The sequence below is a fragment of the Lethenteron reissneri genome, chromosome 8, assembly GCF_015708825.2.
Source record: "Lethenteron reissneri isolate LAM-NWPU_2019-01 chromosome 8, ASM1570882v1, whole genome shotgun sequence".
NCBI lineage: Eukaryota > Metazoa > Chordata > Hyperoartia > Petromyzontiformes > Petromyzontidae > Lethenteron > Lethenteron reissneri.
This window is the reverse complement of record NC_083786.1, coordinates 2487266-2544026: the sequence shown is the minus strand read 5'-3', so window position 1 is coordinate 2544026 and position 56761 is coordinate 2487266. Positions and strand designations below refer to the sequence as shown.

The window sequence follows — 56761 nt, the reverse complement described above, 5'->3', positions numbered from 1 at the left end:
TTCACCCATCTCCAAATGGAAAGAGACCTGGCACTTTCAGAATACTTACCAAAATGTGTCATGCCGTGTACAGTGTTCCCTCGTTATTCGCGAGGGATACGTTCCGGAGATGCTCATGAATATAAAATGTCGCGGGTAGTGATATTGGCCGATGGATATCGTACGGGCAACGTCTGCAGCAGCTTCTAAAGCTTCGAAAATAAATCTCTCATCTCTTTATCTCATCGCTTTATCTCATCACTTTCTCGCATCACATTCTCTCTCGTCACTTTATTTCATCACTTTGTCTCTGTCTCAATGCAGTCGTGTGGAGTTCCATATGCGATTCGCGGATAGCCAAAATCGCGAATAGCAAGTTCGCGAATGACGAGGGAATCTTGTGCACTGATACTTTTTTAGCATTTTTTTTCGCTGTCACAGTTTGAAGTGATTCAGACGTTGAGACATGGTGATGGAGACTTGCCCAGTGGAAGTGTTGTTAAGAAAGGAGGATCCAACACACTGCCTCGTGTCAAAACGCACAATGTGGAGCGTGTTGATTCATCTCTTTTTTTGTATTGTAATGCTTTGTTTTTGGGGTTTGCATGATTAAAGTATATATTTTAATAGGGGAAATCCTCCTGGCACATATATTGTACCTTCTTTTTCAACGTAACCTATAGTAAATTGGACCAAAGGTAAACGAACAGATTGACCAATGCAATGAGACTTGCCACCGTTGAGGAGAACTTCTTTAACATTTGAGGCGATGTGGGGCCGGACAATTCACATTAACCGGCAGAAAAGCGGGCTGTTGAGAGAAGTGATTCTTCACCTGGGGTGCACGCACCTGCTGGGGGTGCGAGACACGGCCAGATTATTTTAGAAAGTAAATAATTGGAAACACAAATTACGCACGGGTACGCAAGTACAACGTTGTTTCATCAAACCCGATGTATTTATTAACATACATTGTTTAACAATTGAGAACCAAAGGGGGTGTAAGGCTGCAGTAAATGTTAAGAACCACTGCTGTAGGTTTGGACAGTGAGTGGCACGTGAGTTTTGAGGTGAGGGAAAATAGTTTCCCCACATTCTTATTTCATGTGATGAGAGTATCTGATGAGCTGACTTAAGGGATGAAACGTTTCTCATTTGAACATTTTATAGCGTATGAAGGATATTTTTGGCCAAAGCGTCCTTTAGCGAGTCTGCATGATTATCCGTGAGTGCAGAATATGGCCATAGTCATATGGAGCTGGGGATATACAAGGCGTTAAAAATTATGGGAAATTCATGAAATATTTCAAGTCCATATGGCCCTGCCTATATTGGGAATCGACTGTCAAGAATATGACAGCCGTGGGTGCTTGAAGTTTTTTTTACATATTTTGGGCACATTACTGATCTCATCACGATAGCAGCGCATCTCGCATTGTATGGGGGTGGTGGTGGGGCTGGTAATGATTAAATCAAAACGATGTGATTTCATTCAATCATATTGATGAGGTGATTAATGCCTCCACGTCTGAAACGGGATTGTGTCAACACTGACACCACCTTCCGTGCGCCACACACCTTGCCAATGACTGATCGAAGGGGGTGAGCGATTGTCACAATGAAAGCATCACTCGGAAGACTTACTGCAGCCTGTATCCTGAAACCCTCACCCGGCAGACGTTTCACTTTCACCTCTTGCCCGATGGATGGCCTGCCCCGTGCGTTTGCCATTTCCATTGTGATCGGTGCTTCCACGGCATGTATACTGGTGGCATGCGTGAGTGGATGTCCTGTGGGGATGCAGAAATCCAAATTCCCTCGTCAAAATGTGGAGAGAGCACTCCACTTTATCTACCAGCCAATCAAATGATTGGCGTTTCCTCCAAGCGGCTGTGTGAATTGCACAGAGTTGATAAATAACTTGAGGAAATGTTAGCCGTAGATTTCAAAAAATGCTTTATTTATCCTTAACCTTCGTGAATATAAAGGAAGTTCTACAAAATGCTGTGTTTTTGGTTTATCAAAACGTCACAGTTAAACATTGTTTTTTTGAAGATGATCACTGTCCTCTAGGAGAACATTGTTCCCCAAACTCGTATCGCAAAAGCTGATAGTGTTGAAGCAAAGCTGTCATTATCTTGAGGCGTTGAGATGATACGTGTTCCATCGAACTTTGCTTTAAAAGGGCTCACCCCACATCATTTGCAGGAACTAATACATTTATATATTCCATCAAAGTCATTTAATATCTGATGATCTCAAACTGCTCAGCACTCCGAGGTCTAGGTTGCGCTCTTTTGGTGATTGGGCTTTTATTTGTGTAGCACCCAAACTGTGGAACGCCTTTCCACTTGAAATCAGGCAATCAGAATCGGTAGATGTATTCAAGCTTACTTTGAAACCCAATCACTTTAAAGTGTCATTCCCTCTAGTTTGGTCAGTTGCCCTGGTTCTGTTTTTGTTTCCTGCTTGTCATACAGTGCGCATCGGGATCCTTGGATGAAATGCGCATTGCACATAGGAATAATTATTTTGTTATTGGTCCTAGATTTGTTTTAATTTCAGACAGACACTTGTGTATAAACCAGCAGACGGTGCAGGGAAAACTTGATTGGAACCATAAAACAGTTGAGCCCGGACCGAATAGCGCACTCGTTAGTTCCAGTTGAGGTGGCATCACTTTCGCGATTCTAATTCCTTTGTGACCAATAGCAGTGAACGCAACAGTGAACTCTGTAAATAAAAAAAACATCTAGTAAGTCTTTATACCTAGTTTAAGCTTTGATTTATAGAGTCCTTGTCAATTTCAATATCAGTTCAGATGCATTTGAACAGCTTTATGATTTTACATTTTTCACTATAAATTCAAATTTAACTTTGCGCGGTACGATGAACCATCGTCGGCGACCTTCATATTATAATCAACCGCACAATTTTAGAAACACGCGATGATAAGCCACTTCGTTGAGCTATCGTGTGTCGCTTCTGACAAAGCTATATAGCTCCGTGGGCCTTACCTGGTAAATAGAAAATATTAGTTTTTTATTTCAGCATCACCCAACACGTGACTAAAAACTCCTTAGGGACGACATGGAGCACATGTCATGATTATTTAATATCTTAACACATTTAACATTCGAATACATTGTATTTCATTCGTTAGAACGCGTGCTCAACATGATTTCTCCATCTTGCTATGGAAATCACGCGCAGCACATGATTTCTCTCGTAACATAAAAGCAGTTTATGGAAATGCCATGCCGTGCAACATTTCCAAATTGTATACAATAACCTCACCCACCTCTGGCTTTTGCATTGGCCTCTTGTGCACAGACTTAAGTACTGTAATCACAGTACAAATTCGTTTCTGTTTTGGAGTAAATGTCCAGCCTCCCAAACAAACAACAAAAATAGCTTGTAATTGAATTTGTTCTATTTTTGAACAGTCGTAGTATGGTATAAACAAAATAATTATGTTTATTTAGTTTGTTGTCAGGGTATAGTGTTATTTCATACACTTCAGTTCGCACATATTTTGTGACGAATGAGGCTAATATTGTTGAAATAAAAAGTTTTGTAATATTACGCACAACGATCAATAATTTAGTTTCCATTGGGTTAATTGTGAATCATAATATTGGTCTTGAAAACCTACGAATGAAGCTTAACACACGTTTTAAGAGGCACAATATTTTGTTTGTGACAGTTTAGCTTGAACAAAAATCTAACTAATTTGTTGCAATATTTAAAAACTTGGAAGTTAATACTTTTAAGTAGACATTGAAATGTTAAACGTGTGGCTACGCTTATTAAATAAATAATATTTTTTTCTTATGTTCAAGCAGAACTATGGCGAATGAATCCCATTGGTTATAATTGCGTGTATCAGAAAATCTGAGATGGTTAATTCTTATTTTTTCCTCCTTAATTTCGCAGAATCAAGTTTTTTGTCAAATGTATCCCAATCTTGCTGTGCATATTTGTGCTTGGAAGAAAGCAACCTTTAAAGGAAAGGATTTCTGTAGTTCAGTTTCGTGCCACTTGTCTTTGTGTAATAAAATGCTGTTGTTGCAGGCAAATTCTTCACACTTTCCTGTATCAACAATAAATGAAAAGGTCTTATTAGTAAACCGCAGCAACTTTAATAGTTACATAATATAGTCAAGATGTGGATTTTCAACATGAAAGTATAATTACACTATCTGACTACATGCTTGGACCGGGTCGTAAGTGTATACTGTGCACATTATTGTAAGTGTTGCAAAAGTGTAATTAATTCTTGTGAAGATATAACATGAAATAATTTAGCATCCTTGTGAAGAATATAAATAACACATTCGAAAAGCGGGTAATATGCCTCCTTTCATATCTCTCGACACAAACTGAAAGGGATTTCTTACAAATTAGACCTTACAGACGTCTAGTGATATGCGATTAGCAGTTGATAGAGTTTGGAAATCTAGGTTAACGAAACTGATCCCATTGCTGTCCTGAATGGGGCAAATAAACAACACTCGGGGCTCCCAAGTCTAAAGAGGTCCTCCGTCGAAAATGTATTCAATTCGTACTTTCAAATGTCACCGAGGTAAAAGATGTCTCGGCACCTCGATGTTCTTGATGGGAGGCACGAGATAGACAACAAAGTGATGATGATGCGTTTGACGAAGGAGCTGTTATGCTTAAAAATAAATTTACATAAAACGAGCGTCAAAGTTTGAGGGTAGGGGGGTTGTTGGTCCGGCTGCGAGGAATTCGACATTGCCTCAGTGCTGTTTGATCCACCGTTTATTGTTTAAGCCGTCATCTGACATGCAGCGTAACTTCCCGTCCCCACGCTGCTATTGGCTTTCTATTGTTTCCAGAGCGCTTCGTGACCATAAAAGAAAGCACTGCTTGCAAAGGGATCACGAGTGACATTGGAAGCTGAGATTCAAGTGTTCGGACATAGTATGCGGTTGTGTCATCAGGGGTGATGTTCATGCACACTGATACACCAGCAGATTTCAAAATCACTGGCTCAGTCCAAGAGACTGGGTTTCGAGTCACTCCGTGTATCAACGTGAGTTTGAATTTTGGCCAATGTCACTTGGAGACTTGCACATTTAAAAATGGAGTCGCTTGCCTGTGGTCTCTGGCTGGTAAAAACAAAATGGCCACTTCATTATCCTTTGAACAATGCAGCCCTGCAAAGGTTAGGACCATATGTTTTACATCATTGCGCCATAATTTGTAAACCTAACCTGTTCTAGATTGATGTATACAATTATTGAGAGCTCATACTAACACTGTACTTGCTAAATATGTGTGAGGGTATTTTCGTTATCATTGGGATATCCAATTGCGTGAGTAATTAATAACCCTACCAATTATCGGCCCGATTACTCGACTAATCGGATAACACAAACAGTGGGATAAAAAAAAAGTCTCACGTCTGCTGCCACCACGTGGTGCCCGATGGCCGGGAGGTGATGTGGGCGGGGCTTAATGACAGCCCCATCAAGCTGGGTGTGGCTTATAGGGGGTTCCCTGCCTTCCGCATGGCAGGCTGTTTTGTTTGGGCAGCCACCATTTTAAAGAGGTCTTGAGTATTCACACAAAATAAAGCAGTTGAGTTAATCGACTTAAGTGACTAATCCCAATTTTAGAAATGAGTCGGTAAAAACACATTGTCAATTTACCTGGTTTGCCACTATACAGTGGAAGTTTCCAAAATGTGTTCTGTTTTCACCCACATCTCTTCATTTTCACAGAGATGAACGATATTAAAGCAGTCGCCACTGACATGAATTGTTTACCCCCTTTTCTGCAACTTCTTCATTACATTTAAATGACCCGTGTACAATCCCACTGTATACATTTTGTCTCATTACATTTACTCTAACCTTAACCTTGTGATTAAGATAAGTGCAATTTTAATAGAAAATGTTCATTCTGTGATAAAACCCCATTTCGCTTAACGCTTCAAGGGCCTCGTTCATGTTCAGGATTGCAGCAGCTTCCACCAATGTTTCGCAGAAAAATTAATTGCCAGGAAATCGTGGCAATTTGGTTATTTTCCAGCAAATATTGGTAAAAAGTGCTTTTTTGGCAGCACATGAATTAGGCTCTCAGCCTCTAAATTCAATTTGTTCCACAATTTTACAGTCACTCAATTTAAATACGACTTTTAAAACGTTTGCGTGACATGTTAATACATGTTTAACACGTAGGCTTTCGCGACCAATATTCATAATAGAGATTTTTTGGGTTTTGATCGCGTAGATATATAAATGTGTCGTTAAACCCGCCACCACCCAACACAGCCAACTAGTAAGGGTTGTCACGTTAACAGAAAGTGGCCAATTCGTCACTTGTACAGCCACAACATTTACAATCTGAGTACGACGTTTCGCCAGTAATTACAACTCGCTTCATCAGGCGACAGCCAGATTTGTGGAGAAGTCCACCTGTTTCATTACTTATATAGAGGCAACGTACATTATGCATTATGCGAGCCCTTTGAACTCGTCCTGCATGCCTACAAAGGGTAGCTTACTTCAATAGGGAATACCGTTGGTACGGCTATTTTAATACACAATAGACAGGAAGGACAAGTGCAAAGGGCTCGCATAATGCATAATGTACGTTGCCTCTGTAATCCCCCTCCCCCAAGTGTCGCAAGAGCGCAGAACCGTGGTCACCACATCTGCGCCTCTATATAAGGAACGAAACAGGTGGACTTCTCCACAAATCTGGCTGTCGCCTGATGAAGCTAGTTGTAATCACGTCGTACTCAGATTGTAAATGTTGTGGCTTGGCCCTCCAACACACCGGTGATGCTGTACTAGTGACGAATTGGCACGTTCTGTTTACGTGACAACCATTGCTAGTTGGCTGTGTCGGGTGGTGGTGGGTTTTTAACGACACATTATTATATTTACGCGATCTAACCCAAAACACCTCTAATATGGATGTTAATACATCGTTGCAGAACAATAACCGGGATGTTAATATATCACGTTATACTTTGTCTTCATTTGTCCACGATGGCTGTTTAACAACTTGAAAAACGACTTGCTACTCGGCTCCTAACACACAGCTGAATGTCTATAGTATTTATTAAACTTTATTTTTTACGTGTCCACGGGTTTTTACTGCAGAGGCTATAGTTTGGTTTTTTTGGACGAAAAATCAGGGACGTATAAAGTTTAATTAAAAGATTATATGAATATACACGAGGTCCTGTGGCTTTTGAAGTTTGTGTTTGTTCTAATTTAACTTTTTTAAGGAATGCTAAAACATAAAAGTAGTGCGATTATGCAGTGTTTGTAAAAGAATATAATGAATAAAGAAATACAATGTAAAGATGTTAATGTTCTGCTTGATTTTTTTTTTTACGCTCTGAAAAGAAATAACTTTTACGTGCGTTATGTTATCCATTCGTGTTCTATTCTTGCGTATGGGAAAAAAAATGTTCAAGAACGAAATGTCGAGGTCTGCTAGCCACGACTCGAGAGCTTCAGGAGAGAGTTCCTGTGGTTTTGCAGACTGTGTGTATGTTGAACTTCTTTCGCACCGTACGTAGCCAACCGCGCTAATCGGAGGTGCCGTGGGAAAGACAAACAGGTGCCGCGCTTTACCGTACGGTCCATAGTCTGGGTCGCATGGCCACAATCGCTCTTCCGTGGCTCGTGTCTTCAATGCTCCATTCGTGAAGGAGACGTGCGCATCGGCCTGTTGGATGTTTCTGATGCGGTTGATGGCTACACGAACGGCGTCTTTGGAAGAATTTCACAACCAGGAGCTGCCATGAATAAGGACATGCAATCACAAAGTAGTTTTGCTCACTTAAACTGATTGGAGAGATTGGATGCTCAAGAGCTATGAGTTCTGCAAAGAGCCTAGTGTTGTGTGTAATAGAGGTTTTTTGGGGGCTTACATCGCGTAAATGTAAAATGCGTCGCTAAACCCTTCGGGTGGTGGAGGCTTTAACGACACATTTATATTGACGCGATGTAATCCAAAAATAAACCTCTTTTGGGCAATATTGGTCGCGAAAGCCTACGTGTTGAGCCAAGTGTGTCTATAATATAGGTATCATGTCACGCAACCTTAATTCATTAATCTTTGCTGCTGTGATCGTGCGTTCGACGTCATGCCCCCTTCGACAGAGCCACGTGTAGGCGTCTACGAGCCGGTACAAGGCGGCTTGAGAGAAGAGACGCCGTTGGCCTCCGCTGCTTTAGTTGGTGGACAAGTGAACGACGAGGGGGGGGGGGGGCAATGGAATACACTTTTATTCTTTATTCTACCAGATAAGGCCCACGAACACGCGTGTAGAGTACACAACGCTCGCATAGACAACCACGGCTGCAAATGCAAGATGAACAGGAGCGAGTGTGCAAATAACGTGAAGATATAATTGGTGAGAAAAAAAAATGGCGTTCACAACGTTTCTTTTACGGTTATAGTGTGTTTCACTTCTCCAGACGCATTATAATTTGCAATCAAATGATGTACACAGGGAAGAGACTGGATTAAATCAACATTGCATATCATAAATACAGATGGCATTCATCATCATGTAATATATCCATTGAAATGCATATTCTATTCATAGTAGGTGGCTGGCTCTACCTCAGTGATACACATTCATCAATTATACTGCCTTAAAAATAAAAAAATAAAAGTATATAATTGGCAATGTTTAGTTCTGTGTAAAGTGGCTCAGAATTGAATGCGTAGACTTTTACCAAATGCTGTAACCGAAACTGATTTTACAACACAGTAGTAGACGATAATCGGGGTTTCCCCCTTTTTTTCTGGCAACAAAACAGGTGTTAAGATATTATTGGTTCTTTCGGTAAAGTCACGTGGGTAAAGAAAATAAAAAATAAAATAAAAGATACAAATAAATAAATTCAATCACGACGTTGCGGGCGCAACACAAGCGTCCGTCATCAGGAGGGGACAACCACAGCAAGAAAGAATTGCTGAAGTGGGCCAAAGAGCTGCTGTGACAAGAGATTATATAGCTGAGGAAGGGGGAGGAGCCAAGGGGAGTGTGGGGGCGGGGCGTAGGTCAGAGGAGAGTGGCAGGCCCCGCCCCCACACTCCCCTTGGCTCCTCCCCCTTTCTCAGCTCTAACACATTCCTGCGGAGGGAGCTGGTAGGAACGTTGGGTTGCTCGGTCAATGGCCAGGGTCAACGGCGGCGTGGTGTATTCCGCAAATATGCCCGACTGTGAGGGCGGGCACAAGCCGGCGTGAGTAGGTTAAACGTTGAGTTTTATAAGGGCACCACGGGGTGACCAGCCCCTCCCCTCCCCACCCCCCACCCAGCCCCACCCTCCCCACCCAGCCCCTCCCCACCCTCCCCACCCAGCCCCACCCTCCCCACCCAGCCCCACCCCACCCAGCCCCTCCCTCCCCACCTAGCCCCTCCCCACCCTTCCCTCCCCACCTAGCCCCTCCCTGCACGACGGACACAATAATCCCCTGTGGGTTGGTGTAACCAAGAGGTTCCTACCAGTATAATCCCTTGTCACAATCAGCTCTTTTGCCTACTTCAGCAATTGTTTCTTACTGTGGTTGTCCCAGCCTGATGACGGACACTTGTGTTGCGTGATTTAATTTATTAATTTTTATCTTTTATTTTCTTTACCTACGTGACTTTACCAAAAGAACCAAGAGTATGGATCCTTGCAGTCACGAAAACTTCAAATCTAGAAGGTGTTAAGATGTTAAAACACCAAACTGAAACCTTTTACAAGGAATCATGTCTGCATTAACCACAATGCTTGTAGTCAGAATGCAAAAAAACATACTCTGATAATATATGCATTGTCTTTGAAACCGATTGGTCCACACCAGAGACAGCTTTCTTTTGAGCCTCGTCTCAAACGGTGTTAGACCAGAGGACGCCAAAAGGCGTAGGAAAAAAAGGGGAAAAACCTATTATATGTTGGTACTGGCAAAGGAGATCCCATGACAGTAGTAGACAAATACGATTTTTTTTTAAACCTATATTTTCTAAATTGGTTTGTGAAATCAAGTAAGAACAAAAACAACTTCAATTATGCCAAATTCTGCTTCGCTTTACTTCGCGCTGCCGATATGAACGAAATGTTTCGAGGTGAAATGTGTGCTTGCGTTTCTGGGCACCAACCTCACCGACTGATAAGTACCAGAGTGGTGAGGTATGGTAAAAAAAAATCCCGTGCCTAACATGGAGTGGCGAAGCCATCCAGCAGTGGATTAACAAGGCACTAAAAATAAGTGCTACGATCAGTGTTGTGATAAAAATTATTAAAATACAGGGGTTCAAAAAGAGCCAAAAATGCAATGGCTGTTAGCTTTTAGTAAGTATGTCATTGTCACGATTAATTAATTTTTTTAAACTACCGATGTTTATACTCTTAGGCTTTTTCGGTAAAGTCACGTAGGTAAAAAATAAAAATACAATTAATAATAGAAATAAAATAATAAATCACGACGTTTCGGAGGCAACACAAGTCTCCGTCATCAGGTGGGACCGTCACAGCTAACATCACTGCATCAAGTGATGTTTGTCGTGTGAAAGAAGATACCCTGTGTATCTCTTGTTCTATATCCGTATGCATTCTGTAATTGCGTTTGATGAAAGCAATATGCTCAGGAGCTAAATGCCATTGTCAAGGTCTGCTGCTGGTCACGGCGAGAGAGCTTCGGGGAGAGAGTTCGTGTCGTTTTGCTGTTCCTCCTCGGTTCAAGGGGGGCAGACCGCAGTGGGTTTACTGCACGGCCCGTAGTTTGGATTGCATGGGAGACGATCACCCCTTCTCGCGCTGGCTCCGCCTGTTACCTATTCCCGTGTCAGCTGAAACACAACTAATTCAGCCATCCAGGCGAAATAAACGACGACTACAAGTGCCATTGTTACGAGGGTCGGCGTTGCCTTAGCAAGTAAATATTCAGAAATTCGGTCTTCGTGTTGACAACAGATGGGTACATCACTGGTTATTCTGTCTGTCGATGTGTATGCCTGCATACACGTGTGTGTGTGCTCGTGTGAACACGTGTGTGTGTGTGTGCCAGTGAGGGAGCGGTGGTGTAGTGGTTAGCGCGCTGCACTACGAACCCGGCGAAACCAAGTTCGATTCCTGCTCACGGCCAACACCGGTGACGATTATCTGAGTCGGTCCTGGGCCTCTCCTAGGTCGACTCGGCCTCAAATGAGTACCTTGTGTATGGTGTTTAAACATCACCACTGGGGAGACAAAGGCGGCCGGGCGTGGTGTTGGCCACCCACCCCCTTGTGTGCCGTGCCGGCCTTCATAGGTGCTCGCTAACAGCACTTGCCCCAACAGTCTGTTACAGGCATATGGAGTATCTTTGTCTTTGTTTGTGCCAGTGTCTGTGTCGATCTGGTGTCATCCTCATCGCTGAGGATTGATGCCCACGGCGGATGCTTTTAGCCTTGCGCTATCTTCAGCATCTCTCACGGAGAGTCCCAATCCGACTGCTCGCATTGTCCCAACCACATTTCCCACGCGTATAATCATTCTCGCTTGTGAATCACAATTGGCTTCTTTTGGTTTAGGCGGTGTAAAAATGTGTGTCGTAAAAAACAAAAACCTCCTCCACCCGACGCGGACAATTCATAAAAGTGTCACGTGACTCAAACGTTGCACATTTACTGCTGCTGCAGCAACACACACCAGTGTGGTGCGAAGCGGTATATTAATTTGGGACGTTCGATTCACGTGACACTATTTTATGAATCGGCTGCGCTGGGGGGAGGAAGATTTACGACACATTTCTTCACTGCGACCTAACCCAAAATAAACCAATGATAAATCGTAGTGTTCGTCGTGAAAGCCTACGTATGAAATACAAATAAAAATGTATTCGTTTGTGTCTGTGCGGTGCTGTTTAAGCCACAGCTCTACCCATAGTATGGTACGTAGCACCCCAGCCGGGACTCAAACTCGAACTTGCTGGGTTCTTCGTCGTATTGCAGTGCGACACAACCACGGCGCCACCACTCACCCCCTTCATCTCATACACAGCACAGTGTTTAATTTGTGCGCTTTAGCAAAACACAGAAATGTTAAACCAAATTAAGCGAAAGACGAAATACTGTACGGTGTTTTGTGCATTGGCGAACGGGCTGAGACCACGTAACTCGCCGCACACTAGAAACTGGCTTAATTTCAAGTGCCCGTTCACACTCAACCGCAGAATCTCACCAGGCCTGGCCCAGTACTCGGACACGAGCGTTAACCTCACCTTCCTCTGCCACAAAATATGAAGCGTTCATTAATCATCGTTTTGAGCCAAGATGTGTGCCACCCTTGCATGCGAATGGCAGGGTAAAAAAAAACAAAGCTGCGGTGTTTTTTTTCATCAATTAATTGCATTTTGTTAAACACATTTCAATGCTTTGGCAAAGACGCGGGCTGATTATGGAACTTCTCGCAGGAGTGAGCCACTGCCTCTCCTTCAGTAATCCTCCTCCGGTGTCGAACGCTCTCACCCCAGCTGCCCGCAAGTTGATCGTTGACCGTTGGAGCAATGGAAGTGAAGGCGACGTCCGGTTGAGATGGGTGGGTGGGTGGGTGGAGGTCGCAGGTCACTTGGAGGACGTCCTCATGACGGAGGCGGCCGCCCACGGAGAGACGTAGAAATTGGTGGCCGAGGTGAGGCCCGTGACGAAGTAGGTCCAGCTACGCCGCAGGGCCCGGCCCACGTTCTGCGAAGAGAGTGGTGCACGGGGTCGTCGTCCATCACGGCGTCATGGCCCAAATGTGCCAAATTTGATACATCTCTCGCAAATTGTCTAACCGGGGATCGAACAATGTAGCATCAGCGCACCCTAAGATTCAACTATTTAAACACTAACTAAACTATATTATTTTTTTATTTACCAGGTAAGGCCCACTAAGCTATGTAGCTCTTTTTCAGAAGCGACCTGGGCACGAAATATAGATCAATAAAGTGGCTTATCACGTGAAAATGTATATCAGCCAAATACTCTATACGCGTGTTTAATAAACGTGGCGGGAAAAACCGGAGCACTCGGAGAAAATTCACGAGCCCACGTGGAGAACGTGCAAACTTTAAATATACAGCAGGCGTCAGGGTCGCGATCATACTCACGACCTCCTGCACACCAGGCGAGGGAGTTAACATCTCGCCACTGCGGAACACAATGCGTCCGATCTCACAAGATCATGGAAGTTAAGCAGCCTGGAATCTGGACAGTTTTCAGATGGGTGATCACAATGCTTTACTTAAAATGTGTCATAGGCTGTGTGACCATGCTCTGCAAAGCAAGACAACAGTGCAGCAGCATCCACTGTTGTACTCTACTATGCTTCCACAACACCCCGTACTGACCAGCATGGTGAAGTATGGTCAAGATAACCAGAGGTGTGGACTCGAGTCATGTGACTTGGACTCGAGTCAGACTCGAGTCATGAATTTGATGACTTCAGACTCGACTTGGACTTGCATAACAATGACTTTGTCCCACCTCTGAGGTGTGGACTCGAGTCATGTGACTTGGACTCGAGTCAGACTCGAGTCATGAATTTGATGACTTCAGACTCGACTTGGACTTGCATAACAATGACTTTGTCCCACCTCTGAGGTGTGGACTCGAGTCATGTGACTTGGACTCGAGTCAGACTCGAGTCATGAATTTGATGACTTCAGACTCGACTTGGACTTGCATAACAATGACTTTGTCCCACCTCTGAGATGTGGACTCGAGTCATGTGACTTGGACTCGAGTCAGACTCGAGTCATGAATTTGATGACTTCAGACTCGACTTGGACTTGCATAACAATGACTTTGTCCCACCTCTGAAGATAACCCACACACACAACTCGCACGGGTAGGAAGGTTCCTACGTGACTTTACCGAAAGAACCAAAGAATAGTTTCTCGTGATGTTTAAAGCCACTTCTGTGCATGGACAATGTTTGTGTTTAGGTGGCGTAGAGGTGGTGTAGTGATTCCCTGCCCACGAGCCATCACCAGTGACGAATAATTGAACCGGTGCTGGGCCTCCCCGAGGTCCACTCGGCCTTAAACGAGTGTCCCTGGTCCGGCGTGTAGACATCACCGTTGGGGATAACAAAAACAGCCGAGCGTGGTGATGGTCACATCCACCCACAACCTCGTGCGCTGTTCCGGCCTTACTTAATAGGTGCTCGCGAACAGCACTTGCCCCATGTATTTCCAAGGGTACACGGAGGATACACTTTGATAAATTGTCCCCACCTGAAGAAGGACGCTTGTGTTGCGCCCGAAACGTCGTGATTTAACTTATTAAATTTTTTACCTACGTGACTTTACCACAAAAAACAAAGAGTATTAATCCTTGCAGTCACGAAAACTTCAAATCGAGAATTGATACACGGAGGATCTTCGTTTTTTGTCTCGTAAGTAACATTGCACGTGGAGACGCGTGTTGTGCTGCGGTGCACGGCATCACGTCTCCATTGTCACCGTCACGTGCACAGATCATTTGCATCCCTGCCTGTTATTATCTTTAATTGACACCATTACTTCTGGGATGTCCTCAAAATCGCATGAACGTGTCGTTGCGAAATGAGCAAGCCGTCTTACCCGAGTTGAATTAAGTAGTGTCGTATTCTCCGATTTATAAGACCAACTTTTTCAGATAAATGTATCTTAAAGCAAACACAACATTTGTGTGGGATCCGCACGTCTTTCTTTCCGATGCGTCTTTTACTCCAGACAATACGGTAGATGTATAGATGTCTGGTACCACATCATAAAGCGTCAATATTACACGCATTACCTTATAAACTAACACTTTTAAAGAGCAGATTGAACCACCATCGTTCATTGTTAGAGAGAGAGACAAAAAACTCACGGCTTATGAACTCAAATTCTCACGTGAATACTTCAGAATTAACCCTTAAAATCATGAATAAGTGAAAGTAGATTAAAGTGAGAGAGTGGGAGAGAGAGGGCATCGGAATGCAACACTAATATCCCCCGAATAGCCTTAAACAGACTCTTGCGTTAACGAGCAGCACCTAAGACAGCCGGCACTGTGGCACACGAGGGGGCAGGTGGCCAGCACCACGCCCGGTCATCTTTGTCTCCCTCGTGGAAATGCTTTTACACAACGCACCAGATACTCATTTTGAGGCTGACTCGACCTAGACGATGCCCAGGCCCGGTACAGATAATCGCCACGTGGTGTTGGCGGCCGTGAGTGGAAATCGAACTCGGGTCGCCGGGTCAGGTCGTCATCACAGACCGACAGACAAACACACACACAACACACACACAGACCTTCCTGTACTTCTTGTGCTTCTCTTTCTTCATCCGTTTCCTCTCCTCCTTCTCCTCGTCCGTCACCAGCTGCTCGTACCTGTCGGGCAGCGGGGCGATGTTGCCCAGCCTGACCCGAGCACCCACGGAGGAGCCCTGCTCGTGGAAGCCGTCAGCCCAGACCGCCTGCCAGCCGGGGGAATCGGCCTGCCCCGCGTCTCCCCCGAGCTCACGGTCCCGCGGAGCGAATGCGCTGTTCTCGAGTCCTCGAGATCCACTCTCATCCTCCTCCTCCACCTGCGCCTGCTCTTCCCGCTGCTTCTCTCTGCCCTTCTTGGTTCGGCGCAGCGAGAAAAGCTTCTTAAACCCCTTGCTGCCGTCCTTGGCGTCGTCCCGATGCAGCTCTTTGCTGATACCCATGACCATGATGACGACGCGCGGTAGAGATTGGAATGCGGTACAACTCTCGGCACGCTTCACGGTGCCTCGTTCCTATGGACTCTTCGAATGCGAGTGACCGCCAGTCACCGGCCTGCAGCGTGAGACGTCTTGCGGTAAAGTGAACGGAGAGCGCTTCCGAAGTTCTTGGCTTTAGACCTCTTCGACCATGACAGCCGCGCGTGCGTGTATCCCACGCTCAGCCGTCTGCGCCGGCCCGCCTGACGGCAACTGACATTGTTGTGACAAAATCCCAACCAAGTGTGTCGACATCACTCTATCGAGGATGCTGATGCTGTTGCTGCTAGGCTGGCTGGACTTTGGATTCCTGAGCCGACCACCCCCCCCCCCATCAGTGACCGAGTTTAGGGCGTAACCGACCACGTCGCTGCGAGTGAGGAGTGAGGCATGAAACAAAGACAAAGAAGGGCTGTTAGCGAGCAGCACCTATGAAGGCTGCCGGCACGGCACACGAAGGGGGTAGGATGGCCAGCGCCACGCCCGACCGCCTTTGTCTCCCTCGTGACGATGTTTTTTGCTTGTTTTGTTTAACACATCATACTAGGTACGCAATTGAGGCTGAGTCGACCTAGGGGAGGCCCAGGACCGCTGCAGATAATCGTCACCGGTGTTGGCCATGAGCGGGAATAAAACTCGGGTGGCCGGGTTTCATTTGCGCAGTGCGCTAACCGCCCCTACTACTGCGCTCACACACGCGGCCACACTGGTCACCAGAAGGCAGGCAGGGAGGGAGGGACAGAGGCTTTGTTATCCCGAGCCCTGTCTGCGCAGGTAAATAGCTTGCTGCCTGCTGCCGGTCTCGGGTCAAACGTGGCACGGGAGGAATTTGTGAATGCGCCACTCTGCCACTTGCGGTGATGGAATGCAGAGCGTGAAGCAGCAATATTTAGCACCCCGAGATACACCATTGGAACCTCCTTTGCCAGTAGCAAAATATGATATTTGTTTTTTTACCCTTTTATCTGGCAACAAAACTGACACCTTTTTTTACAAGGAGTCATGTTTGCATTGACCACAATACCTGCGGTCGGAGCTCGGGGTAAGCTTACCACGAGTACTCATACTCTGATGGTGCATTGTCTTTGAGTTGTGTGCCTTTTGACGTCATCTGGTCCAACAGCATGTAAGACTCGGCTCTAAGAAAAGCTGTCTCGGGTGTGGACCAATCAATTTCAAGGACAGTGCATACATTATCAGAGTTGTGTTTTTTGTTTGCATTCCGACCGAAAGGTATTGTGGTGAATGCAAACATGACTCCGTGTAAAAAAAAGTTGTCAGTTTTGTTGCCAGATAAAAGGGTAAAACACCAATTAGCACCCCGAGATAGTTTGGATTTGCAAACCGGGCCAGGTGACTTCGAAGGTCGAGCAAGCGAGTGAACGAGCGGCTCGCATTCGGAAGGTTGCGAGTTTAAATGTCTTGGTTGGGGTAGTTGACTCAGCCAATCATCACTCCCTCCGGTATAATGAGTACCACTTTATGGGAAAGTCAACAGCGGTTTAAACGAATTATATTTTTGTATTTTAGCAGGTAAAGCCCACTGAGATATGCAGCTCTTATTTCCGAAGCGATCTGGCCACAAATGATAGCTCAACAAAGTGGCTTATGACGTGGAAATTTAAAACATCCAAATAATCTAAACGCATGTTTCTAAATGTGGAGGGAAAAACCGGAGGACGCGGAGACAAAATCCACGCGGACCACGGGGAGAGAGACACGCAAACTCCAAATATACAGCAGCAGGCGTCAGGGTCTGGATCGAACCCATGACCTCCTGCATAGCTGGCATCTCGCCACCGCGGCGCCCGGTTGATCGATGCGTCGGATGGACTCGCCCCCGTCATACATGTTTGCCAGAACAGGGAGCCAGGGGGGATTGGTGTCGATTCTCAGTGTTCCAGTTATTCACAACAGAGGCTGTTGGGTTAGATCGCGTAAATATAAATGTGTCTTTTTCGTTCTTTCGGTAAAGTCACGTAGAAGGGAAATAATAAAATAATAAAAATAAAACATAATAAAATAATTCTCACGACGTTTCGGCCACAACGCAAGCAGCCGTCCTCAGGTGAAGAACAGATCTGTCGGAAAGACAGCGTCTCATTCAGACTGCTGTCTTTCCTTCTACGTGACTTTACCGAAAGAACCAAGAAGATGAATCCCTGCAGTCACGAAAGCTTTAAATCGAAATATAAATGTGTCGTTAAATCCGCCACCACCCGTACACAGCCACTTAATCAGGGTTGTCACGTAAACGAAAACATGCCAATTCGTTACTAGTTCACATTATCATTGCGGTTATGATTGCACGCTTGCATTATATAACTGTGCATCTGAGCGCGAAGGTTGCTCTATGAGCTCCCGGACCAGGCAGGAGCACAAATCCAGCAGACAAGCGAGAGCGCGGCACATCAGACGGACCGGGTCAGCGGGCGTGTGGCGAAAGAGTTGGACTTAACAGCGACCCACCGAGGAGGGGGGGGGGGGGGGTCGGTGTTTGTGGCTCTTCTCCCTTCGCTTGCCGGTCACAGCGTCCCGGAGAGGACACGTGGAAGGGGAGCTACAATAATGTTGCTCAAAACTGGCATCCGAGGATCGTCGGGAATAGGTCGCAGAGTTCCTGAGACGGCGGTGTCGATGCGCATTGACCGAATGTGACACCAGGCTTGGTGTGTGCGACGACCGATCAGCGGCAATCTTCTGAGAAAGTCCCACGTTGAGACCACGGTAAGCAAGTGGCAACAATCACAGCACAGACGGAGAGACGAGACATGTCGCGTTGGTGAAAGCCGAAAGTCAAAACAATCTCATGGGAATTGTCGCTGGTCAGGACAGGTTTAGCGTGGGCCAAGTGTCCCCAAAGCCAAATAGAACGTAGAGCAGACTAAACGAAGTGGTGTGTACGCGTGTACGTTGGACTTCTTTCGCACAGTACGTAGCCAACGGCGCTAATCGAGTTTAAAAAAAAAACTGGGCAAAAAAATCTGTTACAGAGAAGGAAACAACATGTCCAAGAAACGACGACAGTACTTCCAACAAGAACAACTGAGTGCAGCATTTTAGTTTTTTCGTGGAATTTCCTCTTATCCCCTGCGAGAGAAGAGTGTCGATATCGTCGCATTCCGGTTGGGAGGTCTCGGGGCTCAGGAGGCCATCGTCTGTAATATCACCTTCATAGCAGCAACGATTGGAGCAGTGGCTCAGTGGTTAGGACACTGCACTGCGACCCCAGCAACCCGAGTTCAATTCCACAAAGCGTGCGATATTTGAAATCAGTTCCGGGACGCCCACCTTTTGCCAAAGGAAACCAAACCGAGCAGCGTGGTAGACACGTGCCATGTGCTGGTGGGGGCGATGATAGCCGGAGGAGGTAAACGCATCCGAGATGACCACCACAGATATGGAGCAATGAAAACGGTTCACGTGCAGGAGGAGGTGGATCGTGGCATCGCGGGACGCTGCGCGGGGTGGTGACGGCATGGGGGACGCTTTGACGCAGCAGTGGGTGAAGGGCTGATTATCGACGGAGAGAAAAGCGTGCAGGACATTTGAACGGCAATTATATATTTCGATTTAAAGCTTTCGTGACTGCAGGGATTCATCTTCTTGGTTCTTTCGGTAAAGTCACGTAGAAGGGAAATAATAAAATATGATATTATTTTATATGATTTTATTATGTTTTATTTTTATTATTTTATTATTTCCCTTCTACGTGACTTTACCGAAAGAACCAAGAAGATGAAGCCATTATATCGTTCAGCTTCTTTGGAATCAAGGCAAATCATCCAACTGCTCTGTTGTTTGAGATGGTGGCGGCTTGGAGGAGACCTTTATCCAGTAGTGGATTGACCCTAGCCGATGACTGAAAATCAAAAATTCTGAGTTCTTTCTTGTTTCGAACACATTTCACCACCCGTTGAAACACTACCAATGCCTCCACTAAAGCCTCACGTTTGCGCAAGCAAGTCAAAATAGCATTTCAATCTCTCAAGCGATCGAATCTGTGCGTCACGGAGCAACGAAGGAATCCGATCATTTATATTAAATCTCGGGTACTGATTCACGGTGCCAGTCGAAGATTGTCGTAATTTGCTGGTCCAGTCACAAAGTGATGACGCAATGGGTGAGGGCAACCTGCAGTGCCCGTATCGTCACAAGGGGAAATGAAGCGATGCCAAGCGAGGTCGAGCACGTGTTTGCACCTCTGTACATACTGTCCGTATTCATACGAGGCTGATGGGGGTAGGAGCTTTACGAGACTCGCCGCGGTGTCGAGATGTTAACTACCTCGCCTGGTGTGCAGGATGTCCACTTCCTCGCCTGGTGTGCAGGATGTCGTGGGTTCGATCCCGACTCTGACGCCGGCTGTATATTTGGAGTTTGCGTGTCTCTCTCTCTTCCCGTGGTCGGCCTCGATTTGTATCCAGGCACTCCCGTTTTTGTTCCACTACACATTTAGAATCAAGAGCATGTGGCTGCTATACATGTCCGCGTAAGCCACTTGGTTGAGCTGTCGTTTGTGGCCAGGCCGCTTCTGTATTATATCTAAATCGCGCAGTGGGCCTTACCTGGTAAAATAAAAATTTTACTAGTTTATGGAGCTAAAATGAAGCAGAACTTTGTGAATTATCGGAATAAGAAGTTTATTTCCAGAGTAAAGCCTATTGAGCTAAGAAGCTTTTTTTAAGGGTTACTCAGCTAGGGGTGACAGTAAAATTAAGCACAATGTGCACATATACGCTTAATAAATTAATCTTTACTTGAAACATATGGTCAACTTTTTTACTTTTTAGAGGAATTGTTTTGACCTCATCTTGCCAAGATAAAATTTCCATTTTGACAATTATCAGACTTGCATTGCAATGGCAAACAACAGATGAACACTGAAATGAAATTTGCACCATTGTTTTCACAGGACGAGAACAAAATGTTTCGTTAACGTTTTTTTTTTACAAACTCCTTTTCGAGTACATCTAATCATTTTTTTGGCCAACCTCTTCTCTTGTCAGGGCTTGAACGAGTGAACCCATGACATGCAGGATCTCTTAACATTGTTGTTGTGAGTCACAGGGTGCTTACAACATCCTCTTATGCATGTAGTTGTCTGTGTAGAGTCAAAGGTCACCAGACCGCACAGACGTCGAGCTTCTGTCAACGCCTGATGATGCTGGTTGTAAATTGTAATATCCAGCAAAGAATGTCGTACATAATTGTCAAAATGTCCTCGCTTATCAACAACCCCCTTGTGTTTGCTGATAAACCAAATCGATTGGCAATATTTGCCCACGTGACTTTTTATTGGCTCGGTCAGGTGGATGGTCTAACAGAACAAATGACACAATCTTCAATGTTTGCAAACGTACAAAAAGCCACAAGTGTCAGCAGCAAATTCATTCAAGCATTAATAAAACACCACGTGGGTTTCCACTTGGCAGAGAAAACCTCCAGTTTGAGACCACGCAACTCAAATATTTTCTCGCAAAAGACAACACGAAGCTTGGCTTTAGGCGAATTTTGTATTTGCATAATTTATTCACAGAAGCTCCAGGCACAGACCTCCCACTTGCAGGGATTGGCTCCGTTCGCTGCGACAGAAGTTCAACATACGGTACATACACGTGTTCACTTAAAAGCAAAAACGACCCTCAGTACTCTATTAATAATTAATATTGCCTTGAAGCACAGCACTGTTGGCTCCAGTTTTGTCCGATGTAAATGATTATTAACGTTGTGTTTTGAGTTGTGCCAACACAGCACAGACAATGGAGTCTGGTAAAAAAAAATTACTTTTACAAACAAACCATATTTTCCAGGTTTGCTCATTGCTTCATTATATCCTTACGAAGTCAACATTCCTGCAAAGCTTAATGAAACTGCAGTTTATTTACAGATATTCACACTTTCAGTTGTGCCTCACTGAATATTCAAACGACAATTATCTTGCAGTCACTAAACCAATTCTTACTTGCAACTGCAGAGGTAAAAGTGGCATTGCATAGGCTGAGGTTCAACAACACGCGAAATACGTGTACTGAGTGTACAGATATCCGTCTTAAGCATCTTGCAAAACCACCAGTTTCTGCAGAAATGCTTTGTGGGCATCTTATCCCGATGTTACCATTAATAAAGTGCGCAAACATGACCAGCCCATCGAACAGAGCTGACTGTAGGCCGGTTTGGTCCAGATTCGCACTCATCAGGGTGTTGTCGAAACGATTCGTTTTCCAGCCAGCAAAAACATTTGTTGCGATGGGGGTTTTCTCATCATTTGCAGATCTCAACGATCGCAAATACCACAATAAACACGTATGAGAAATCAGCGTTGCAAATTAATTTACTAACCAGGAAAGAGCGAGTTTACAGAAACCAAAGTAGAATAAATCATACCACATACATATCTTCCGACACATTCCATGTTCTGATAGTTGGAGCACACGCAAAACGCACAAAACGTAATATCTGTCCTTACACAATATATACAGCAACACGGTTGTGACCAAGACGTTTGGTGTGGGATATTAGACAATGGGGCCAATATTGACTTCAAAATGAGCAATTTTCGAAATGGTCAAAATCCATTTCTACAATTTGTGTAGATGACCGAATGGACAAAATCATGCAATGTGGCACAGCATCGCCCTCGGGATCCTTCCTTACCCACGAGGCCTCGTCATGGTCCCGGGGGAGTAAGGTGCACACATCTTGGCAAGGGAAGATTAAAAAATGTAGATGAACTGCTTCAAAAAAATGTGTTTATCCATCCTAGGAAGGTTGGAGTGTCTCAAGACTCCGGCGTGTCCTACGTTTGGACGTTTGTCCATTTCTACTGAGGAGTGCTTCGTGTGCATGATGAAACTGAAGCACCTGGGAAAAGCGCAAGCATTCGTGGAACACTGCAAGGCTCACGACGGGCTTAACCCCCCATCGATTTACCCCCCTCCCTCCGAGCCACCTTGCAGCCCCAGTGGGTTTGGAAGTCCCACAAATCTGCACGATTCATCAACCTTTTTCCCACAAAATCAATTACAAGCATCCCCCACCACACCTTATCTTGTATTACAAAAGGAGGCACACACACTTTAAAATAGCAATTAAATTCATTACAACATAATCTAGTGGCGTCCAATTAAGTGTGGCATGTTTATGTTCAAGTGCCATCAATAATCATTTTAAAAGCAAACCTTAAAATAAAAAAAATGTGAATCACTTAAAGTTAAAGTGTCATGTAGGCCTGAGAGATTCGTGCAATTCATTCAAAACAATTGGACAATGTGTCCATTCATGGCAATGTTAAATTATTTAATACATTTATTTTATACCTATGTGACTTTACCGAAAGAACCAAAGAGTATGAATGTTAAATGCGTTAACTTTCAGGTGTTTTTGCTTATTTTCATGTAATTTATTGAGTTCTGGGCACTGAGGTGGCCAGGACTGGACAATGGACATGGCCACCACCCCCCCCCCCCCCCACACTTTTCACCCTGCAAACCGATTAGCACGGTTGGTTGGTTGGTCTACGTACGGTGCGCGAAAGAAGTTCAACTTACACAGAGCACAGACTAAGATATGCTCGAGATGAGTAAACAATCAAATGCATCACCATAGAGACCCCACATAACAATCATGGATCGGTCACTTAGAGTCTTGCCTGTTGCTGTTATCAAGTTTGTAAACAAGCCGGCACTGCACATTGCTTGGAATGTGCCCACGGCCACACCATGGCCCTCTTCATTCAAGAGGTCACTTTGAAAAAATAAAAACTCTTCCACTCGTGAAGGATAACATCGGGTTTTCAGTTCAAGTTGGAGAAACCGGGCTGGTCAATTACATTCCCTGGGTTTAACCAAGGCCCAGCCTGGACTGTATGTTGAATATCTTTCGCACCGTACGTAGCCAACCGTGCTAATTAGAGGTGCCGGGGAAGGACAACAAAAAGAGATTCTGCCATATATCTAAGGAGATACTGACTATTCAAATATGGAAAACGGTGCCTTTCAGGGGGTTTGTATAATAATGAAACGATCTGGTACATCAGGAAGACAAAGTATTTAAATACACTCTTCTTCTTTCGCATGGCCGATGTAGATGCAGAGCCACGACTACAAATTCATGCTCAGGTCGGTCAAGCCAGACAACAGCGTCAGGAGCAGCGGAGTGCATCGTCGCTGCGATGTTTCCTGTGTATGAAGACACCTGTTAGGCCATGGAAATAAATACTATTTGAAGGCGCTTCAAATATTTCTTGGCGTCATTGCATACAGGGCCTCGTTTTCTGATTGTTTGCACGGTGCTCGTTCAGCGTTTGCTGTGACAGCGCACGCTGCCATCGGAATTCTACAAAAGTCCCCACTCAAAATTAATCATTCACTTCTTCCTTGAAAAGATAATGGCGGCTGTCATTTGACCATCATCCAAAACAAAGGGCATGAAATTAGTGAAAGCGGAAAACACGGCCTCATGTCGCCATCACAAACGGCATTAACGGGCAAACCACTCGAGCTCACCGCACACGACGATGAAAAGCGCGGGGGGGGGGGGGCGTCACAAAAATTACGACAATCATAAATTAAGATGCAATCCCAGCGACGGGGGAGTCGGGGGTCAATCGCTCGAGGCTATCGTCGCGGGGTCAAATTCGGCCGCCAGCTTCTCCACGTCGTTCAGCATGCCGGCGAAGTACCCGTCCGCATCTCCCTCGGCCGCCTCCTGCCACGCCAGACGGCGGTACTCGTCGCGGAGCAGCGCCAGCCTCCGCGCCAGCGCGTGGCTCCGCTCCGGCTCCAGGAACGCGTCGCGACACGCGGGCATCAGCGCCAGCACGGCCGCCAGGGCCTTCTCGCGCGAGTCGTGGTCGGGGCTGGCGTCGCCGTCGGACAGGAGGGGCGCCGCCATGTCGCACCAGCCGAGCGAGGCGAGCGCCGGCGCCAGCGCCATGCGGCGGTACTGCTCCAGGCGCTCGGCGCGCCACAGCTGCTCCTGCTCAGTCTCGTCGCCGGAGGTCGACTCCAGCTGGCTCTGCAGAAGTGCGCGGAGAGAGAGGGGGGGGGCAGCAGCGGGGACACGTAAGCAGCCGTGTGATGCGCACGTCTGAAGGCTTCTGCACACATTTGTGAAAGAGCTTCACAGCTCATTGGATTCCTTCTTCAATCCGAGTGAAGATTCTGAGATTCTGCGCTTTTTCGGGCAAGCGTTGGGCAGAATTCACCCGTTTTGCGATGTTCAGCACCGCAAACTGGACAGGCTCCCGAAGACAGGACGTTACAAATAAAAAGCGTTCATCATCAGAGAGCGGCAAAGCGGGCGAGCGGGCGGGTGCCGCACGTTGTTGGCGACGGGCCATTTCACCTTCTCGTTGAGCATATCCCCGATCAGCGTCAGCACCTTGAACCTCAGCGAGCGCGTGCCTTCGCCGTCGAAGATCCGGCCGAGCGCGGAGAGGCCGCCCAGCGACAGGAAGCGTTGCTGCGCAAACGGGAAGTGGCGCAGCGCCGCCGCCAGGGCGTACAGCGCCTGCGGGTGATCGAGGAACAGAGAAGGGGAGGGGGGGGAACAAAAGCGGCTCGCTGCTTCAGACAAAACGGGATGAGCCCCCCGCGGTGGCTGTGCTTGGAAACACAAACCAATTCTGGGCTGGGTTCCTTCCTTTTTGCTTCACAGTTTTTTTTTTATTTTTCCACGAGGAAGTGAAGACCTCTCTGGTGAAGCAGCACACGGGAAATAATGATTTTTCAAGACGTGGGGAAATTCTGATCGTTTTCATTCAAAATGCTGTGGGACCTACAATTCTTCACATTAATATAGCAGTCCCTGGGTTTACGTTTTTAATCCGTTCCACGAAAACTACTGTTTACCAATATAACTGTTAATAGAATTCACTTTTATGAGTTGAAAACTAAGTAAAAATCAGAGTCTGCAAGAGAGCTGTTTCCACTGCTAAAACAGAAAACATGTTAACAAAGCCAGTCGAGGTCTACTCTCTCAAATGGGCGTCACCGATCAGCCGATGGCATGGCTCAGCATCACTTACGAGCATTCGAATTATCCGAAATTGGTACCCGCGTGCATAACGTAAAGTTAGCGTTAATCATAACTTCAACATTAGTCGAAACCATGGAGGGTCCCTATGGGAGGTGAACGTTAACCGATGTCACCGCTAACCAAGGGACTACTGCAATACGATTAATATGACCGAGTCTTTTGGTTTTACTTTGGCACAGGTAAAACCCATTGTGCAAGAAACGCTCATATTTTAATGGAGACCTGGATTACATTCAAACAGCACAAGGTTATCCACAGAGGCGCTATCTTTCACAAACTGTTATCAGAATATCCCCAACGATGCACGATTAAATCATGTAGTTACGACTGGCATGAAGACGGTGGTGTCTTGAAGCGGCTGGCCAGCTAAGAGGAACAATAATACGCCTGCGTGACCCAGTAACGTTAAGTTCAGGGTGTGAATCCAGCTCTCCTGATAACAGTAAAAAAAATAGTTATCAGCTGCAAAAAAGTTTAGTTTCAGCTCGATTGCCAAACTACACAAAAACCCTCACTGGGCTCCGACTACGCCGAGTTGGAAGTGTGCACTCGTATTCAGCGATTTAAGGCAACGCGAAACACTTATTAAGGACAATTCAGGGACAGATAGTAGTGGCTGTATATAAATAATTAGACACACCGTGGCTTTCGTGCAACTTATATCTGGGTGCTGGACAAATTTAGTACAATTATAAAAAGGTCTAAAACTTTTTTTTTTATCTTACCAGGTAAGGCCCACTGAGCTATATAGCTCTTTCAGAAGCAACCTGGCCACAAATGACAGCTCAACGAAGTGGTTTATCACATGGAAAATTCTGGCAGCCAAATACTCTAAGCGCATGTTTCTAAACGTGGAGGCAAAAACTGGAGGACCCGGAGAAACATCCAAACTCCAAATTTCCACACATCAGGGTCGAGATCGAACCCACAACCTCCTGTATACCAGGCGACATAGTCAACACCTCGCTACCGTGGCGCCATGTCAAACTGTGCCCCAACGCCAGCGTACGGTAGGCGTTCACCTTTCTGCTTACAACCCCGGAGCCTGTGGTGCCATTTCCACATTCCCACGGTGGGGACCAAGCACCGTTGACTTTCCGCAAAGTGGTACCCCCAGAGAGATAAACAGCCGCGTTGATCCCAGACCAACAAAAGACCATTAATTGCGCGAACAATTCTGGCTATCGACTGATGATGCTGGGTGTAATTACCGGGGAAACGTTGTACTCTATTGTAAATGTTGCGAGTTTACTCTCCAACACACCGGTGTGCTAAACTAGTAACGAATTGCCATGTTTGGTTTACGTGACGAACCTTACCATTTGGCCGTGTCAAATGGTGGCGGGTTTAACGACACATTGATATTTACGCAATCTAACCCAAAAGACCTCTATTTTAGATCATATTGGTCGCTAAAGTATACGCGTTAAACTGCGGTCCCAAAAGCCTACACGTTAAACTACGCAAACCCCACTAAGCAAATCTTAAAATGACTAGTTATACGTTATACATTCACAGCCATCAGATGGTGATCACTTCTAAAGATGGCAGTAACAAATATAGATCTTTCTATGGGGCTAAAGAAAGTGAAGTCGGCAACATTTTCATTATCAGCAGCTGAGACATACGCTAAGATGTTGATAATAGGAGAATGCAAATAATCTCTTGCTCAAACATTTTTAAATGTTTTTATCTTTCAATGGCCCCTCTTCTTCCCAGGCGAACAAGATAGGTTACCAACACACCACCTGATAAAAAAAAAAGTTACGCACAGTAAAGGACCCCCCCCCCCCCGCCGCCTAAAGTAATTAGGCTGAACTTTGTGCCAGATTCTTGGTTTGCCCACATCAAGCCGAGAGTAAAATACGAGGTAGCAGAAAATGCAGCTCAAGTGAACTCTTTAAAAATGGCACGTTTGCTTCGGGGTTTCTTTTTGACACTCATTATTCCAAACAAATACTCATTTAAATTGACCATGGGATCCATGATTATAATTTCCGTCATCTGGAGATTCCCAGTGACTGACAAATTGGAATCGTGGCCATTCCGAGTAGCTACAACCAAGGCCACCTTTGGCTCCAATTCCTCTCGGAAATTGCGTGCGATCGAGACAACTGCTTTCAGACAAAGTGCACTTGGCCATAGATCCAAAGCGGCGCGCTTACAAAACTACCTCCATAAAAAGCAGGTGACATCACCCACCTATACGTATGTCTCAAAAAGTTATGGTTTGCTATTTGAATGTCTTAGAGATGCACAAATCACCACCGTCAAACAGCAGACAGTGTGCAGTGGGGAAATTGTGCGTACTCCCCCACCTCCCTAGACATCTTGCCAGCATGGAAGAGTAGGCCAATATACCCTGTCTAGAAGGAGGCTCTCTAGGGATACCTCTAGTACAGGCCCATAGCCAGGTGGTGGTGGCAATGCACACCTGTAATCCAGCAATGTGGAGGCGTGGGTTGTTGGATCGTACAAATGTTGTGAAACTCCCTTCCCATGGTTGTCAAGAAGGTGTGATTGCCCTGACTTGCAAGGGTATGGCACCATCTGTATGGGATAGCGTTTCCCCTTCACACGTATGGGTTTTCTGCAGGTGCTCCGGTTTCCCATCGCATGTGAACACCCATAAAAAAAATCGTGCCGATAAACAACACCTCAATATATCGAGAACCTCAGAGCTTGGGCAATTTTTGGCGCCGGCTCATCGCGTGGCTGCTTTCCTGCATGTCCGTGGTTGCTCGTCGCACCTACGAATCATTCTCTCTCTCTACGCGAGCGGAGTGAACACTGTGCGGCGGCACCGCGTTACGAGTCGAGCGTTATTCTTTCGTCAGCAGGGGCTGTAGCAAACAATTGCTGGGCTGCGCCTTTCCCCGATGAACACGAAGGCGTGATCTTAGAAACTCAAAACATACCGGCCAAGTTCGCCGGCACAACCAATAGGAATCCACGAGCTATTCATAGCGGTCGAGTCTTTTTGTTGTTGACCACCAAGTAAGGCCCACTGAGCTATGTAGCTCTTTTTCAGAAGCCACCTGGCCACAAAGGATAGCTCAAAGAAGTGGCTTATCGGGTGGAAATTTATAGAAGCCAAATACTCTAAACGCACGTTGATTCTAAATGTGGAGGGGAAAAAAGGAGGACCCGGAGAAAAACCCACACGACCACGGGGAGAACATGCAAGCTCCATATATACAGGCGTCGGGTTGGAAATGAACCCACGACCTCTTGTGTACCAGGCGAGGTAGTTAACCCTTTTCCATTCCGAGACGTCTGCAAGTTGCAGGGTGGTCCTGTTCACCGCCTAATCTCGGAATGTGCAAGCGGTTCAGTGTTAATTTAATTCAGAGAGGCGTAGCACCGTTGTTTTTAAAGATACTGTACTCACCGCAGAGAACTATAGCAACACGGCCTCACTCTACAATAGCTGGCGCCAAAACTGTGCCACGCGCCCTCCCGCATGGCCTTGCGGGAGCCTAGGTACCGATAAAGTCATTTTATTTTTTTCTTCCAATTCCGAAAGGGAAAGGGTGAACATCTCGCCACCAGGGCGAGTTCTGTCTGAAGGGTCCGCGCACCTTCTTGGTGACAGGCAGCTGCTGCTCCGTGGCGAGGGCCGTGACGAGCTTCTGCAGGATGCCCCCATCCACTGCCTGAACCTGCACCGGAGGATTCCTGCAAAAGCAGCAGCAGCAGCAGCAAGATGCGACAAAGGCAGACAAGGCAGCTGCAAATCACATCGACGATAAATGCGAACAAAATTACGTGCCCTGGAACGCAATATCCCCACAGACACTGCTACAGAAAGACAAGAAGGAAAGTGGGGGGTCTTCAAGCTAAACCTCCGATTAGCACGGTTGGCTATATAAGTATTCGAAAGAAGTTCAACATACGGACACAAGCCACTTTTGCGAATGTTTCACGAAAAAAATTCTGGCGTTGTCGGCAGGAGAGCTGCAATTCAAGAATGACCAACAGATGTCGTCCCAGGATGCAGAGGATCCTAAAGTCACAATTTGATCCGAACATTTCAATTGCTTTGAGCTTTTGTTTTCGTTCACTATGATGTGATCAAGTCATAGCTTAGACAGAGCCACAATTTTCACCTTGTGTGCCTATGTTATGTGCTAAACACTCAGGGCTTATGACACTACGATTCCATTTACAATTTTAATCTGCTCTCTTACAATTTACACAACAAATAACGACATCGTGTATTTCAAATAACACAAAATATATGAAAGAAAAACGTCAACCATCGAGGCAGTCATGACTCCAGCCAAGTGAAGAATTGGAAGGTCGCGACTCCAGTCATCAGTGACGGCACATATCACTGCGACTATACACAAGACAAACAACGTTTGGCCGAATATGGCACTGCCAAAGCTGTTCCCAAATGCTGCACTGCCACTATTGACACAATCGAGGCAAACTAGGTACTGCACCTTCTGTTTTTTTCCAAGTTGCGATGAGGTTTTGATGTCAGAAACATTGGAAGGGGCCAAAAGGAAATTTCCTTTTCTGAATTTGTCCTTTTTAAAACTTAAAACGTAGGACGGTATGCTTTTTGTTTGTTTCTACATTTGAGCTTTATAGCTCTGTGGGCCTTACCTGCTAAAATAAAAAAATTGTTCAGTTTTCATTTAATTAGCCTGCCAGTAGGGGGCGATGATTGCTGTGTAATTCCAATTGGGTAATTTTCCAAATTCGGACCATTGTGCCAGCAGTACAAAATGGCCTATTTGTTGAGAATTACATTTAAGGGATCTGTTAATGTCCACCGTATGCATGTTGAATTTCTTTCGCACCATACGTAGCCAACCGTGCGGATCATAGCTGTGGCTAATACACCCCCGCAGTCATAACCCGAGCGGCCAGCTGGATTCAAACGGCGACCCTCTGAAACAAACGGCGAATGCGCTACCACCAACCCATCACACGGCTAATGAAAAATAAAAAAATTACGTAACCATGCGATGCTTGGTGATATTTATCGTTAATACGCCCGCAGTAATAACCAGGATGGCCTACTGGATTTGAACCGCGGACCTCTGAAACAAGCGGCGAACGAGCTACTGCTGGCCCATGTCACTGCTAACTGATGCGTGTTGCTACACCATCACACAACAGAGAATTCTGCACAGCACCTGCCGCAAAGGTTTAAGACGTATAATGCTCAAGGCGACGGTTGGTGGACGACACAGATTTGTGAAACTCCCAAAACCACTGGGCAATGGAGATGGCCAAGTGACGGCAAGTGCAACAAGTGGCCTCGTAAGCCTGTCCGTGTGAGCCTTTCGAGTTCCCTCCAGGTACTCAAGTATTCTTCCACAAGTCAAACACTCCTTTAAAAAGAAATTGCCAAACATTCCAACGCAGTTATACTCCCAAAAAAAAAGAGCCTTGTAACTCGGTGAGGCTTCCTCGATCCACACAGAACAACATCTATGATGGTATTGCTGCTCCAAGAGAGATTCTGGTCATTGCCAAAAAGTCGCTCCACCTCTACCCCCTTCTATTCCCCCCCACAACTACCACTGCTGGGCATTCCCCCCCACCCACTCCCTCCCACCACTACCCAAACCAGTCCACCCCCATGTGGGGGGGGGGAAGGGGCTGGACATAAACAGGAAAAGGTGGGGTCTAAAGAAGGGGCAGAGCCCACAGATAATGCACGGAATCAAAAATATGCAGCAGGCAGCAATGACACCTATAGTGCGTCAAATGCGGCTGCAGGCAAACTAGTTTCTGTTCTTTTTCTTTACCGTTACTTCAAAGGACAAAGATACCCACCCGGACATGGCCGATCCCAGCACAAAAGCTGCGTTTTTCCGAATCTCAGGCTCGGAGGAGTTGAGGGCGTTGACAAGTTTCTGGAGGCCTCCCAGCGTCGCCAGATCCCGGGCATTGTCCACCTGTCGATGCAGCACAATGCCAAGTTCCGTTTAGCACCGACGTTCACACCTCTGGCCAAGCTAACATGGCGTTGCTCTACTTTAAGTATAGCTCAGTGTTCTTCACTAACTTTCAGAGGGGGGCCCTACTTTCACCGATAAAACATCATCAGTGTGAGGACCGTCACACATCTGAAACAATTAGGGTTTGACAGCACGATGATGATGATGATGGGGTGGGGGGGGTGTTTTCATATTTGTGTATTGTCGGGGGCCGCACGTCAGGGGCCGCACTAAAGGCCACCAAGGGCTGCCAGTGGCCCGCGATGGCCTTGCAATGAAGAACCACTGTGGTATAGATGCACACAGTGCTTACATACTCAGAGGTATACATGCACAAGCACTGTGTGTGTAATAATAGATTTTGCTCCCACTTCCTTTTGCTGCCAAGCACATACTTCTGCAGCCTGTAACACCTATAATGCATGGTGTTCACCCATTCAAGCACTTATCCAGGCTCAATTATACCTTGCCTTCAACATATCGTGAGATCAGGCATCCGATGAAAGGGCGAACTGGTCACATGCATTGCCGACAAGCGTTCAGAAAACCTCGACGGTTTTTTTTGGCACATCTATAGCTCTTGCCAACGATAGAAAGTAGTGGGCTGTACTTAACCACACTGCAAGTATCGCATGCGACTGCATGCTATTTACAGTGGGGTACCGACGATGATAGTTTTCTGTTGCCGCTTAACAGCGATGCAAGACTCCACATGTTGGTGACGACTTCTCATCACTTACTGTTCGGCAAAAGCTCAAAAGCAGACAATACAAAAATCTAATTACGTGAAAAGTATAATTTGGATATGAGGAAACCTTAAATTAGCACAGTTCACATACAACCAGCTCATCCTTACATTGCACTGGCGGAGGGAAAGCCAAGCGGCAACTTCTGACACAAGCACACTACGTCAGATATAAGCACACACATGCCCCACCTTTTCTTCCACGGATTTTGCGTGCGCTTATACCCCAGCCTCTCTCCTCGTATACCCAGCATTTAAAACACGACAGAATCTACAGGTAATGTGCCTAGCAAACACGCACAAACAAACATATAACATATCGACTTGAGAGTTCAGAGACGAGGTACTGCAGCAGGCCCACACCTGGTGCACGTAGTACTCCAGGTCGAACAGGGCGGCACTGCGCTCTGTCACCGGGACGTCGGGCTGCGAGAACGTGGCCAGCAGTTTGCGCATGATCTGCGAGTCCGACTCGGCCTTCACGTGCATCTCATTGAAGTCTTTCTTGATCTCGTCCATTGAACGGAAATTTTTCTTGACCTCGTCCGCCTGAAACCGTGAGGCACAACACGGTCAAGCAATGACAACCGAGGAGGCAAGGACGCAACCGATGATCAATTAGCATTTATCAAACAAACACATTAATTCTCAGTGATGTAATGAATTATTAGACCGATCGTGCATTCATCAACTTTGCCTTGGCATCACTAAAACACTGCTGAATACATTTCGAGTTAAAGCTTTCGTGACTGCAGGGATTCACCTTCTTGGTTCTTTCGATAAAGTCACGTAGAAGGGAAATAATAAAATAATAAAAATAAAACATTATAAAATACAATTCTCACGACGTTTCGGCCACAACGCAAGCAGCCGTCCTCAGGTGAAGAACAGGTCTGTCGGAAAGACAGCATCTGAATGAACACCACCAAGCTTGGCAGCGTATATTTAAGCTGGGTTAGGGGAGGCTGCTTGCGTTGTGGCTGAAAAGTCGTGAGAATTGTATTTTATTATGTTTTCTTTTTATTATTTTATTATTTCCCTTCTACGTGACTTTACCGAAAGAACCAAGAAGACTGTTGAATACATTTTATAAACAATTAAAATTGTACACACGAACACACACTGCAAAAAAATATATACATATTCATCCATACGACCTCATAGAGACTGTTGCTGTAAGTACCTTGTAAAGCCCTGCCACCTTTGTGTCCCCAGTACTCATGTTTAGACGCCACTCCAGGTTTCTCATTTATGATAAATTCACCTAGGGTGGAAATTCAGGAAAGACTGAGATGGCACGTGCCACCACGCACTGTCACAAACGGGTCGAGCCCTTTCCGTCGCGTTTATGGGTTTTCCCCCCGATGACTTTCGAACGTCCCCGCTGCATTTGGTCGGGCAGCTTCTACAGGGACGGAATTCACGGAACTCAATTCAGTTCCCCAAGGAGCACCCAGCACGTAAAGCGAAACGTCGGGACACCGCGCCGAACAACGCACGGTAACAACCTGAAAACCCTATTGCTGCACAAGCTGCCCACAGCAATGCCGTGCAGGCAAGTTAATGGCCATGCTGAGTAGAGAACTCAAGGGGGGGGGGGGGAGGGCGAGTTGGGGGGGGGAGCAATCCCTCCCCCCTTGAGACCCTAACAATTGGCATTCAACACTTTGCCATTCCGAGACGTTTGCAAGTTGCAGGGTGGGGGGTGGGGGGTTCCGTTCGCCTCTGAATCTCCGAACGTGCAAACGGCTCAACGTCAGTTTTATTCAGAGGCGTAGCGCCGTTGTTTTTAATTACTCGCCGCAGAGAACCGTAGTGACACGACCGCACTCCACAATAGCTGGTGCCAAACTGTGCCACACACCCTCCCGCATGGCCTTGTGGGAGCCCCAGTACCAAATCAAGTTATTTTATTTAAAATATATTCTGATGAAAACGAAATAAATAACTGATGACGTACACATACATTGGAAAGGGTTAATTGGAAATGGCCAGAGAAAACATTGAATGTTTGGAAGTCTATTTATTATATATTATTAACATGAGCGCTATTTAAAGAGTTCGACACCTCAGGACTGCCCTCCATCGCCCCCCTCGGGAAGTTTCTATGCTTCGCCCCCGACAGAGAGAGGCACCCACGGCTCCCTGGGGGGCGCGTCTGCCCACAATGAACCTCGCCGCTCTGCTTACGTGTGCCTTGGCAGCCGCGGCATCGGGGTCCGAGTACTTGAACTTTTTGAGCGCCTGCTTGAGCTCCGCGGCCGTGTAGGAGCCGGCCTCCACATCCAGGCTGCCTTTCCTGCACCCCACACGCACAACACGTTCAGAGGGCACTTTGGCATCATTGGTTTTTTTTAGCAATAGGCGCTTCACTTTTTTTAAATTATATTTTCATTCGTTAAAAATATTTCAACCGTCAAAAATCCCGTGAAATAAAACGCCTTGTTTGCAAGGGTGGCCACCTGGTGTGGATTGACACATTGACTGTGGGGGAGGGGGGTTTATACACGTGGTGGATATTCCACATTCCTATGGCAAAGCAGTCGATTATTGAGGACGAGTATTGTAGACCTTCCACCTAGTGGTGCACACTAGAAGCTGCACATTATACCAAAATCATGATCAGAATATTTATACTGAGCTTGAAAGCTCATCCTTTTCCAGTCGGGGCGGTAAGAATGTTACAGCAGTACAAAAACACGATAAGAGTACAAGAAAGGTAAACAAATCACCCAAACATATACAAATAAAACTAAACCATCCTAACCGAGAAAGCCCACTGAGATATTCACTTATTTTTCAAAAGCGACCTGGCCACAAATAATAGCTCAACAATGTGGCTTACCCATTTGGTCATTTATCAGAGGGAGCCACACAAACACAAAACGTTTTTCATTTCATTAACGATGTCCGGGCTCTGACCAATAAATGGAGTACCAAAGATTAAGGCTATTTTGCCGTCGTCCTGCCAGATTAATGCTTCGACAGGAGCAGCGATGTTGGGTCCTTCTCAGCTATGGGATTTACAATAATAAAATAGACCATGCTCACCCCATTTTACGAGTGGAGGTAACACAAACGTGCATTTGTTAAGTATATGCACGAATACGAGCGCTTTGCTAAAACACTTGCTTTTGAAAATATCACACATTATTTACAAACATGTTGTGTAGATGGTAGAAACATTTCATGATCTTGTAAGAACCAGCCTAACAACCACGTGTGAGATAGGTGCTGCATTGGAATGGATTACAAAATCACATCCAGGAACAAATGTAACAACATGTAGTTGTCACTCTTCTAATTCATTTTTTTACTTCGTGTATAGGTGCACTGAAATTAATGGGACACCAGAGATAATATAAACGTAGTATTTGAGATACCTATACAATCTGCTCTCCTATGCCGTGCGTTTTCGAAACGCAAATTTATACATCACGCGCTCAATGTATTAGGGAACACATTTTTTCTACTAACGTGGATGCGAATTGTATATAATGCGATTAAGTGAATGGAACTACATCGCACGAGTAGAAATAAGTGGTTGTACGGCTGCCTCGGCGTAGCATCACACAAGGAGGGATTGCTGCTAGATGCTTCTAGACGCTACCCACGCGCCTCGGTCTTTGTTCAGCCTGCGTACGCATCTCACGTATTATCGCGGACTGTGCTTCACCCTATATTATATATTAATTATTCATATAATATATTTCCATAGCGCGGTGTTTTTCATTAATATCTCATTATCGAACAGACTATATTAATACTTTTGATCAGACTTGAGATCACAGCTCAAGGCCACAAATTTATCAAGGTGAATTACCCACTCGACTCACTGCACAGCTGCTGGAGGAGTGACTCAGAGCAGGCTCACACCAAGCAAAAAGCAGAGTCAGCACTGCTCAAACAGTCTGAATCCATAATTAAACAATGTTCCCAATTTTAGCTTGTCGATGGTCATGCTGGCCACTCGCTACTCACGAAAATTTTGGTTGGTCACTTAATTTGCATAATGCAGCCATGGGAATAAAAACGGTTATATTGGCATACAAAATCTTGATTTGAAGGTTTCATGACTGCAGGAATCCATACTCTTTGGTTCTTTTGGTAAAGTCACGTAGGTATAAAAGCAGGTGGGAAAGCATGGTCTGATGATGGGCGCTTGTGTTGCGCCCGAAACGTCGCGATTTATTTTATTTTATACCTACGTGACTTTACCGAAAAAACCAAAGAGTATAGGCATGCAAAATGTTGCGTGGAGAAGAGACACTGAAAAATAACTTGGAACGTATTGTCTACATCTCTCAGGGCCGTTACCCATAACGCACGGTAGAGAGTGGTCACTAGAAGTGTGTCTCAGGACACAGCATGGATATCACATAATTGGAATCTGAGGGAAAGAGTAACTAGAGAAAGAAAGCTTTAATATTTTGACCGGAATGTGGTCAAAACTAAACAGTTCAAACGAAGTAATTAATTTGGCTCATTCATTATATACTAACAAATTATTATTACACGTTTTAAAACATTACAAAAATGTATTTATAGAGTATCTATACCATATGTAGTCACGTGGGAGTATTCGTACTAGGCCACAGAAGTTCTCAGTGTAGGCATAATTGGAAAATGTTTAACTCCGACAGCCACCGCACATCGGGTTTAGGTTGTGCATAATTTAATATGCACGAAAAACAAAAGGTGAGAAACGGTTAAGCAGGTCACGTCACGATCAAGAATAACGATGGGATGGCAGCCAACGGGTGGCAAGCGTCCAAAAGTACACCCACCGAGGAGATGGAGCGATGAAATCAGTTCGCGTGCAGGTGCTGGGTGAATTACTACATCGTAGGACCGCGAGAGATGGTGGTAGCTTGGCGAGGCCTTGATCCAGCAGTGGACTGACAATGGCCAAGTGGTAATAAAAACGCTCTTGTTGGTGGCATCAGACTGGAGAAAAGTCCCTGAGCTTAGCTGAGAACACGCAACCTGCAACTCGGAGCCCCATCCAGAGGACGACCAGGCTGCATTGCAGTCTGAATGTTTACTTTGTCATAGCCAACCATTACTCAAGACTTGGTCGCTCATAGGAACACACATAAGTCAATACGATTCTCAAATGCTGTAACGTACTATTTAGATGTCATGGTTTTTGTTATTGGGCCCAGCACATTTAATGATGCCTTTAATGAAATCCAAATTAACATTAAACACATCTTTGACTTAAAACTTTCGTGACAGCAGGAATTCATATTCTATGGTTCTTTCGGTAAAGTCACGTAGATAGAAAAAATATAATACAATAATAAAAATAAAGTGAATAAAAACATCACGTTTCGATCGCTTGTGTTGCGATTGAAATGTCGTGATAGAGTGAAACTAAAAGTTTCACTCGAAATGTCGTGATAGAGTTACACTCTAAATCGAACGCCACAATATTAAAACCAGCCAAGCTATAAAAAGGCAGTGTTTCTACATTACAAGGCCCGCCGACCACTTGCAGCCCATAGTGGCCTTTAGTGCGGGCCCTTGACGTGCGGCCCCCCGACAATACACAAATGTGAAAACACCCCATCATCGTGCTGCTGTGAAACCCAACAATGGTTCAAATGTGTGGCGGCCCTCATACTGATGTTGTCTTATTAGCGAAAATGTCCCCCCCCCACCCCCTCTGAAAAATTGTGTAAAACACTGCCTTACGGTGTTACGACTAACACATGTACTTTGTATGCAAGCCGTGGACTACTACGAGACGGGCAATGCAGTGACGTGCGGACTATCACTTGTCTCTCTGCTTGCGGTCATCCTTATTCTCTCCATGATTGCGTCCGTCCGCTTCGTCCAGCAACTTCGCCTCCCTCTCGCCTGTCTGAAGGTTGAGCCTGATGTGCAAGCCAGCTGGTACCGCTTGGCCTGAAACAAAGACAAGGTGCACACATTCCAGAATACATATTGGTTGGGATTCCATGGCGAGACGTGGCACTGCTGTTTGGAGAGCGCTCTGATATGAGAGAACACATTTTATTCTTTTCTCCCAGCACACAAAGTGCGCATCAAGTAATTTAAGAAAAATGTATACACATGTTAAAAAAAAACCACTATGAAAGTGAGTCTTACTTAGATATTGAATTGATATGGCAGTTGAAACAATTTTAGATGATTTTAACCCTCCGCTGCCACTTGACGAGTGGGCCAAGATGCCCTCTTAGAGGGGCTCTCTAAAGCTCCCTAGAGTGGGAAGCCATGCCGCCAACAGCGGCACGAGCGAGTAATTTCAGGCCTGCACCTTGACCTTCACCTTTTAAATTAGGTCGAGTGATAGTATCGTGATGGTATTCGACAATATGCAACAGTAGAAGCCTCAGGTGGTCATTCTTACCTGGCTTCAGTGACTGCCATTCACTTGTGGGGTGAAACACCTCTGGGTTATACTCCTCCTCCTGCTGCTCCATCTTCGTGGTGACCGTTGCATCGTTCGCTTCTGGACCATCCTCAACGTTTTCCTCAACCAGCACAAGGGCCGACGTCTCCTGTATACCAACACGCAATTTTTCACCAATGTGTTAGTTTTTGTTTACACCGCTAATGCAACACATTCTGGTTATTAAAAGGTAAAGGTTCAGTCCTTAAACTTATTTCACACACCACTACCAGTGGTAGAGCCTCCACTAGAGGAAGGTGTGGAGAGCCACTCGAAGAGGGTAATTGGCCTACTCTTCCACATTAGCTAAAATCTTGGAAGAGGTGGGGATGCCCACACCCACACTACTCGGCATATGGGACCTTTTTAACTGTGGACAGGTAGGGGCAATTTTCCCATTGTTTGAACTACCACCTCTGGAATGCAAACCCAGTGAGCTCACCATTATGAATCCATGGCACCATCCCTTTGTCGAATGAATATTTTAAGTTAACGTGGTTATGCCCTTTGCAGGTGCTCTAAATATATGCAGACTACCAGCTCAATATGGGTTTTTAATTGGAGCTATAATGGAACACCTTTGTGCAGATCAAAGTCTTTCATATCTGTTTGTGTGCCAATTGAAAAGTTGAAAACTGGTCAAACAGATAAAGTAATGGCCACAACTCTTGCCCAGCCATATATGAACACGAGCCACTATTTCAGGAAATATACTGCACAATACAATAGCGAAGGATTAAGTCTATGTAGATTATCGTTAATTAACACAAAGTCTTTCTCAAACAATATTACGTGTTATCAGACACAAAACAATTATTAATCATTATCCTTCGTTATTCAATCAGGGCAAAGCAAATGGTTTGGTGCAAGTCATAAATGTCTCACTACGTAGCAGATTTCTTGTCAACACTTGCACAATGCTGTCATGTTTGTTGCAAACTACACAATGTTGAAAGCGGACCTTTGCTCTGACGTTCAAAGTAGAACACAGGGCGACCGCCAGGAGCAGGAGGGAGAGACGGCCACTGCAGCCCATGGTGAGGAATCTTCCAAACCTCATTATGACAATAGCCTGAAAGGGAACATTTGGAAGCACAATAATCATCATAAACTCGGCATATACAACGCACCTTACTGTACAGCCATACAGCCATATATTCTATAAATGGAATTAATGTTACATCTATGACTAACAGTGTGCTTGAGCTACTGATTGTTACTTAAACTTAAGTATACAGCTTTTTTTTCAGAAGCAACCTGGCCACAAATAATAGGTCAACTTAGCGGCTTGTGTGGAAATTGACAGTAGCAAAATTACTCTAATCGCATGTTTATACATTTGGAGGGGAAAACCGGAAGACCCAGAGACAATTCCACACGACCACAGGGTGGGAGAAATGCAAACCCCAAATATACAGGCGTCAGGGTCGGGATCGAACCCACGACCTCCTCCATACCAAGCGAGGTAGTTAACATCTCGCCACCGCGGCACCCGAAAAGAGCATGAAGTGTTCATACTCTTAGGTTTTTTGGTAAAGTCACGTAGGTAAAAAATTTAAATTGATAAAAGTAAAATATTATTTACATTTTTTTTTACTTTACTTAAAAAAAATATTTACCTACGTGACTTTACCGAAAAAACCTAAGAGTATGAATCCTTGCAGTCACGAAAGCTTCAAATCTAGAAGCATAAAGTGTGCCCAGGCTTAAACCAGCAATGAGGCGGTGGTTGCCTGTATCCGTTGGTGGCACCTTAACCAGTGGTGTATATTTCACGGTCCTATGGCAGGGGTGAGTTCATCCACAACACAACAGAACCAGTTGATTTTGTACAGCACTTATTTTATCGATCCTAGATGGACAGCAAACCGAGCCCAATCGATCCATCACCGCGAGATGTTAACTACCTCGCCTGGTCTACAAGAAGTCGTGTGTACTATCCGACCATGACGCCTGTATATTTGGTCGCATGGATCTTTCTCCGGGTCCTCTGGATTTTCCCCTCAACACTTAGAATCAACACGCGTTCAGAGTATTCGGCTGCTATACATTTCCACACGATAAGCCACTTGGTTGAGTGATCCATTTGCCATAAGCCAGGTCGCTTCTGAAAAAGAGCTACATCAAAACAGTGTGTCTCAGCAGCAGACCATGCTTTCCCACCTGATGATGGACGTTTGTGTTGCGCCCGAAACGTCGTGATTTGTTTCATTTTATACCTACGTGACTTTACCGAAAAAAAACAAAGAGTATAGAGCTACATAGCTCAGTGGGCCTTGGCTGGTAAAATAAAATAAAAGTAACAATCCACGACTTTCCTTTGCACGGCAAGGCCCACGCTCTGCCACGTAACATCAAGTTGTACTGAATGTCTCACCACCACACTGATGATGAACATTGAACAGACACACGCCTACGACGACAACTTGCCGTGCAGAGGGAAGATCTGCAGCTTGCGATCTTCGGGTTACATCTCGTTATTATAACAGCCAACGTTTCGGGCAATGACCCTTCTTAAAACCGCGGTTTAATTACTAACAACCCGCGATGCACAACATCGTGTGCTCTGATAATTAGCCAATACGTGCAACGCTATCTCCACTACTCAAATAGAGTAGTTACGTGCTAGTTATACAGTGTACATACTACACACACACATTTATATAAATACGATGGCTGTTATACCACAGTTATACCACATACATGTGTTGTTGGGTTAAGATCGCGTAACTATGTGTCGATAAACCCGCCACCACCCGACAGCCAACTGGTAAGGTTTGTCACGTAAACAGAACGTGCCAATTCGTTACTAATACAGCACACCGGTGTGTCGAGAGCAAATCCACAACATTTATATTAATACGATCTCACCCAAAACAACTATTATGGACATTGGTCGCGAAAGCCTACGTGTGTGTGGACAATATGTACTATAAACACACAAACAGCAGCAGCGGCTTCTTTCTAAACAACAAATCAGCTGTTGTTGTTTACGCACCGCAACACGAAGACACCAGCCACCCGTGCCCGCCACGCGACAGTGAACCCGGAACTCGCCGCATTGCCGCCCTTTATATAGACACGACCGCCACGTGGGTTGCTCGCGGGTTGCGTCAACCACTCAGCGACCCCCGGGCAGGCGCACGTTGACCAATCAAGCGGGGGCACGCCGCCACTACATCGCCTCCCATTGGTCAGTTGCGGACCCCCCCCTTCCGTCATCCCCCCCCCCACTCATGACGTCGTCGTGGCCCAATCGATGCACGCGCAGGCCACCAAGCGGACCAATCACGGCGGCGGTGGCGGAGGCCAGCCCACGTCGCCGCGTCCCATTGGTCAAGACGCTGCCCGCGCCGCGTCGTGGTTTTTGTTCAAGTCCCAATGAGTCACCGCAATTCACACGCGCGAGACAAAGATCCCCCGTGTAGCCTTCGCAGACTGTTGGGGCAAGTGCTGTTAGCGAGCACCTATGAAGGCCGGCACGACACACGAGGGGGGGGGGGGGCGGCCGGCAACACGCCCGGCCGCCTTTGTCTCCCCAGTGGCAATGGTTACACACCTCACCAGCTACTCATTTGATGCTGAGTCGACCTAGGGGAGGCCCAGAACCCATTCAGATATTGTAATCATCACTGGTTGCACTACCGCTCCCCCCACACACACACACGTGCACGCACACACTCGGTTTCACACACTCACTTTGACATACACACTGTCACAAACTTACTTTCACACGCACACTTGTGCCAATACTAATACCCCCACATTCGCTACGAAGTGACGGTCAAGTCACCACGGCTCCTGTAGCAGGCCAGGTGCACTTTGAGGCCAAGTGAACACACACGCACAAACACTCACTCCCTGAGTGAGGCCTGACTCAACCATCGCAGAGGATCACTCTGCTGAACAAAAAAGTTCCACGGTTCAGTTCGCATGTGCGAGTTCGCGTTTTAAGTCGATGTAAATAAAATATATTTCATGAAATTCATACTCTTAGTTTTTTCGGTAAAGTCACGTAGGTAAAAAATGAAATTAAAATTAATAATAATAAAATATCACGACGTTTCGGAGGCAACACAAGTCTCCGTCATCAGGTGGGACCATCACAGCCTGATTTGCTGTATCAAGTGAGGCAGGGATTCCAAGATGCAAGTTCTTAAATACAACCGAAAAAACTAAGAGTATGAATCCTTGCAGTCACGAAAGCTTCAAATCTAGAAATATTTCATGGAAGTTAATTCGTTAGTATGGGTGTTCGTAAGTCGGTTATCGTCTGTAAAGAAAATTGTGATCAGAGATAGGATCCCAAGCCTCACGTGCACAACAGGCCACACTCACCAGTGTGTACACTATTCAGAGAACGGGGTACATCCAATTCAGATGTGGGGTGGACTCCGTTCTGGTGAGATAGACACTCCATTAGCTCCATTGAAATGTCATTAGATATCACTGACTTCAATATTACTTGAATGTTAATTGACTGATAAGGAGTCAGAATTTCTGTTGACTGTCGATTGAGTTATTAATGGTGATGAAGATATTAGCAATTTGAGACTTTGATATTAAAGTTGATTGTAATATCTCAATATATAAAATACTCAATAATTAGGTCCAATCCCATTAACAGAGGGACTGAGCTGAGGTGTTGCGTGACAAGGGGGTGGTAAGGGTGTGTCTGGTTATGATTGCAGGTTTGCGACGTTCACTTTTTTGAGTTTATTGTGTTAGTTTGCCGTTTATTCACGGGGATTGTAATAATGAGATAGTGTCACCCTGCGGTGGCAATTATTTAATTCACTTTTATTTGGACAAACCGAAAAAAGCCTCCCAATTTCTTTAACAAAAGTGTACAAAAATTATCATCTGTGCAAAAAGTATAAATAGTACAAAGCTTATACACAATAAAACAAAATGTGTGTAATATGCTTAAATACATGGATGTAGAGGAACTCCTCTACTTAGGAACGCGTTAGGTTCCAGAGGTCTGTTCGTAAGTCGATTTGTTAAACTTTACTCCCGTCAATTCCAAACATGTTGTACGGCATGTACACTAAACATGGGGAATGGCTTTAAAAGTTGTATAATCTTCTGTAGATGTAGATGCCACCGGTTCTTCACCTTCTGCAGATGTAGATGCCACCACCGCCATATCTTGCGTGGCGGTTGAACTTACGACTCTCAGTCCAAACAGGCAACTGGACATACGGACAGGTTTGTTCCTATTTCTGAAAGTTTGTATCATCAGTAAGGAGGAGCGCTTTCAGTTATTTCAATTAAAAAAGAGGGAAGATATCGTCACCCTCTTTTCCGACAAGGGCAATGCCATGGTCATCATAGACAAAACGTGTACAATAACAAAATTCAGGACCTACTTCATGATGGTAGCTACACAAAAATCAAAAGAGATCCCACCAACTGCCTCGTTATAAAAACGAATGGTATCATCACTGATTCAGCTTCATTAATTAAACAGACCAAACGGTTTTCCTAAAAACCTTCTGCTGCTAGACCACCCAGACTATATGGCTTACCAAAAATCCATAAAGAAGGTACACCCATTCGTCCCATCGTCTCCACCATTGGCTCACCCACCTACAAACTGGCCCGATATCTGTTTGAGACATTGCAGTCATTCACTGGTAAGACCACCTCAGCGGTGCTTAACTCAGCTCACCTGGTATCGTCAATTAAATACATCTCACTGTCCCCAGGTGATTTGTTCGTTAGTTTCGATGTAGTTTCTCTGTTCACGAAAGTCCCTGTGCCCAATACCATTGCAATAATTGAAGATTTGGTCCAACAAGGACTGAATGCTGATGTGCCAGCCCTGGTGAGACACTGCTTCACCAATACATACTTCACTTGGAATGGGACATTGTACAAAAAAACTGAAGACAACCCAATGGATTCTCCCTTATCTCCGGTTGTGGTCAACATTTTAATGGAAACATTTGAGACGGACGCCATCCAGGCATCCACTGTACGCCCGTCCGTGTGGAAGAGGTACGTGGATTACACGTTTGCCATCTGGCTACATGGTCGATTGGCTCTGGAACAATTCCTCGACCACATCAATGTATCTCCGACCATGAACACCTGACCAGTGAACTCAAACACGTACACCAGGCTCTCAAGGCGAATGGATATTTTGAATAAAAAATCCGCAAAGCCATCACCCCAACCGTGAGGAAGGAGCCATCTGAAGATCCAATCAAAACCATCACCTTACCTGACATAGCAGGGAAACACGTAGGCTGTCGCGACCAATGTTATTCATAATCAACGTTTTTGGGTTTAGATCGCGTAATTTATAAATGTGTTGTAACCCTCCACCACCCGACACGGCCAATCAGTAAAAAAGTGTCACGTTGACAAAAGACAAATAGTTCACTGCTTTAGCCCACCGGTGTGTTGAAGCCACAACATTTACAATTTGAGTACGACGTTTCGCTGGTAATTGCATCCAGCATCATCGGGCAATTCAAATTGTAAATGTTGTGGCTTCAACACACCGGTGGGCTAAAGCAGTGAACTATTTGTCTTTTGTCAACGTGACACTTTTTTACTGATTGGCCGTGTCGGGTGGTGGAGGGTTACTACACATTTATAAATAACGCGATCTAAACCCAAAAACGTTGATTATGAATAGCAGGGAAAACCATTTTTTTTTCTAAAATCTTGAACAAACACAAGAACCAGGTCCGATTTAACACAAGTGCATACAATTTGTGACCTGATCCTATCTGTAAAGGACAAGATTCCTAGCATGCAATATCCCAGCGTTTACAAACTAAGCTGTATCTCCGGCAGCAGTTACATTGGGGAAACTAAACCACATGTTTCGGACCGTGTTCGTGAACACAAGGCAGATCTGAAACACAGCAGGACCAATACTTTTGTGCACTCTGGCTGACCGAAGAGGACACGTGACCGGTTCAGTCTACAAAGGGGCCCAAGTGGGGGCTAGGAGTGGTCACGTGGTCCGGGTCGAGATCCTGCTAGAGGGTTCTGGAAGGTGGTCGTGGCCAAGGGCGGAGCCAGCCACGCCGCAAAGGATATAAGCCGGGTCCCCCAGAGGGACCGGCGTTGTTGTTCATCTTGAAGAAACCTTCGTCTACAGTCCTACGTCAACACGTGGACCTGGACCCAAGCTGTGGTCTGATCCGGTGTAGCCAGTTACGTTGTAGTTAGTGTAGTTAGCCTGGTGGTCACCACCATAAGTTGTTATTCTGTTAAGGGGCAGTTACCCCGTGTGTTGGTGTTAATAAATGTGTTGCCTCCATTAATCTTGAGGCTTGCCTAATCTATCCCATCAACATAGTGCTAGTCTCCCATGAACACTGCTGTTGTGCGCATATGCGGGGATGATATTCTTATGCAACGACGGAAGCTCATTTCATGCTAATCTCTTTCCCTAATCTCTGGTCAAATCTGTGCTCATTGCTCATACTTTGACGGTCTTAATTATAATAGTGTGCACCCACGTAGGGTGTGTATATATCCCGATGGTGCTTGTTTAATAAAGAAGTGCCTCCAAGTATGACTGTCTCCGATCTGCGCCACTGCATATACATAACAGTTATCCTGTTCTGTGGTAAAACACGCCCGGGGCTCACAATCAGCACATAATGCAATACTTAACCCTCGCCACAAGTGGGCGGCAATCACCAAGTGGTGGGTTCAAATCCAACCTCCGTTATAATTTTTGTTCACTTAATAAATAATTTTATTTAGCTAGTAAATTGTTGCAGTAGTTATCAGCATACAGTAATACTATTTTTAGCCCCTAGCCTTTTAATTAAGGGGGTCTAACCCCTCTTCTTGGTTCTTTCGGTAAAGTCACGTAGAAGGGAAGTAATAAAATAATAAAAATAAAACATAATAAAATCAAATAATTATTAGATTTACTGGGAGTACCAAGAAGATGAATCCCTGCAGTCACGAAAGTTCTAAATCGAGGTCTAACACCTGTTACGGGATCCACCACATTTGTAGGAGGGCTTCTATTACAAATCAATCCACTCGGTATGGGTGAGAAGGTGTCGCTTAATTCTAGATTTGAAGTTTTCGTGACTGCAAGGATCCATCCACACTCTTTGGTTTTAACTAAATTATATCACGACGTTTCAGGCACAACACAAGCGTCCGTCTTCAGGTGGGGACAACGCAGCGAAAGCACAACCGCTTAAGTGTGGTGTCGCTTGCCTGTGGCTTCATTCAGTACCGTCAAGGCCTATGTACCCCTCTTTTTAACCTTTAATTAAATTATACTTAAATTAAGTTCATAAATATTTTACAACCCTCGCCACAAGACGGCAGCAGTATCGAGATTACGGGTTCAAATCCAACCTCCATTATAATATATTTATTTCACTTTATAAACATAATTGTATTTACTTCGTCATTTGTTGCAATGGTTATCAGCATGGTTACATACAATAAAAAATGCTAAAACTATTTTTACAATATGTGTAGTTGTATTTTACTGCATCAACGGCTCCATGTTACTGGGAGCAATGTTAGTTTCAGTGTTACTCGCTCTGTCAAAGCTTTAATACAGTATCACATGCTATGTCATGAATAGGTCTCAACTATGAAATGTAAGTGAATTATTTCAGTACTGTACTCCTAAAAGGCAGCAGTAAGCGACGAGGTAGGAGCTTCTGCGCTCTCAATCTGGGTCTTCGTGATGTCCTCAGTTCACATCACATTTCTGTGGTTGGAATTATTTTAAGTGGAGCCCGTGACTCGATCCTGGACTCGTGAGTTTTCAATTGGGTAAACGCACCGTCATACATTTAAAAGCAAAAATAAATTTCAAAAGTGTCCGGGAAACGTGACAATTCAATCGTGGGGAGGTGAATTTTTGTTGGCTCACCGTACGTAGCTCTCGTTGGCTGAGCGAATGATGGGGCGGCTATGTTTCGATGGCCTCGCTCGCAAGCGCTCTATAGATGTATTTATACAGGTAGGAACAATGTTCCACACTGCCCACTAGGGATTTTTTGTCTGTCTGACTGTCTGTCGTGCATAAATAAATATATAATACAAACAGCTCTTTGATTGGTGGAGACCTGCTGCCGGGTACGGAGAGGGGAGGGGCCTAAGGGAAGGGGGGTCAGGGGAGGGGCCTGAGGATATAGGGGGGGGTGGTCAGGGGAGGGGCCTAAGGGAGGGGTGGTCAGGGGAGGGGCCTGAGGGAGGGGGGGTAAGGGGAGGTGCCTAAGCAAGGGGGAGGGGCCGATCGTTAAGGGGGTTGAGGATGTCAGGGAGGGTGGGGGGAAGGTAAACACGCCCACTCATCCAACTGCCCCCCTCTGAACGCCGCGCTGAGTGTGTGTGTGAGTCTGGCAGTGTGAGAGTGTGTGTGTGTGAGTCTGAGAGTGTGTGTGTGTGAGTCTGAGAGTGTGAGAGTGAGTGTATGTGAGTCTGAGAGTGTGAGATGTGAGTGTGTGTGTGAGTCTGAGAGTGAGTGTGTGTGTGTCTGAGAGTGTGAGAGTGTGTGTGTGTGAGTCTCAGAGTGTGAGTGTATGTGTGTGTGAGTCTTAGTTACCTAGAGTGTTATACAGGTAGGAACAACAGGTTCCATACTGCCCACCAGGGATTATGTGTCTGTCTGTCTGTCGTGCATATCCGGAATTCTGCCCACTCATGCACCTCCCCACCGAACACCAAGCTACGCCGCGATTGGTTGACGATGTCGGGGAGGGTGGGGGGGAAGGGTCAACATGCACACTCATCCAACTGCCTCCCCCCCCCCGAACGCCGCGCTGTCCAACCAAGTTTCTACCTGCCCACTCCGAAGGAACGTGTTCGCCCGGGAAACGCCGGGTACTTACCACTAGTATTGCTATGAAATATATTTCTGTTTATATGATTGTGCTTACGGTTGTACTTTATTAATCCCTAATCTCTGGCATTACATACAATAAAACAATAAAAGGTAAAAAAGAAAAAAACAGAGAAAGTAATGCAATACACTATAAGACATTATTGTAAAAAATAAATAAAAAGTCCATCCTACGTGTTAGTGGGGCTGATTGTAAGGCCCAATCTCTTTATAGCACAATTCAGGATTAGCTAGTCTTCAATTACTTAGATTGAGCAGCAATTAGCAGATCACGAGCATACTAAAGTGATTGGGTAATAGGCCATCTCTGTCACACCCCAAGTTAATAAAAACAATGGCTCTGACTCCTGGCCATGCAACTTTACCCAGGCCTACCCACCAATATGAAGGTGCTTAATGATTGTAAGCAGAGGGTCAGGGACCCCGAAAACATGACGAATATCCCAGAGCCCTGGCCTATTGATGGTATCATGGGCCTTGACCAGGTCAATCTCGTTGGAATTCCTGACACCTTTGCTGTAGCAGACGGAAAGAGAACATAACATCCGTGCATGACCACCCCGGTCTGAAACCTCTTGTTTGGCTCTGCAAGCCTCTCGTCAGTGTGCCTGCCAAGGCGATATTGAATAATTCTTGCCAGGAAATTTCCCTGCACACTGTGGAGAGAGATGCCCGGTAGTTGTTGCCATCAGTGAGGTCCCTCTTCTTTAAAATGGGGACCACCAGGGCATCCTTCCAATCTTGTAGCAACCCGTCCTTTGGACCATAAGGTTGTAATGATGTAATTGTAATGTGAGGCTATATCCGGGTTGCTGATGGATCACACCTCGTTACGATGATTGGCTCTGCCGGTCCTGGCCCATAGCCAATGGGGGGAAGTCTAGGGGCGTGGCCCTGACGTAATGGGAAGGTGACATCTGTAAGTAGAGGATTGGTTCTGCTGGCTTTAGCCACAGCTAATGGGGGGACGAGTCAGGGGCATGGTCCCGGGAGCGTACGATGGAGTCTAGAAGATTCCATAGAGGTTAACCAGGATTGGTGGAAAGGTACCACGTGACCCGGGTATTAAAAGGGGTGGAGACGAACAACACCTGGTCAGATCTGGAACGAACGGAGGGTGAGGCCACGCTGGAGCGGGGTCCAGGCTGCCACGTGGCCGCGCGTGTCTCTCTCTCTCCCTCTCACGCTGTCTGTCAGCAGCGTGAAGGAGTAAGATAGGAGTGTTGTGAACGAAAAACAAATATAGACCGGATTCCAGAAGTCGCTTCCACGACCTTTATTACATAATGATCACGTGTGCGTGAGAGAGACTGGTGCCTGCACCTACGTGTGAAATGTGTGGATTGTAATGTTAAGTCAAAAACAGCAGCACTACAGTAAAGCTAGCCAAAGCTAGCCAAGCTTTGGCTAGCCATGGTGTATTTGGAAACAGATTATAATGATGAATATGTTATAAGTTATTTTGAAGAATGATAGTGATAATGGATAATGATAGCGGCAACAGTGGCTATAATGATATTGATGATCATGAAAATTTTAAATGATGACTAGCTGTACTACCCGGCTTCGCCCGGGACTTGTATCCACCACGGCCGGCCGCCTTTGTCTCCCCAGTGGCGATGTTAATACGCCACACCAGTTACTCGTTTTGCGGCTGAGTCCCTCCCTCACCACTCTCCCTCCCTCACCACTCTCCCTCCCTCAGCACTCTCCGTCCCTCACCACTCTCCCTCCCTCACCACTCTCCCTCCCTCACCACTCTCCCTCCCTCACCACTCTCCCTCCCTCACCACTCTCCCTCCCTCACCACTCACGCACGGCCGCCTTTGTCTCCCCAGTGGCGATGTTAATACGCCACACCAGTTACTCGTTTGAGGCTGAGTCGACCTAGGGGAGGTTCAAATAATCGTCACCGGTGGTGGCCGTGAGCGGGAATGGAACTCGGTTCGCCGGGTTTGTAGCGCAGCGTAGCGTTAACCACTACACCCACCGCTCCTCACACACCACACACGCACAGACACACACACAGACACACACACAGACACACGCAGACACACACAGACAGACACACACACACAGACACACAGACAGCACGCTAACCACTACACTACCGCTCCCCACACACCACACACGCACACACACAGAGACACACACAGACACACACACACAGACACACACACAGACACAGACAGCACGCTAATCACTACACTACCGTTCCCCCTACACAACACACGCGCGCGCGTCCATAGGTACACATACACGCGCTTGCTGCAGACACACACGACTTTCAGGGTGCGTACGGCAGTAAACGACTGAAAAAAGAAAGCGGCAATGCTGCGCGAGGAACGCCTTAGACATGCAACACATTTGTGTAATGCGAGCGTAAACACACAAACACATACAAACACATACACAATACATACACACATACATGCAGACACACAGACAGACACATAACACACATACATACACACACATACATACACAGAAACACATACACACACATACATAGACACACACATACATACACACAAGCACATGCACACACGTACATACACACATACATACAGACACGCAGACATACACATAAAGACATAGAAAAAAACCCACATACATACACACACACACAAACACATACACATACATACACACATACATAGAGACACACAGACATACACATAAACACATACACATGACCCGGCTTCGCCCGGGACTTGGATCCACGATGCCCGGCCGCCTTTGTCTCCCCAGTGACGATGTTCACACACGACAGCAGTTACGCGTTTGAGGCTGAGTGGACCTAGGGGAGGGCCAGGTCCGTTTCAAATAATCGTCAGCGGTGGTGGGCGTGAGTTGGAATCGAACTGTGGTCGCTCAACCAGCTTAATGACTATTTGTACAAAGAACATATAAAGAATCGATTATAATAACCAGGCTACAGTCCACATTATAGACTGCCAGTACACGCAGTCAGCTTCATAAGCAGGCTAGAGTGTACATGATAGAGTGGCAGTACGCTCACCGAGCTTAATAAGCAGGCTACAGTCTACATGATAGACTGGCAGTACGCTGACCCAGCTTAATGACTATTTGTACAGTGAACATTTAAGTTTGGCACGTTGGGTTTAAAAGTAATATTATTTGCACACATTGTGGTGGGGGTGGAGTGAAGAGTAGGAAAAACTTTGATGAATTTACCTCAGAGTGGCGTGGTGGGTGTCGAGGCCTAGTAGCGTGCAGAGCCTCCGGCCTAGCCTAAATTGCCCACCCGGCAGAGGCAGGGTACTGGTGGCGTGCCTTCCCCCCCCCCCTCAGCGCGCCAACAACACTGTGTAATGGCTATTATTTAAATATTTACGGAGCCTATGAAAGTGGCGAAGGCGTGGCTAGCCGTTGGCAGGGGCAACCGCCGTCCAATGAAACTGCAGCCCTTGGCGAAGGCGTGGCTAGCCGTTGCCAGGTCCAATGAAAGCGGCGAAGGCGTCGCTATCCGTTGCCAGGGGCAACCGCCGTCCAATGAAAGTGCGTATGGTCCGAAATCCACACACACACACACAGACGGACAGACAGACATGCACGATTTTATATATATAGATGGTGTTGATGATGATGAAGATAATAATGATGATGATTTGTTATCCCCAATATTCAATTTATATTTCTTGGCACTTTAGTTTCCTCCCAAATTGCTAAATACTCTTACAACTCTTATCCTTAGCGGTGAGTGTGGCTTTCCTGGAGACTGTTTTCTGCATCCTACTCTAAAACTATAAACGAAACAAATTTTTTATCTTTCACCAGGTAAGATCCACTGAGCTATACATCTTTTTTCAGAAGCGACAAAGCTATCAACGAAGTAGCTGATCACATGTACCTTCATCGCAGCAGCCAAATACTCTAAATGCGTGTTTCTAAATGTGCAGGGAAAAACCGGAGGACCCGGAGAAATATCCACGTGGCCACGGGGAGAGAGACACGCAAACTTCAAATATACAGCAGGCGTCAGGGTTGGGATCAAACCCACGACCTCCTGCATACCGGGCGAGGTAGTTAACATCTCGCCACCGTGGCCCCCATGCAGACACAATTGGACAATTCATATGTACGTATGCATACCATTTATTACATCTGGAAATGTTTAATGCTGTGTTATCTTGTACAATGCATTTGTGTTTGAGTTGTACTAAAATTGCCCTACTTAGTAGTGAACACTGTCGTGCTAATGTTTAGCTTAACGGTAAAGAACAGTGCATTGGCTTATAAAAAGGGCTGGAAATTAATACATTACTTTGCAAAAAAAACAGCGGATCTGTTAGTTGATTTACACTTCTGAGTCGGTAAATTATTGATAAGGTAATTTATGCAACCTGTGCTTTGGGTTCGTGAGTTTTAGTCGTACGTACAACAGATTGACCCCCGGTCGCACTCTGGAGAATTATAAAACAAAGCATTTCATGTAACACAGTTCAACACCTATAAGGAGGAGGCTTTTCACAACCAATATTTTCCATAATAGAGGTCTTTGGGTTAGATCGCGTAAATATAAATGTGTCGTTATACCCGCCACCACCCGACACACCCAATTAGTAACATTTGTCGCGTAAACAAAACGTGCCAATTCGTGACTAGTTCAGCACATCGGAGAGTAAACCCACAACATTTACAATTCATAATCAACGTTTTGGGGTTAGATCGTGTTATTTATAAATGTGTCGTAACCCTCCACCACCCGACACGGCCAATCAGCAAAAAAAGTGTCACGTTGACAAAAGACAAATAGTTCACTGCTTTAGCCCACCGGTGTGTTGAAGCGAAGAATTTGAATTGTACGACGTTTCGCTGGTAATTGCTTCCAGCATCATCGGGCAATTCGCCATACTCAAAAATTGTAAATGTTGTGGTTTCACTGCTTCAACACACCGGTGGGCTAAAGCAGTGAACTATTTGTCTTTTGTCAACGTGACACTTTTTTGCTGATTGGCCGTGTCAGGTGGTGGAGGGTTACGACACATTTATAAATAACGCGATTTAACCCAAAAACGTTGATTATGAATAATATTGGTCGCGAAAGCCCCCGTGTTAAATTTACAATTCAAGTACGACGTTTCGTCAGTAATTAATCAATTATGAAACCACTGAGCTGAGGAAATTTAAACTTGCTTGCGGTAAATGTCTTGAGATTGTTATTGAGACGTTGTTGTATCGCTACTACTGGGCCACCACGGTGGCGAGATGTTAACTCCCTCGCCTGGTTTGCAGAAGGTCCTGCGTTCGATCCCCACGCCTGTATGCTTGGAGTTTGCGTGTCCCTCTCCCAGTGGTCACGTGGATTTTTCTCCAGGTCCTCCGGTTTTTCCCTCCACATTTAGAATCAACTCCAAATGTTTGGGGTATTTGGCTGTTATATATGTCCACACGACAAGCCACTTCGTTGAGCTGTCATTTGTGGCCAGGTCGCTTCTGAGGAAGAGCGATGTAGCTCATTGGGCCTTACCTGGTAGAATCCAAAATAGTTTACTTTTCGTAAACAAGGTGTTAACGCGTGGTCGCTGTTGTTGAACCCTAGTGCTTTGATGTGTGGTGTAAAACATCGCAATGTGAAAACATCCCCGCCCAGAATGTTTTACTGGCCCAACGAACACCACAACAATAACAGTTTGCCGTGCGCATGCCCAGCATGGAGGGTCATGTGTACTGAACCTAGTGCTGCACTTGCACACTCCGCACTATTTTGTTACTTTCTTTTATTGACACAGTTTGGTTTCAGTGCAAAATATCAGGATTTTTGGCAATTTATTTGGCATCACGCGAAGCTGTGTGTGCAATGTCTTACAACGCCTTCCTCCGCACCTCCGATTAGCACGGTTGGCTCCGTACGGTGCGAAATAATTCCAACATACACGTACGTGCATACAACAGAGGCGTTTCTTAGAGCTTTTCCGTGCATTGAACAAGACTCAGTTTGCATTGAAGTTCATCGCGGGTTAGATACAGAAGCCTCAATTCTTTTTTTTTAAACGAATTTCTTTAAAACCGCATGTTCTATTCAGTTCGTTGTCCTTCCCCTGTATTTACGATCCGCACAGTTGGCTATGTACGGTGCGAAAGACATTCAACATACATCAAGGCCGTAATTATAATATATATTAGTCCCCCCCAATGTTGACTCCATAGCTACGGCCTTGACATACGTACAATAACGGTGGGATGGTTTGATATTTTCTGGAGCTCAGTCCAGGACAGCTCCAACTGCAGCTGAGTTTTTGCCTCGTAGACAGTAAACGTTTGCCACATGCGTGTTTTTATTTCTGCCATTATCATTTACTTCGGTCTCATTCAAGTTGTCTTTGAACATGGAGAGCTGTATTTGACTCCCAGCCGCAGCTAACATCAGTGGTGAGTGATATCCGAACCAGCCCCCCACCCACTCCCCCATCAACAGCCTGCAATGGCCAGGGTGGTGAAGTATGCTCCAACAACCCCCCCCCCCCCCATAAACCAATATGGTTTGGACATGCCTTCATCCAGCAGTGGATTGACAATGGGCTATAAATGATCACTTTTAGTAACGTAACTGCTTGAGCAAAGCATATTATTGACACTTTTTAAAACTATGCAGCCAGTAAAACATTGGTAAGTGCAGGCCAATTTAGCTCGCATGGATGGGCTGGGTGTCAATATGCGCCGTGTCCCGTGCACCCCACCTCCTCTATATGTGGATTCAAAATGTTGCATCCTGTCTGGCGTAGGAGACGTCACGAGCACGGTGCCACGAAGCAGGCTGCCAGACGTCTGTCGACGGGACACAGGAAGGTGCTGGGCAGGCAAACAACAGTGATCTCCCATCCTCCTTACCTCTGGGCTGTGGCCTCCTGTGTGTGGGTTTAAAGACGATCACGTCTTCTGCGAGCAATTTGAATTGTCTTCAGGTCAATTATTGCATAACCGCGAATTGGAACGGCCACAATGGGGATTTCAAGTGGGGGTTTACATATGGTAAGTGATGCGTATTTGACTGAGAACCCGAGGTTGATTAGGAATGGCTCGCGACGTTTCCGTCGGACTGAACACAGGGAACATCTCTTGAGAAAGTATTTGCAGTTTGAGCGCCAGTACGTCCTAATCTACACTACATCTCATGAGAATTGCTGTTTTTTGACAAACTCTTTATTTTCCTTCCAATGATTCGAATTCGTAATCACGAAGGTTTAGCTGTCGTCAAATGGGAAGTTCTAAATGTGTTATATGGACAAGTTCTGCTCTGATAATTATGTTGAGAGCAATTACTCAAATACCTCTTGCGTGGCTTACGCGAGTCTCTTTGTGCACACGTTTAATGTGAGGTTAAAATTGCAACAACAAATAAATTATAATCATTGACAACGTCAAATGTCGCATTGGCTCCATGCAGCGCACCTAAACATCTTGCATGATCGATGCATAGCCCCATCTGGTGAGCAAATATATTTATTACCGATTGCTGCTTCATTGCAGTAGTCTGCAAAGAGAAAGGCAATTTTTTGTTTATTTACATGAACTGAAAAAAATGCATTACTCCGTTTTCACTTTTCTTTAGTAATATTTTGTTGTTAATGGCAAGGCATAGCATCCCTCCTGCCGCATACTATTTTGATTCATATAAAACTTGTGATACACATGACTACACCACCGAAAGAGGAGTAGAGTCGGTGGCAGATGGGGCAAGATGAGGGAGCAATAGAAGGGATTGCCGGGACAGAAATCCCTAAGATGGACGAAGAGGAGGGCATGGCTCAAGGCGAGCAGCAGGAAGAAGAAAGAAGGAAAAGCACTGGGCAGGAACGGGATCAGGAGAATAAATGACCAGGCCAAGATGTCGGGAATGAGAGGATGAGGGTGTTTATTTATAGTATGTTGAACGTCTCTCGCACCGTACGTAACCAGCCGTGTTAATCGGAGGTTCCGGGAAAGGACAGCAAACTCAACACAAAACGCATTTCTAAAGAAATTAGTTTTCAATCTAGATGCTTTAAAAGTGCATAGTTCTCGTGGTTTGCTAAT

The 56761-nt window shown here is 45.6% G+C and overlaps 2 protein-coding genes across 2 annotated transcripts; both read right to left on the bottom strand.

Annotated features, from left to right (window-relative positions):
• Nucleotides 1–9439: 9439 nt before the first annotated feature.
• Nucleotides 9440–16002, bottom strand: C8H1orf115 (chromosome 8 C1orf115 homolog). Its single transcript, XM_061578544.1, has 2 exons — nucleotides 15273–16002; nucleotides 9440–12690 (listed from the first exon to the last, which is right to left on the bottom strand). Exons 1-2 carry the CDS (start codon nucleotides 15675–15677, stop codon nucleotides 12571–12573), a joined length of 525 nt encoding a protein of 174 aa, XP_061434528.1. The 5' UTR covers nucleotides 15678–16002; the 3' UTR covers nucleotides 9440–12570.
• A 5217-nt stretch (nucleotides 16003–21219) lies between these two features.
• SIL1 (SIL1 nucleotide exchange factor) lies at nucleotides 21220–41057 on the bottom strand. The gene is made up of 10 exons (XM_061578535.1): nucleotides 41035–41057; nucleotides 39833–39943; nucleotides 38830–38980; nucleotides 38234–38363; nucleotides 34644–34752; nucleotides 32817–33002; nucleotides 31545–31666; nucleotides 29330–29426; nucleotides 25056–25220; nucleotides 21220–24725 (listed from the first exon to the last, which is right to left on the bottom strand). Exons 2-10 carry the CDS (start codon nucleotides 39929–39931, stop codon nucleotides 24312–24314), a joined length of 1473 nt encoding a protein of 490 aa, XP_061434519.1. The 5' UTR covers nucleotides 39932–39943; nucleotides 41035–41057; the 3' UTR covers nucleotides 21220–24311.
• Between the last annotated feature and the right edge of the window lie 15704 nt (nucleotides 41058–56761).

Excerpts from the sequence above, each read along its gene's own strand:
- C8H1orf115 (XM_061578544.1), bottom strand. The coding sequence starts at position 15,677 with ATGGTCATGGGTATCAGCAAAGAGCTGCATCGGGACGACGCCAAGGAC. Across the intron at positions 12,691-15,272 it reads AGCACAAGAAGTACAGGAAG|AACGTGGGCCGGGCCCTGCG; the intron begins GTCTGTGTGTGT and ends CTCTCTTCGCAG.
- SIL1 (XM_061578535.1), bottom strand. The coding sequence starts at position 39,931 with ATGAGGTTTGGAAGATTCCTCACCATGGGCTGCAGTGGCCGTCTCTCC. Across the intron at positions 31,667-32,816 it reads TGGAGTACTACGTGCACCAG|GTGGACAATGCCCGGGATCT; the intron begins GTGTGGGCCTGC and ends CTGCATCGACAG. Across the intron at positions 25,221-29,329 it reads AGCTGCCTGTCACCAAGAAG|GCGCTGTACGCCCTGGCGGC; the intron begins GTGCGCGGACCC and ends GATCACCCGCAG.